A 72,089-nucleotide genomic window follows, 5' to 3' on the forward strand; every position below is an offset into this window, starting at 1 on the left:
CGTTGTGACGTTTGGTACACCCAAAGCACTCCTACGGTATCCGGGAGTTGCACAATCTCACGGTCTAAGGAAAAGATACTTGACATTAGAAAAGCTCTAGCAAACGAACTACACGATCTTTGTGCTATGCTTAGGATTGGGTCTTGTCCATCACATCATTCTCCTAATGATGTGATCCCGTTATCAACGACATCCAATGTCCATAGCCAGGAAACCATGACTATCTGTTGATCACAACGAGCTAGTCAACTAGGGGCTCACTAGGGACATATTGTGGTCTATGTATTCACACGTGTATTACGATTTCCGGATAATACAGTTATAGCATGAATAAAAGACAATTATCATGAACAAGGAAATATAATAATAACTAATTTATTATTGCCTCTAGGGCATATTTCCAACATGATCATGTTATGCTTGTGAGAGATGTTATAGTCAACGGGTCTGAACCTTTCAGATCCGTGTGTGCTTTACAAATCTCTATGTCATCTCCTAGATGCAGCTACCACGTTCTATTTGGAGCTATTCCAAATAACTGTTCTACCATACGAATCCAGTTTACTACTCAGAATAATCTGGATAAGTGTCAAAGTTTGCATCAGCGTAACCCTTTACGATGAACTCTTTTACCACCTCCATAATCGAGAAAATTCCTTAGTCCACTAGTTACTAAGGATAACTTTGACCGCTGTCCTGTGATCCATTCTTGGATCACTCTTGTACCCCTTGACTGACTCATGGCAAGGCACACTTCAGGTGCGGTACACAGCATAGCATACTTTAGAGCCTACGTCTAAAGCATAGGGGAAGACCTTCGTCCTTTCTCTCTATTCTGTCGCGGTCAGGTTTCGAGTCTTACTCAATGTTCACACCTTATAACACAGCCAAGAACTCCTTCTTTGCCGATCCATTTTGAAGTCCTTCAAAATCTTGTCACAGTATGCATTCATTTGAAAGTACTATTAAGCGTTTTGATCTATCCTTATAGATCTTAATGCTCAATACTCAAGTAGCCTAATCCAGGTTTTCCATTGAAAAACACTTTTCAAATAACTCTGCATGCTTTCCAGAAATTCTACATCATTTCCGATCAACAATATGTTAACAACATATACTCATCGGAAATTCTATAGTGCTCCCACTCACTTCTTTGGAAATACAAGTTTCTCATAAACTTTGTATAAACCCAAAATCTTTGATCATCATCAAAGCGTATATTCCAACTCCGAGATGCTTACTCCAGTCCTTAGAAGGATTGCTGGAGCTTTGCATGCTTGTTAGCATCTTTCAGGATTGTTAAAACCTTCTGGTTGTATCACATACAACCTTTCCTCAAGAAAATCGTGAGGAAACAATGTTTTGACATCCTATCTGCAAGATTTCATAAATAATGCAGTGACTGCTAATATAATTCCAACAGACTCTTAGCATCGCTACGAGTGAGAAAGTCTCATCATAGTCAACTCCTTGAACTTGTCGGGAAACATCTTAATGACAAGTCGAGCTTTCTTAATGGTGACATTCACCATCATTGTCCGTCTTCCTTTAAAATCCATATTTACCCAACAGCCTTACGGCCATCAAGTAGTTCTTCCAAAGTCTACATGGATCCTCTCTTGGATTTTATGGCCTCGAGCCATTCTTGGAATCCGGGCCCACCATCGCTTCTCCATAGCTCGTAGGTTCATTATTGTCTAGCAACATGACTTCCAAGACAAGATTACGTACCACTCTGAAGTAGTATGCATCCTTGTCGTCCTACGAGGTTTGGGAGTGACTTGATCCGAAGTCTCATGATCACTATCATAAGCTTCCACTTCAATTGGTGTAGGTGCCACAGGAACAACTCTTTGTGCCCTGCTATACACTAGTTGAAGTGACGGTTCAGTAACCTCATCAAGTCTCCACCATCCTCCCACTCAAATCTTTCGAGAGAAACTTTTCCTCGAGAAAGGACCCGATTCTAGAAACAATCCCTATTGCTTTCGGATCTGAGACAGGAGATATACCCAACTGTTTTTGGGTACTCTATGAAGATGCATTTATCCGCTTTGGGTTCGAGCTTATCAGCCTGAAACTTTTTTCACATAAGCGTTGCAGCCCCAAACTTTTAAGAAATGACAGCTTAGGTTTCTCTAAACCATAGTTCATACGGTGTCATCTCATTGGAATTACGTGGTGCCCTATTTAAAGTGAATGTGGTTGTCTCTAATGCCTAACCCATAAACGATAGTGGTAGTTCGGTAAGAGACATCATGGTATGCACTACGTCCAATGGGGTGCAGCAATGATGTTCGGACACACCATCATACTATGGTGCTCTAGGCGGTATTAGTCGTGAAACAATTTCCACAATGTCTCAATTGTATACCAAACTCGCAACTCAGATATTCATTTCTATGATCGTATCATAGATAATTTATCCTTTTGTCACGATGATCTGCAACTTCACTCTTAAATTATTTGAACCATTCAATAATTCAGATTTGTGTTTCATCAAGTAAATACACTCAGTATCTACTCAAATCATCTGTGAAGTAAGAGCATAACGATATCCACTGCGTGCCTCAGCACTCATTGGACTGCACACATCAAAATGTGTTATTTCCAACAGGTTGCTTTCTTGTTCCATTTTACTGAGAACGAGGCTTTCAGTCATCTTGTCCATGTGGTATGATTTGCATGTCTCAAGCGATTCAAAATCAAGTGAGTCCAAACGGTCCATCTGCATGGAGTTTCTTCATGCGTATATACCAATAGACATGGTTCACATGTCTCCATCTTTTCAAAAACGAGTGAGTCCAAAGATCCATCAACATGGAGCTTCTTCATGCGTTTTATACCAATATGACTTACATGGCAGTGCCACAAGTAGGTGGTATTACTATCTTATATCTTTTGGCATGAACATGTGTATCACTACGACCGAGATTCAATAAACCATTCATTTTAGGTGCAAGACCATTGAAGGTATTATTCAAATAAACAGAGTAACCATTATTCTCCTTAAATGAATAACCGTATTGCGATAGACATAATCCAATCATGTCTCTGCTCAACGCAAACACCAAATAACAATTATTAAGGTTTAACACCGATCCCGATGGTAGAGGGAGCGTGCGATGTTTGATCAAATCAACCTTGGAAATACTTCCAACACATATCGTCACCTCGCCTTTAGCTAGTCTCCGTTTATTCCGTAGCCTTTTATTTCGAGTTACTAACACTTAGCAACCGAACCGGTATCTATTACCATGGTGCTACTAGGAGTACTAGTAGAGTACACACTAATATAATGTATATCCAATATACTTCTGTCGACCTTGCCTGCCTTCTTATCTACCAAGTATCTAGGGTAATTCTGCTCTAGTGACCGTTCCCCTTATTACAGAAGCACTTAGTCTCGGGTTTGGGTTCAACCTTGGGTTTCTTCACTAGAGCAGCAGCTGATTTGCCATTTCATGAAGTATCCCTTATTGCCCTTGCCCTTCTTGAAACTAGTGGTTTCACTAACCATCAACAATTGATGCTCCTTCTTGATTTCTACTTTCGCGGTGTCAAACATCGCGAATTGCTCAAGGATCATCATGTCTATCCCTGATATGTTATAGTTCATCACGAAGCTCTAGTGGCTTGGTGGCAGTGACTTTGGAGAACCATCACTATCTCATCTGGAAGATAACTCCCACTCGATTCAAGTGATTGTCATACCCAGACAATCTGAGTACAAGCTCAACGATTGAGCTTTTCTCCCTTAGTCTGTAGGCTAAGAAACTCGTCGGAGGTCTCATACCTCTTGACGTGGGCACGAGCCTGAAATTCCAATTTCAGCCCTCGAAACATCTCATATGTTCCGCGACGTTTCAAAAACGTCTTCGGTGCCTCAACTCTAAACCGTTTAACATCACCACTATCACGTAGTCATCAAAACGTGTATGTCAGATGTTCGCAACATCCACAGACAACGTTTGAGGTTCAGCACACCGAGCGGTGCATTAAGTACATAAGCCTTCTGTGCAGCAATGAGGACAATCCTCAGTTTACGGACCCAGTCCGCATAACTGCTACTATCAACTTTCAACTAAATTTTCTCTAGGAACGTATCTAAAACAGTAGAACTAAAGCGTGATTTACGACATAATTTGCAAAGTCCTTTCGACTATGTTCATGATAATTGAGTTCATCTGATTATTTCATGAACTCCCACTCAGATAGACATCCCTCTAGTCATCTAAGTGATACATGATACGAATCAACTAGGCCGTGTCCGATCATCACGTGAGACGAACTAGTCATCATCGGTGAACATGTCATGTTGATCGCATCTTCTATACGACTCATGTTCGACCTTTCGGTCCTCCGTGTTTCGAGGCCATGTCTGTACATGCTAGGCTCGACAAGTTAACCTAAGTGTTTCGCATGTGTTCCGAGGCCATGTCTGTACATGCTAGGCTCGTCAACACCCGTTGTATTCGAACGTAAGAATCTATCACACCCGATCATCATGTGGTGCTTCGAAACGACGAACCTTCGCAACGGTGCACAGTTAGGGAGAACACTTTCTTGAAATTTTAATGAGGGGTCATCTTATTTACTACCGTCGTTCTAAGCAAATAAGATGCATAAACATGATAAACATCACATGCAATCAAAAAGTGACATGATATGGCCAATATCATTTTGCTCCTTTTGATCTCCATCTTCGGGGCTCCATGATCATCATTGTCACCGGTATGACACCATGATCTCCATCATCATGATCTCCATCATTGTGTCTTCATGAAGTTGTCTCGCCAACTATTACTTCTACTACTATGGCTAACGTCTTAGCAATAAAGTAAAGTAATTACATGGCGTTGTTCAATGACACGCACGTCATACAATAAATTAAGACAACTCCTATGGCTCCTGCCGGTCGTCATTCTCATCGACATGCAAGTCGTGATTCCTATTACAAGAACATGATCAATCTCATACATCACATATCATTCATCACATTCTTTTTGGCCATATCACATCACATAGCATACCCTACAAAAACAAGTTAGACGTCCTCTAATTGTTGTTTGCATGTTTTACGTGGCTGCTATGGGTTTCTAGCAAGAATGTTTCTTACCTACGCAAAACCACAACGTGATATGTCAATTGCTATTTACCCTTCATAAGGACCCTTTTCATCGAATCCGATCCGACTAAAGTGGGAGAGACTGGCACCCGCTAGCCACCTTATGCAACTAGTGCAAGTCAGTCGGTGGAACCTGTCTCACGTAAGTGTACGTGTAAGGTCGGTCCGGGCCGCTTCATCCCACAATATCGTCGAAACAATATTGGACTAGTAACGGTAAGCATATTGAACAAAATCAACGCCCACAACTACTTTGTGTTCTACTCGTGCATAGAATCTACGCAATAGACCTAGCTCATGATGCCACTGTTGGGGAACGTAGCAGAAATTCAAAATTTTCTACGCATCACCAAGATCAATCTACGGAGTAATCTAGCAACGAAGGGAAGGAGAGTGCATCTACATACCCTTGTAGATCGCTAAGCGGAAGCGTTGTAAGAACGCGGATGAAGGAGTCGTACTCATAGGGATTCAGATCGCGGTTGATTCCGATCTAAGCGCCGAACCACGGCGCATCCGTGTTCAACACACGTGCAGCCCGGTGACGTCTCCCACGCCTTGATCCAGCAAGGAGAGAGGGAGAGGTTGGGGAAGACTCCGTCTAGCAGCAGCACGACGGCGTGGTGGTGGTGGAGGAGCGCGGTACTCCAGCAGGGCTTCGCCAAGCATTACGAGAGACGAGGAGGGAGAGAGGTAGGGCTGCGCCTTGGGAGAGAGAGACTCGTGTATTAGGCAGCCCCAAAACCTCCACTATATATAGGGGCAAGGGGGAGGGGAGGCGCCCTAGGGTTTCCCCTAGGGGGGCGGCGGCCAGGGCAGATGGGATCTCCCCCTTGGGTGACTTGGCCCCCAAGCCAGGAGGTGGGAACCCTAGATGGGGCGCCCCAAACCCCTGGTCACGTGGGAATAGGTGAGGGGGGCGCACAGCCCCTTAGTGGGCTGGTTTGCCCCCTTACCTTGGCCCATGAAGCCCCCCAACACTTGCCGGGGCTCCCGAAACACCTTTCGGTCATGCTGGTCATCACCCGGTACCTCCGGAACACTCCCGAACTCCAAAACCCTTCGTCCAATATATCAATCTTTACCTCTGGACCATTTCGGAACTCCTCGTGACGTCCGAGATCTCATCCGGGACTCCGAACAACATTCGGTAACCACGTACATACTTTCCCTATAACCCTAGCATCATCGAACCTTAAGTGTGTAGACCCTACGGGTTCGGGAACCATGTAGACATGACCGAGACACCTCTCCGGCCAATAACCAACAGCGGGATCTGGATACCCATGTTGGCTCCCACATGTTCCACGATGATCTCATCGGATGAACCACGATGTCGAGGATTCGATCAATCGTATACAATTCCCTTTGTCCAGCGGTATTGTACTTGCCCGAGATTCGATCGTCGGTATCTCGATACCTTGTTCAATATCGTTACCGGCAAGTCTCTTTACTCGTTCCGTAACACATCATCCCGTGATCAACTCCTTGGTCACATTGTGCACATTTTGATGATGTCCTACCGAGTGGGCCCAGAGATACCTCTCCGTCACACGGAGTGACAAATCCCAGTCTCGATTCGTGCCAACCCAACTGACACTTTCGGAGATATCCGTAGTACACCTTTATAGCCACCTAGTTACGTTGTGACGTTTGGTACACCCAAAGTATTCCTACGGTATCTGGGAGTTGCACAATCTTATGGTCTAAGGAAATGATACTTGACATTAGAAAAGCTTTAGCATACGAACTACATGATCTTGTGCTAGGCTTAGGATTGGGTCTTGTCCATCACATCATTCTCCTAATGATATGATCCCGTCATCAACGACATCCAATGTCCATGGTCAGGAAACCGTAACCATCTATTGATCAACGAGCTAGTCAACTAGAGGCTTACTAGGGACATGGTGTTGTCTATGTATCCACACATGTATCTGAGTTTCCTATCAATACAATTCTAGTATGGATAATAAATGATTATCATGAACAAGGAAATATAATAATAACTAATTTATTATTGCCTCTAGGGCATATTTCCAACACACACCGCACCCGGCGCAACCTCATGCACACGAACGTGCGTGATCGTGCGCCGGCCCCAAATACTGGCAACACAACTTATCAATTGATGGATGAAGTACTAGTTACAGTGATGCATATATATAATTAAGCAAAGGGATCGCACATGTCTGTATTGACTGGAACGAGAATACAATAGAACAATAAGAATTAAGGCCATGATGATGCGATTGCAGTTATGGTTAAAAGAGGCAAGAAGAAAGATGCATCCATCAACATACGACCTCCTCCTCCTCAACTCAGTGCGTCGGGCCACTGACCGGCGGCTTTTGTGGCGAGGTCAAGGTGCTTATCAGCAAAGGCATCCAAGGTTTCCAGCCGGTTGAAGAAGGCCAACGTCGTAGCGTCCTCACTGGCCTTGTAGATACCTATGTACACGATTCGCTCGTACACGTGGATGTGTAGGTCGATGAATTCTTGCAGGGCGAGGCACCTCGCGGCGAGTGCGACCTCCAGGTGGACATTCTTCGTGGCGTCGGCGGGCATTCACAGGGCCACCAGTGCTTGAAAGTGGTTCCGACCATGGAGGCCGATTAGGGTGGCAGGCAATGAGGATCCCGGGCGCGCGGGCTGGAGGAGTACGGCGATGTTGTCTGCGAGCTTCTTGACAACGGTGAACTTGGTGGTGGAAACGATCATCTGGTCGTACTGAGAGTCGTAGCTGGCGTCGACGGCGGCCATCCACCAGCCGGTCGCCAACACCGTCTGGAAACGATACTCGGTGCCATGCCGCAGGACAGCGTCGTGGACCATCTGGCACAGCCGCTGGCCGCTCGCGCGCATCGCCGCCATGGGTCTGGAGTGAGCACTTTTGTGCTTATTACTGTAGGTGCTTAGGCAAATGCTTAGGTGCGTACGATGTGGTAGATGCACTGTAATGGATGGGCGCCTTTATATGAGTGCAAACTGCGTTGCATTCACATCGTGCTGCCTCTTTCCCCGGTCATCCTCCCATTACTTCCCTCATGCATTCACACAATGCTAATTGAAAGAGGATGCATCATTTGGCTTACTAACTTACAATGCATTTTATTTGTCCATGCCAGGGGATAGAGAAGTTTGACACTGATTTAAGCACGCTTCATCCTATCTTAACTGAATGTCGTGTTATAAGATCTGACATGGAGCTTGCATTCATTCAATATGCTAATGATGTCAGCTCCAAAAGCACACATTGAGGTATAAAGAGTTCAATGCTAATAGTGTGTTTCCAACTTCACTGTTGGTATTATTTTAGACATCCTATTCGCAGAAATATTCACTATGTCTATCTATCATTTAGGTGTTACTACTTCTAACTCACATACTTACACCTTTTTAGAGTCAAATTAAACACATCTGATTGTTAACTTGCACTTTACAAGGTTATGAGGCAGATAAAACCAGGCATGAAGGAATTTCAGTTAGAAAGCATCTTTATTCATCATGCATCTATGCACGAAGGCTGCCGACATTGCTCCTACACATGTATATGTGCTACTGGACACAAAAGACAAGTTTAAATATTATGTCTAATATGTGAAGCAAGTAATGAGTAGTTACAAATATGGTGAAATTGTTACTAATTGTTTTACTAATCATTTTCGTGTAACATATATGTAGAAGTTGTCACTTGAGCTAACAAACGGATATCGTAATACCAAATCACCATCCCAGTGCCAACAGTATACGTAGTTTTATGCATTGTTTCTAGATGAAGCTTAGAGAAAGAAATTCTTCAAATTCTTAAAACCATGAACTTCTGGTAATATGAGATAGAGAATGGAGATAAACATCTTAGTATAGAGTTTCTTAGTGTCGGAATGAACTATATATACTCACTTCATGTAATTTCAGTACGGCTCTTTTCAAGTTCACTTATTTATATGCACAAGACTGCCTATTTGTTCACTTCTGTGAATAGATGAATAGCTATGGAAAGTTATGTAGGGATGTTTTCTTAGTTAGTTAAAAAGTAATAGCCCCATGCCTATCGTATATGAGTTGTTTCGAGTTGGACTATCTTATGTGCTATATAACTCTACTGCTTATCTTGCAGTTCTACTCTTCATTATGGACATGCAGGTGCTCCAAATGACTAGGTACACTTTTTTATGATGCTTATGGCCTGCAGCTTACTTGTTGGTGTTATTTTTACTTGCTCGAGCTTGTAAATCGCACCAGTGACAAAATTCAGATTATGTTGTCAATAGTACAAGCTCAAATATTGTAGGAAAATGATTAGTTTTCAATGCATACTAGCTATTTGGAAAAGGGCATGCTTTATTTTAGTTTCAGGCAGTAGAGTTCATGTACCTTTTTCTTTGTTAACTACTTGTTCCTGAAGAAAATATTTGTCAACTGTAAAGTTGCTGAGTACCATGAGATCTTGAAATTTGTAAGTTTGAGCAACAGTTTTTGCTCTCGTTGTTGTATGTGTTCAGAATTAATGCATATTGGAAAAATGAAAACTGTGATGAGAGGATCATAGGTTAGTTAGTATATCATTGAATTAATCAAATAGCCTATGGCATTCATAAACTGAATGTCGTATGATGTCTGCTATCATTCATCAGCGTGTCCGCAGAAAATAATCTCTAATTGAAGCATGTGTGTGTCAGCATTGGGTGATATCGTTCATAGTGAGAGTTTGACAATTTTGAACGAAACTTGTACAGTTGGATGGGTGAAGGACCATAATTTAGCTAACTTTAATGTTATGCTGGACCAATTAATCAAGTAAGGGGAAATAATAATACCAAACATATGAAGCAGAGGATAGAAATCGAATGAAGGAATAGCTATGGAGGGTCTTGAAGTATTATTGTGTGTTCATGACTTCTTTAGGGGAGGAGTACGCAGTTTTGCATTTTCTCTCCATACATACTTATATCTAGTATATTTTCAGACGCTGAATGATGGAGACATGGCTCTAATGGACATGGGAGCTGAATATAATTTCTATGGTTCTGACATCACATGTTCATACCCTGTAAGTCGTTTGGAATATGCATACGTCTATTTTGATGCACTCTTTACTAAAATCAATATCAGATTTTGTTATTTATTGGTAGAAGTGGTATTTACACCCTCGGGTCCGAACAAAAACTTAAAATCAATATCAGATTTTGTTATTTATTGGTAGAAGTGGTATTTACACCAATCCATATATCTACATAGTTATTAAGACCTCATCAAAGAACAAAAACTTAAACGAATATGACCGCTGTAGTATTTTGCTATAATTGACGTCGAATGATGAAGCTCCAATATCACAATGAGAACAAATCAAATCAATATCATTTGAAGAAAAGAGTACCAATTTATTTTTTTTATTTTTCATGTCAACACAAAAGCCAATTCCTATTGTCTAAAAGTATGGGGTTGTCAAGAGCATGAGAACTTACATATAGATAAGCACCAAGGTCCAAGTTACCATGTAGTTAAAAACGACAAGCACATGCAAGCAATTAACCAATAATCATATCGACTTGACATACTTTCAGTTCACTGGCATTTTTCCATGCAAGATACCAACGGAAAAGAGCACTACAGAATATACTAAAATAAACACATTAATTTAGGCAAACTGATAAAAATATGATATAATTAATATTGTGGATTCCATTTATTATTTACCAGAAATTAGGTAGGTGATCACACATAAGCTAACTGTACACATACTTCCGAGAACCTTACCCTATATGATCTACATATAACCATAAATGAGGAAAAAAATCACTGTTATGCAAAACGATCATAGATCATTTTCGGACGAGACTTGCCTGCTCCTCCAGCATACTCCCATCCGTGCTCCCACATACGTGGCATGATTTGATTGGAACAAAATAAGGCCCGGCCCCACCCCTTAAAATCAGGAGGGGGGATGATTAGATTAGAAAGAAAAAAGAGAAAAAGACAGCCGTAGGATGGAGTGGGAGCACGGATGGGAGCATGGGGAGGAAGCAGGCAAGCCGGATCCATCATTTTCTGTCAGGGCCTAGACTACACGACAAGCACCTGCAAGCAATTAACCAATAATAAGATACAAAACCTATCCAATGGTTCGTATCTAGATGTTTCCCCTACTAAAAATTCACATCGACTTGTCATCAGGAGCTTCCTTGCTGCAAAATACGCACAATACAATAAAAATCAAATTGGTTCGGTTCTATCTGAATCAATTGATGCCCGCAGGTGGTGGAGAGCCCTGGGACTCGACACTGAAATCAGTAGATGGGTACCTTCATAATCGGCAGTGGAATCAGACTGGACATTGTGGGATGGTTTCCTGCAAACTAGGTCCTGCCGGAGGGCCGTAAAATGAGGTCTCGGCTGCCGTGCCGAATGCAAATGAGAGCCGGGCCACCGGTCCTGCCGAAGAGGCATCTGACGGGAGCCTGGCCGCCGGGCCGAACGAAGAGGGTAGCCAGGACAATGGTCCTGCCTAAGGAGGCTCCTGAGGCGGTGGTCGGCGCGCGGAAGGCAGAGGAGGCGTCGGTTGCCGCGAGTTGGAGTTGGAGGTCGAGCGGCGGTAGGCGCAGGTGGTGCTGCGCGCGGCGCAGGAGGCGGAAGAGCGCCTTGGGGGAGGAGGCATGCGTGGAGAGGAGCCCCGGTACCGGGAGAGGTGGAGCGGCAGGGAGGGGTCGAGAGGGGTGGAGGCGAGCGCGGTGGAGAAGAGAGGTACGTGGAAGAGATCGACGGATGGGCTTCTGTTGGGCTAACTTCATCGCACCGACTCGTCGTCTACAGACCACGGAGGCCTCTTCGGTTACCAGAGTCGAATCACACAATTTCTTTTAAAACAAATGCTGACGTGGTGAGCTGCACAAAGATTAAAAAACATCAATTGATGAGGTGGCAAGGATGCTAAGGTGGATAGGCTGCATGTCAAGAGAAATAGGATAGTGGGCATCAACTATTTAGGTATTATAGATTTATTACTCCCTCTGTCCCATAATCTAAGAGCGTTCTTGACACTAAACTAGTGTTAAAAACGTTCTTATATTATGGGACGGAGGGAGTAAAATTTAGTAGCACACAATGCTCTTTCAATTGTATGCGCACTTGTTTGAGAAGTTACTAGGATGCCATGTCACTCCGTAAATTCACGAGCTCTTGTGTTCGTATATTCTCTTTTGCACAAACTAATGAAATTTCTTGTTCCCCATTTGGGTATTTAAACATTTTAATTATTTTTCTCACTTATACCTAATCTTGTGGATATACTTTAATTGTACATCATCATGTATAGTTAAATTGCTTGTTCTCAGTTTGTGTGTTCTGCTGTCTATGGAATTCGCACTTCCGAAAGTTATTCCCTTTTGTGTTCTTGTCAATTATTCATAGGTGAACTACTTTTGTGAAAGCATTGGGCATAAAGGCCCTGAGATCCATTCGGCTTGCCATCTTTCTACTTGTTATATAATAAACTTAATGGACCCACACTTGCATGTGCACCAGACACTCTCTACTTTGATGGTCTTCAACTTAATAGAAGTTTCCTAACCTATTCTCGAATGTTGTAATGTACATATGCTCCTATTGTTTTGGTATATTTATGTCACTAAAAAGTGGAGCGAACAAAGTGAAGGAAAACATAGTTGTGTAATGAAACAATAGAAGAACATACTTTGTGCCTGTGTTCAGAAGGGTGGGTGGGAATCTAATCTATAGTTATAACAAAACAGTTGAGCTCCTGTGGTCTGTATTGCAGGTTATTACGGTCGAGCCAGGCTGTTATTTCATTGGCGCTTTGCTGAGGCATGCCAAGGATGACCCGATTTCCTCAAAGTTCTTCAACTGGGAAAAGATAGAAATGTACAAAAGCTTTGGCGGTGTTTGGATTGAAAGTAATCTGGTATGTCTTGGTTGCTCTTTTCTGATACATAACAATAGAACATAAGAAATGCATTACACAATAACGCTTTATATTTTAATGTTGGTGCACTCCTACTTGTAATGGCTAACTTTGTAGTGTGATGAAAATAACGCAAATACATTATATTATATCAGTTTCAAGTCGTTAGCCGCATCAGCTCTCTTTGTTTTTCCTTATTATTTTTAAGACTTTTGGCTGTGTGCATTCTCTATGTCTCGATTTTGGTCTTGATATTGTCCGTTGTAGACGCAGGGTGTAATTGGTCATCTTGATTGTTGGTTTCCAAGTAAATCAAACTGTACTGCAAACAACCCATATCTAATGCAGATATGTTAACTACTAGTTCTCTTTCTCGAGTAAAAGTTACAGGAGCCAAACTCAACTTTACATCTATTTTATGCTCGTAGTGAAACAGAAGGATTCTCTAGAAGTAAAGTTAGTATAGATTCCACATTGTCGATTTCCACATAAATGAATTGTACCGCAAACACCCAATTCTAATGCAGATGTTCTCTTTATCAAAAGTTCCATGAGCCAAGCTCAACATTAATTTCTGTAGCATCCACATTGCGTTTACCTTTACCTATTGTTCTTCATTTCCACACTAATAACACAGTGTATCATTGCAGTATGTGACGGCGCAAGGATGCAAGAACCTAACAAACTGCCCCCGAGAGACCTGGGAAATCGAGGCGGTAATGGCTGGTGCGCCATGGCCTTCACATGATGACTGTTCCAGTGCGACAACAACAAAGAATGGCCTTCCCAAGGCCTAAGCACTTCAATTTGCCATACCCTTGAGAGACAAAAAAACATAACAGTCATAATTTTATGAAATATAGGGTGCTTTGATGAACAGCGAGCCTCTCACATGCTGTTGGTTTGGTTTAAGTTTGATTATAAGTTTATTTTGGAAAAGGAGGCTAAAACCCCAGCCTCTTCATCAATCGATGCATACATCCATCTTTATTAATTATTACCAAAGATATAACAAGAATATACATCAAGCCACCACTCACACTACAAACTCGATAATGTGGAGTATCTTACTCCCCATATCTAAAACCGGTGTCGTCGCCGATCCATCCACATAACGTATCGGAACCTACAGCTGGTGCAGCGAGCCTAAAGCGTACACCACATTTAGTGTCTCCTCTATTGTTCACTTATAGATCTGGTGACGTCGGTCACTTTTAGTGTCTCCTCTGTGTGGACTAAAGGGTTCAAGGTCCTTGCAGATAGTTGAACCATCTCTGTACCAAGCCAACAACTAGATTGACATGAAAGTTAAGTGAACGATCAAGCAACAATTTGTTTTGTATCATCATAAATATAAGGTTCAAGGTCCTTGTGGTTAATTAGTGTTATGATAATTTTTATTAACCCCACAAAAAAATTATAGTTTTTATACGGGGTTTGTTGCACAAAGTTTAGAGCTTATAAATGTTGATGGAATTTTACGAGAACAATTCTCAACGTCATACATGTCCTAAAGTTTTAGTCACGTTTGCCATGTAAATGTCATATATATTAGACCTCTTCCAGACAATTTTGCACAAGTCCCCTGCCTTAACCTATGTGGTTGGCTCCTCTCCAATCGACTAGCATATATTTTTGTTTTACCGTGTAATTAGATTAGGAAAGTAGTCGAGTTGTGTTAGCTCAGAAGTTGTACAAGTTTGGACTCATAGGCGCCCACACGTTGTGTGTGTGTGTGTGTGTGTGTGTGTGTGTGTGTTTGTTCGTGTGTGTGTGCACGCGTGTGTGTGGAGAAAAGTAGTTTCAAAAATAGGCACGGCCCCAACCCTTCAACCCTAGTTGCCCAAAAGTGATCTAGCGAGAGGAGGGAGCAAGCGTCTCGGACTCCGGCACATATTTTTTTTGAAACAAAGCAAAAGACTTGCCATTTTCATTGAATAAGAAGAGGTTCTGAACAGACATCGCCAAGCGACGGAAAAACAAAACAATTACTCTTGTGGTATTACATTACGCAAATGCTTAGCGCCCGCTGTGGCCCAAATAGAAACTGCGGGCGGACTCCGGCACATAGAAGACGAAGCGGCATGCATCTGTCCATGGAGGAGGTGAGACTTCTAATAGACTCCTGGAAGAGAAATTGGAACACGAGAAGACAACAGGGAACAGTCCACAACCATTCGGTATTGTTTTTCACTGGCACAAAACCATTTCGAGGAGAAAAATAGAAACAGTCCAACACGAGGAGGCGTGGCATGGCAACGAAGTCAATCTTATATGTTGGTCTAACACACCCTCCACAACTGGGGTGAGACTAAACTTTCCACACTCTCTTGTCATGCATGAATGGAACATATGAACATATGGACCTTTGAAACAAAAAAGAGTAATTTCCTCTCTGGACGTTTTTGCAACGGCAACGAGGTTCTGACCTTCTTTTTTCTCCTCTTGGGTTTATTGCTGACGTGGCATATCGCTCTCTCCTGGTTCATAATAGACTCTGGACGTATTATGGGTAGCAGTATATAAAGTCACTTATGCTCGAGACGAGACCAACATACGTACCGAAAAATGTCAGTATTGCTGAAAAGTGTAAACAGCTACCGAGCTCCATGGCTTTTGGTATTTGAAATTTTTGGAAAACACACTTCCTATGCTAAAAAAAACTTAAAATAAATACATGAATACATACACATATTCCTAAGGCCCGGTAAAAATCCGAAAAAAAATACTCTGGATTTTTGGAAATACAAAAAAGAGAAATTTCTAACAGACATGACACCCTTTTTCTCCTACATACTGTCAAAATTTTGTTTCTTCCTATAGCCCAAACCAAAACGGGATTTCTACCGAACATTTCCACGGATATCTGGAATGTGTATATGTATCCCCTGGGGAAAAAATCACATTTTTAAGAAACTTCAAAAACTCAAATTTCAAAATGTTCAAATATAGAGATCACTAGAGATCGGGTGTTGCAATTCTGCATTCCAGTATTGCTGGCTTCTTTCGCTGACATCAAAAAGTCGCCAGAGAAGCTTGGCTTAAAAATAATAATTCAGGTCGCTACGAATACGCACGCCACATCGCCCAAAACAGAGCAAAGCCCATTGCCTATACCTTCTCTGTTTCAAAGTTGCTCCCTAGCAGGGACCTCTGTCCTGAATACCCTGTTTTCTTTTCAAGGAATACAAAGCCCCCACGAAATTTTCATATGCGTGCTGCAAGCTCTCCTCTAAGCCATAGCTCTATACATCGACTTGGCAGTGTAAATTTTGTTAGCAGTGAACTTCACAACCCAATCCTCCCGATCAGCGAGAAAGATATTTTCCAGCATTGCACCAAAAGATTTTCCGAACTGCTCCTCTACATACCATTCAGCAACTAAACAATCTTGGCTTTGGGCTGCTTGGGACAGGGCCTGGCAAGGCGAGCATAATTTCCAGGTTATCTTCTGAATGCAACTTCTGAAATGTCAAGGTGCAAGAAATGCTGCAGGCTATGGCCTTCACTAAATCCAGTCAGCAATGGTCTTCACTGCTAATTACATGCTCCATCAAATAGTGGACATCATAACCTAGAATGTTGTGATAAGTGTGCTAATTCACCCACTCCTGATTCCTGAACCTTTCTCTAACTGTATTTGTTAAAAAAAATTGCTGCCCATTAGCGCACGATGCCGCCATGGTAGTCACTGCCAAGCAAATACAACCAAAATAAGAAATCTTATCAAACATCCTTGTAAACATCACAATATCACAAAAAATGGCTGATTATAGTGCTATGCAGGGGAGGTGGCAGAAGAAGGCCATGGTGGGAGGGGAGTAGAAAGAAGAGTGAAAAACCAAGGAAATGACGACTTCCCAAATACACTACTCCCTCCGTCATAGTTTAGAAGGCACAGTTAAATTTGCGTGCGTTTCCACAATAGACAAGGTTTAGGGCGCATTGCATTTATTTCTAGTAGCTAATTAGTACTCCGATATACTATTTCTATATGCATGCATAGTGTGACTGCTATTTTTTAGCCCATCTCACAACCAATAGATAATCACCTAGGTCCCAGAAAATTTTCAAGCGCGCCTTCTAAACCGTGACGAAGGTAGTACCTCATAACAAGATGTGCCAGACAATAACATTAATTCGAGTCAAATACGAGAGTCAACAGCAGACACCACGCGGCACAAATGCAAGCAATGTCGATTTGACTTGTTCCACACAGATTACTGAAATAACAGCAGCAGCAGTTATCGGAAGCGGATACAAATTCATTCTGACTACATGGAGGGCCAATTTCTACACTGACCACAGCCCACAGCTACCGGAACATAACTCTAGGTACCTGCAGGAAAAATAAGTTAATCAGTCATACCAAACTGTATTATCCATTCAATGCACGCCATATCCAAGGAACGGTAAATGGAAATCATTGCCATTGTTCAACTTGAAAATTGAGTCTTTTCATACCAAAATGGATATGCTGAAGCTGTATCACCCGGATACTTTAAGGACTCCTCGTCCTCATCCTCCTGAGTCGCCCCCGTGCGGCGGCTGGGAGGTCCCCAGATCCCGTCGCCCCCGACTCCCCCTCTCGTCCTCCTCCTCCCTCGCCGCCGCCCGAGGGCGTGGCCAGGCAAAGCCTTGCCGTCGCCGGCAGCGGCGGGGACTAGGTGCCCTCCCGCTCGTGAGGAGCTGGCGCGAGCCGGCGCCCCCTGGCCGGATTGTGGCGTGCGGCCGGACGTAACGACGGGGGCTGGCGGCGCTCCGGCGATCCCATTCCCCATGGCAGGCGGATTCAAGATCTGGGGCGCCATGGTCGCCAGGGACGGCGGCGGCGTGACCAGATCGGCGGCGGTGCGGCCGGATCTGGGTCCAGGCGTGAGCTTGGTCTCCGGGTCACGGTCGGCGTGATGGCGAGTGCGACACGTCGGCAGTTGGACGGAGGATTCCATCTTTGTCTGGTCCTTGACAACCCGGGCAACTCCGGGGGAAACCCTAGATCTCCTTGGGATCGAGCGATGGCGGTGCTTTTGCACTGTAGTCCTTCTTCAAGGCATCGTTTTGGAGTTTGCTACGGTCGAAGGAACCAGCGAGGCTGGCGGCGTATGCCCGGTGGCGCAACTGCCGATGAAAATTGCGCCGACTACGGTCATGGCGGATGATGGCGGTGTCTTTGATGTCGTTTCCTTGTCGAGGCATCGTTGTTGCAGTTGGCGTCATCAGGCTCGGGATGCTCCGGGGGAAACCCTAGATCTGGGTCTCCCGGATCGGACGATGATGGCGTTCTTAGTAGCGCTTTCCCTCATGGGGGCATCGTTTTGGAGCAAGTGATGGCTGGAGGTGACAAGAGGAGGATCGGTGCTTCATCACACACATTGATGGTGTCGGATCTCGATGGCATGGCGCTCTGGAGATTAGGCGTCTGATGTGCGATGATGGACTCGCGCAGGAGGTCGACACTGTCTGGCGTCGAGGTGGCGTCGGCGGCAGCTAGACCGGGCAAGGTTCATGCAGCAGTACAACTCTGAAGATGGATTGATGGCAGGTGGCTGCGGCGGCCTCATACCCGGCAAGCGTCCTGGTTGAGGAGCACGCCGGACTGGTGGGTGCCCATACCCGGCATGTGTCCTGATTGGGACCTCAGATCTTAGATGTTAGGTTTGGCTGCGAGGTCTGTTTGGTACTAGGCCCAGACTATCAGCATCCCTTCATCAATTGGATAGGAGTGGCCACACTTTTGTTGCCTAGATGGTGGCTTCAGTCTTATTGTTGTATGACTTTGTAAGGTCTTGTGTGAATAATTAATAAAGTGACTACATGCGTCACCCAGATGTAGAGGCCGGGGATCCTCCTCCATTTCTAAAAGTTAGACAGAGGCAACATTTCAAACAGAGTAGAGATAGAACGACATGGGAATGGATTATTTTTATTGGAATATTTCTATTCTTGACGTGTTTTAGCAATTAACTACTACGGACACTTATTGCAGCTAGGGTTGGCTGGACACTTATTGCAGCTAATATGGATCTAGTGATTATCTTGGCTTCCCTCCTAAGCCAAGGACTCCAAATTATGATATCAATTCATAGAACGCCAAAAATTCTCAACAACCATATATATCTATGAACTCCGTAACATGATGCAAGTATATTTATCTATGAACTCCAAATTACAGCTATGCATTCAAAGAATTACTAAAGCAGTCAAAGAAATCAATACTGGAGCTATGCACATAATATTTATCAAATACAATATACACATATGAATATAAGCAAGAAACAAAGATTTAATGGATGATTGAAGAATAACACTAATAAGGATATAAAAGGCATTAATTCCAGCATCCCATTATCTCATTATCAAAAAGCAAATGTATTTAGGTATGCCTGCAAAGTAATATAAGTATGTAAAGGCATGAGTGCATGACATTACCTGCAACACAGAAACTCTCAAATGGACGAAAGATACAAAGATCCCTCCTTTCATAAATTTTCTTAAACCTCAGAGGATTGAGATAGACCACAAAGATACCAATCCTAGATGCCCCAACCACGAACGCATTGCTGTCCTCGGCGAATCCCAGCAAAGATAGTGGACCTCTGTTGTGCTCAGCATTCAGTGAAAGAAGCTTGCCCAGTTGAATAGTTATCCCCGGCACCCATATAGCGACACCATTGCAGCCAGCCCCCCTCTTCCATAATTTGGCATAGAACTAGAAGTCATTCACAAGGATCAAGCCAAGCCCACCATCCTGCGCTGGCATAATCATGAAGGAACTGGATTTACCATGGTCATACAGATCTAGTGGCATCTCTATCACAGCTAGGGTCCGGCTATCCATATCGAACTCGACGATGGTGTCGCCATTGCCACGAAGCAGCCAGTAGAGGGAGCTCCCAACCAAGGTACTGGGGACGTACATGTATAGCTCAGATGCAGTATACAGAGGTTCCATTGCGGCAGGTTGTAACTCTGCTGAAACCACATCGCTCCATGCGGCCGTCTACGATGAGTAGACGCAGATTGCTCCTAGTCTAGTCCAAAATTTTGCTACCTAACAAACAAAAAATTCAGAGCATGAACATGACATGGTTCTCACAACCCAATATAGCAAAAGAGCACCTCCTAATCCAGTACAAAATTTTGCATTAGAATAAACATGGGATCGACCAGCTCTACAGAGGAATGGAACTAGCTTCCCTGTTTGTTTTCCTTCTTGCTACCTCGCATCAAAAACACCAAGCAATGAATCAAATCCTAATAAAGTGAATCCCACTTGCAGTTTGTTCAATTCAGTCGAAGTGTCGAACTAACTACGAGATGCAGAAGTGTTTCAAAGTACTGAATTTACTTACTACTGAGTTGCTGCAAACACCATAGATAGCAATCACACCAACCACAAGACTGTGGGACAAGTGGATACGAGGCGGGATAGCAACTAAACATGCATGCAAGAAGTCACGTGCACCAAACAAAAATCTTGGTCACAAACAGTCATGGTACACAGGATCGGAGTACTTGCTCCGATTACATAGCATCTAAATCTGCTACAAGTTATAACAAAGATGTTTAGAATTGCCACCAATTAAGGAAATGCAGCTCCCTGTTCTTCCTGGTCGCCGGCCATCCAAAAGCTTGATGATATCCCCCTTCATATGGCATTTCTGTTCCAAAGAAAACAGAGGAAATATCAGGATGAAGGTAATTTAGTATCAGAATATTTTTCTGCCACTTTATGCATCAAAATTTATGTGAACTAAGATAATTGGCGAGTACAACTATACTAAAACCGCGTGCTCGGAAATCGAATAATGAATCTGCTACGACCATACAGTTTACTTTTTTACTTCCGAAAATGCTACAACAGTACAGGTTAAAAATGGCATCATATCCCGGACAAACATGATTCCAATTTATAATCTACATTCCAGTGATATATAATGAAGACGCCACACAAACACAAATTGCCCACTATTATCTTGGAGTAGAAACTTGCCAATTGTCATACAAAAGGAAATCTTTGACCGTTACATATCTGAATCACAAAGCATGCATAAACTCAAGCATACCCACATAAAAGTTATGATCCACTAGTGTTCCAGAAAACATGAACGACTCGTGAAGCAACATTCGGGAAGGAAAAATAAGTATTGACATCTCCTAGATAGCTTGGGTTTTACAGCTCAAAGGTAGGCAGTAGAAAACAATGCAATAGTCATGTTTATGAAATAGGAAGCTAAATTCCAGGCTTGATGGGATGATACTGTTTCAAGACAAGAAAAATATTGTTTGTCAACATGTTAACAAGGCTACACATCTTCCTTCTCTTACTTCATATACAGGATGTTTTAAACCATTGTGGGCTCAAATTTTTTATTTTGCGCTGATAGTTCAGAAAACAATGCTACAACAGAATGTGAGGTCCATGCTAAGAACACAAAAATAAATCATTTTTAAGTACCATCACAAACTGATATTATGAGACTTTATAAGGGGGGTGGCAGTTTCAAGAATCATTATGTTTGGTTCCATAACAAAGCTTTGGAAAAAAAAAACACAACCAAGGGTCCAATATTATGACCACATATAAACACTACCCCAGTAAGTGATTGCATATCATTGCACACAAGCATTATCTAGTCAATTAACTAGTACCGTTAAAATAGCCTACAGAATGAACCATACATACCCATAATCATTGAACAGCAGTACCTAACAATGCAATGGACGATGCACACAACAAAAGTCTCTAAACTTGACAAGGGTGCAAAAGGATAAACGTCACAGGATCATACCTGAGTGTAGGAAATGTGGGAGGCCAAATCATCATGAAAGGATGGATATCACCCAAAGGTCGATCTTTTTCTTCCAGGCCATACACTTTACGCAGTTTCTTGTACTTGATATCCAGGTGGAGTACACATCAACCCATCTCCAAGAAAACAAACTCGTCATAATCCCCCACATGGTTTATCCGGAGAGGAGCAGTAGCCTCATTCTCATCCTCGCAACCTGTCATCCTCAAACTAGCAACCATCCCACGCAAACAAATACTGTGCACCAGCAACCAGTTGCCCCCCTTGTGGAGCCAAATGCAAAGTTGAAGCTTCCTGGCATGGCTGAGATACACACCAGAAGCATTATTGGCCCATGCCAACATGGTGTCTCTATCACCATACTCCACCCCTTGTGGGAGGGTAATCGTGGAGATGCTTGAGCCCATCAAATCCAAGACAACAATGTCGCTCTGGGCACTCGCTATATAGATTTTATCGTCGGCGAGCACAGCTTTTGGATCAAATCGCGGACAAAGGAATCGGTCGGTGGCCAAGTCAAGATGTCTGCGCCATACAGTGTCACCATTTCGCAGCACATCTATGTGCACCATAGATTTGGTCCTCTCCATTGTAGACTCCACCAACACATAAATGTAGGACAAGCCATCGCCTTCCTGTTTGGAGAGGAGGAGATCATTCATACCACAGAAATAGCCGTCCTGAATTTGCAACTCTGGGAATGGCGGGAGGACCACCAAACTTCTCTCGGGGTGCAACGGGCTGTGCACTCCAACTGTAAAATCTCTGCCGTCGTACAAGCTGATGAGGACGTTGCCGTTCCGGCAGCCCATCATGTCGGACATTTCACTCCGGTGGGGGTCCAAGCTGAATCTCGCAGTGCGGATGACAGTTGCAAGCTCTGGAGGTTGAGGCAGCATCGGAAAGAAGTGTGCAGCCACGCTTGGATCATCGGTGTCCTCGAGGTAGAAGCCTAGGAGGTGGGACGGGTTGCACTCATGGAAACGGCTGAGGAACTTGCGGTCGGAGGCATGGTGGTACCAACGCTTGCAGACGAGAGAGGCACGGACGAGGGTGGTCGGGAAGCCGACACAAAGGATGATCTCTCTCAGGAGGTTGTCATCGTCAAGCACCTTGGAGACAACATCCATGTCCGTCGTCGATGTCGTCAGGGAATGGTGTTGTGAGTCGACATACACATCCGCGCATGGTTTCTTCTCGGGATCATCCCTGGAAAATTGACAAGAACGAACAAGTGAAAAAGCAGAGTCAATGCAAGGGACTAATTTCTTCAGTGGCCTGCAAAAAGCATCCATCCGCCCCTCTCCAGAGGGGCTTATTATACAGAAATAGACGGCAGGAACTGAAACAGGGGGAAGACAAAGAGTAATTTTAATCAAGATCAATTTGTTCAATTATGAGCGTGAATGCAACGGGACAATTCCTTCAGCTTTGTTGCAAAACAGTTAAGTTGAGACACATGTTGGAGTGTTGAGAACACTTATCCATCCAGCAGCCGCAGGACGAAATGAACTGGGGAACAGGCGTAGCTGGAGAGGTTGGAGGGCCTCACCGTGGGGGAATCGCCTCCAGAGCATCCATTGTCTCTTCTTTCCCACCTCAGCTGCGCTCCGCACTCAACAAGTACGTAGATGTTTAGATTGGGGACAAAACTGTACTGTAGCAAGCTAGGGTTCGATTCCGCGAGCAGAGAAGAGAAAAGAAACTGGGAGAGTACAGGAAGGAGAAGAACTCACATCGATTGAATCGGGAGGGGAGGAAAAGTCGTCAGTTGCCGCCGGCGGAGATCGTCGGGGAGATCGCTGGATGAAGTCGCCGGAGGCCAGGGTGCCGGGGAGTGAGAAACCAATGCGTCGCCTTCTTTCTCCTGGCACTGAAGGCCCATCCCAGTCCAGCCCAAATAAACATGTGACTAGGGATGAAAGGCCCACCATGACGACCTAGTTCTCAAAAAAATATGCAGGTAGGGCCTGACCATGAAGGAAAGCACCATCCCCAGTCACATGACAACGAGTACAAAACTTAAATGAACTTGTGATCGACTCGAGGCAAAATTATTCTCATGAGCCAAGTATATCAAAGCAGCACACCATGCATGATCCTATTTTTACATAGCATCCTAATCCACTACAAAACTCCCATGGACAAAAAGAAAACAGTTTTGAAATTCATCATCTCCAAAACAAAAACAAAAACACAAATAACTCCACTTGTGTTTTCCTTAATTACTCTTGTGGCCTTGAATTCCACTCGTAGTTTCAGTTTGTAGTTTGTATTCCTACACAAAGGAAATCTTACCGTCTAAGGTCAAATGAGATAATCATCATCATGTCTGATGCGTGCCGGGAAAGGAGGTGGTGGCGACGGGGGAGAGAAGGTTTCAGTTGCAATAAGGAGAGTATGAAGAGTTAGAGAAGTGGGTTAGTTCACATACATCTTTCGGGGTCGTAGCTTTCAGCTTGCCATTTGGCGGGACCCCACACTATCGGCTCCACCAGTGGCAGAGTGTAACGCCCCGAGACTGATGTGCCAGGTGTCGTCCAGTTATTCGATGTTGTTGCCTTGTCATTGCTTGCGTGTCATGCATTGCATATCATGTCATCATGTGCATTTCATTTGCATACATGTTCGTCTCATGCATCCGAGCATTCTTCCCGTTGTCCGTTTTGCGTTCCGGCGCTCCGTTCTCCTCCGGTGGTCATTTCTACCTTTCTTTCGTGTGTGGGGATTAAACATTTCCGGATTGGACTGAGACTTGAAGCGGCCTTAGGTTACTACCAGTAGACCGCCTGTCAAGTTTCGTACCATTTGGACTTCGTTGATACTCCAACGGTTAACCGAGGGACCGAGAAGGCCTCGTGTGTGTTGCAGCCCAACACCCCTCCATTTTGGCCCAAAACCCACCTAAACCTCCTCCATCATCTAGAGCGTTCGATCACGATCGCGTGGCCAAAAACCGCACCTAATTTAGACTCTCCTAGCTCCCTCTACCTATATATATGTGGCCATCCCCGAAATTTTCGCGGATGAACCCTAGCCCCGCTCCTCTCGCATCGCCGGACATGTCCATCCAGTCGCCGGACATGTCCGCGTCGCCGCCACGTCGTCCGGCCAATCCGGTGCCTCCACCTCAGCACCGCCGAGCCCCGCACCCAACCACCGCGCGCCACGTGTCGCCTTCGCTGCCGCCCTTCTCCCGCGCCGCCGCGGCCCGCCAAGCCCATCGCGGGCCCGCGCGAGCCCGGAGCCGCCGCGGTCGCCCGAGCGCCTCGCTCCTCCGCGCCTCTCGCCAGAGACGTAGCGCGTCGTCGCCGGCCACCGCGACCCGCCGCCTCGCTCGCCGCCCGCCGGAGTTCCTGCCTCGCCGCCCAGTTCCTGCCTCGTCGTCGTTCCGGCCCTCGTCTCCGCCCAGATCCGGCGAGAGCCGACCTCCCCGCCCCGGATCTACTGCCTCGGCGTCGTTCCCGCCGTTCCCTCGTCGCCGGCGCGCCCGCCCGGTCAGAGGACGCCGCGCCGCCGCCATGGCCATCCTCGGCTTCGAGCTCGAGGAGGAGCACGACGGGGCTCCCGCTCGCCTCCGCTCGTGGGCCCGTGGCCCAGCTCCGACCGGTCGGTCCATTTCCTCTAGCCCAGGCCTCCTTCCTCTTCGTTTTGGGCCGAAGCCCAGGGGTGAGCCACCACTATTCCCTGCCCCGTGCGCGACATATTATCTTACGCCCAGTTCCAGACTTGGCGATTTTCACTAAGTCCCCGAGATTTCCATGTTTCATATGCCCATGTTCATCATGTCGTAACTTTGCATCCGTAGCTTCGATTCATGCGTTTAGCATATCAAAATGTTCGTCTCAGAGAGTACATCATTTCATCTCATTGCGTCATTTTCATTTGAGTTCATCTTGATGCCCGAAATGCTATTGGAATAGTGCTATTTGAGATTATTGTCAGATCTACTGCACCAAATAGCTATTTGTCATTTTTGCCATGATTATTGTGTGCATGATATGCCCATGAGCTCTACATGTGTTTTGTTACATGCCATGCCATCTTTCCAGGGGTGCTATCCATGTATTTTTGTGATGTGTGTGGTGACTAGCACAAGCTTGCAAAGTGGAGCATTCGTTAATGCTGATTTCAGGGACTTAGCAAATCCACTAAGTCCTTGATCTGTTTATCTCGATATGCCATATGTTCATGTTGTTTCCTAGTGATCCGTGCCTATTTTGAGGATGATCAGTAAGGATGATTTGTTAATCTTGTAGTGCTCTATCCATCCATGTCTTTGTTTGCAATTATGGAGCACCCTAGCTTGAGCCAATCGAGCTCTACTTTTGCTATTTCGTGAATCTGGGCAGATTGTCTACTTGTTAGCGATTTTGCCGAGGATGTTGTAGTTGATCCGTGCATGCTATGTTGTTGTTCTTGCCATGTCTAGCTTGTATAATGTGTATTCTTGATGGGTGTATCCTTAGATTGGCATGCCATGCTCTGTAGTGAGTGCATCGAGCTCGTAAACATGCCTATTTGATATCTGATTTGCATGCTCCAGTTTTTCACTAAGTCTGAGAACTGATTATGTTTTTGTCATGTTCACATACTTGCAATTGTATTTTCTGATCCCTTTTGGCTCAAGGTCACTAAGGGACTTTTGTTAAGCTCTCTGAGTAGCTCCATTCCATGCTTTACTTTGCCATGTTCAGTTCCTGTAGCATATAGTTTTCATGCTCCAAAGTGTGCTACCTGATCTGAAATCCCAGGCTAGTGTTAATTTCACTAAGTCTGAAATCTGTTTACTAAATGCACTTTTGCCATGCTTGTTTGAACCTGTTAATGGATGAATTGGCCCTAGCTCAGTGTTCATATTTTGTTAAGCATCATGAATGGATCCCTGCCATGTATTTTGATGCCATGTTTGGGTGCTATAGCATGTTCATCTTGTTGCATTTAGATGGCTACTTGCTGTATATCGCATACCGGTGCCATATTTGAATTGCTTGCCATTTCCAAACCGTAACTCCGATTCCGGTGATCCTTATATCGTTTTCAAGCAATTTCACCTCACCTTTTCAGTGGCACACTTGAATTTCCAAGTTGAGGCTAGGTTCATTCATTCCTTTGCAAATCATGCATATGCACCGCATACTGCATACCGCATATCATACCATGTTCATGTGTCGGTTGTTTACTATGTTGTGTGCTTCTTTCCGGTGTTGCTTATTTGGGTTGGTTCCGATAACGTCGTGTTGTGAGGATTCGTTCGACTACGTCCATTTGCCTTCTTCATGGACTCGTTCTTCTTCCTTGCGGGATTTCAGGCAAGATGATCATACCCTCGAAATCACTTCTATCTTTGCTTGCTAGTTGCTCGCTCTTTTGCTATGCCTATGCTGCGATACCTACCACTTGCTTATCATGCCTCCCATATTGTTGAACCAAGCCTCTAACCCACCTTGTCCTAGCAAACCGTTGTTTGGCTACGTTACTGCTTTCCTCAGCCCCTCTTATAGCATTGTTAGTTGCAGGTGAAGATTGAAGCTTGTTCCTTGTTGGAACATGGAGATCGTTCCTTGTTGGAACATTGTTTACTTGTTGGGATATCACAATATATCTTATTTAATTAATACATCTATATACTTGGTAAAGGGTGGAAGGCTCGGCCTTATGCCTAGTGTTTTGTTCCACTCTTGCCGCCCTAGTTTCCGTCATATCGGTGTTATGTTCCCGAATTTTGCGTTCCTTACGCGGTTGGGTAATAATGGGAACCCCTTGACAGTTCGCCTTGAATTAAAACTTCTCCAGCAATGCCCAACATTGGTTTTACCATTCGCCACCTAGCCTTTTCTTTCCCTTGGGCCGGCCAGCCCAAGGGTCATCTTTATTTTAACCCCCCCCCCCCGGGCCAGTGCTCCTCTGAGTGTTGGTCCGAATTAGAGTCCTGTGCAGCGCCCCCTCGGGGAAACTCGAGGTTTTGTTTTAGTTGTATGGAGAGCTCATCTGAGTGTACCCTGAGAACGAGATATGTGCAGCTCCTATCGGGATTTGTCGGCACATTCGGGCGGTGTTGCTGAATTTGTTTTAACCTGTCGAAATGTCTTGATGAACCGGGATACCGAGTCTGATCGGAATGTCTCGGGAGGAGGTCTATTCCTTCGTTGACCGTGAGAGCTTGTCATGGGCTAAGTTGGGACACCCCTGCAGGGATTTGAACTTTCGAAAGCCGTGCCCGCGGTTATGGGCAGATGGGAATTTGTTAATGTCCGGTTGTAGAAAACCTGAAGTTGACCTTAATTAAAATGCATCAACCGCGTGTGTAACCGTGATGGTCTCTTTCCGGCGGAGTCCGGGAAGTGAACACGGTGTTGAAGTTATGCTTGACGTAGGTTGTTCTAGGATCACTTCTTGATCATACTTTTATCGACCGTGCTTTGCTTTCTCTTCTCGCTCTCATTTGCGTATGTTAGCCACCATATATGCTAGTCGCTTGTTGCAGCTTCATCTCATACCTTTACCTTACCCATAAGCTTAAATAGTCTTGATCGCGAGGGTGCGAGATTGCTGAGTCCCCGTGGGTCACAAATACTTCCAAAACCAGCTTGCAGGTGCCGAGGTTACCGTGCAGATGACGCAACCAAGCTCAAGGAGGTGCTCGATGAAGATCTCGCCCTTTGTGTTGTTTCGTTCTAGTTGATCAGTAGTGGAGCCCAGTTGGGGTCGATCGGGGATCTGTGTAGCTTTTGGGTAGTCTTCTTTTATTTTGGTTCCGTAGTCGGACCTTGATTGTATTTGGATGTTGTAATGTTTTATTTATGTAATTGTGTGAAGTGGCGATTGTAAGCCAACTATGTATCTCTTTCCCTTATGTATTACATGGGTTGTGTGAAGATTACCTCACTTGCGACATTGCTTTCAATGCGGCTATGCCTCTAAGTCGTGCTTCGACACGTGGGAGATATAGCCACATCGAGGGCGTTACACAGAGCTATTTCAATCTCAAGGGTAGAGGGGGCGCAAGGCATAGCTATACCTTGCTCCAGGCGAGTTCGATCGTAGCCTCTCCTAATGCCAACGCCATACTGGGGCGACCCATGCGCGCAAGGAGTCCACTGCATCATTTTTTATTTTTCTTCACATTTTCTTATTTCTAATTTATTTTTTTACTTTTCATTATACTTCCAAATATTCTAAACATATATCTAACAAAAATATACTTCAAATGCATTTTTCAAAAATGTTAATCATGCATTTGGAAAATGTTAAATGTGTATAGAGAAAAAATTTCTGATGTACAAAAAATATACAATGAATATGGAAAATGATTGACAAAAAATATGTTTTAATTTTTTTAAATATTTTATGTGGCAAATTTTAGACATGTATATAATTTTTTTCCTAATGTATACAAAAATATATATAATGTGTATGGAAAAGACTAGACATCCAAATATTTTTTTAATGTTAATCGTCTATTTAAGAAAGGTTACACTTGTATAAAAAAAATATTCCATATTCATACCAAAAATGTAGAACGTGAATGAAGAAGATTGAGCATAAAATATAATTTTGAAAAAATGGTTGACAGAAAAAATGCCGGTTCTTTCATAGTTCCAGCTCCAGAAATCTTGGATATTGCGAGTACATGGGGGTGTCGCCGTGAATGTTTTAGCATCGGTTCCTAGAAGAACTTCTCCAACGCGATGCCGGTTCTACTTTGCTGAGGTTTGATCAATTAGTTCTGATACTAGAAGTGGTGGATTAGAGCTTCGGCAAACATATGGCCTCATCATTTCCTCTCGTGGCAGCCACAGATCATTTCGAATATTTGTTGACTTGCCATTCTTTGTGCGCCATATCAGGCCTTGTTTGAGAGTATCCCTGCCTTCTATTACAACTCTCCAATTTTGGCTTCGATGTCCTCCCAAAGTTGCTTCCAAGATTGAAGTGTAGGGGTAGTACACGCTTTTGAGCAACCGAGCGCTCAAAGAAACCACTATGTCCATGGATGTGAATGTAAATGATATTAAGATATAGTAAATGTATGATATCAGGGGATAAGAGAATGGTTTTTTTAAGGAATAAGAGAATGACGTCATGACGATCTTACTAGCAGATTTAATAATAAGGAATATATATAATCTAGGAGTTCTACTGAATTAAGAAAATTACAAGTGGAACTCGCTGCCTAATAATAAATGATGCTTTGATGTTTTTATGCAAGGTTGAAGGGAAAATAAAGTTGGACTTCTCAAAACTTATTGCAGTAAAGCGAAGCACAAACAAGAGATTTTAAGTTGGAAGGGGCGTAGTATTGGTGTAATTACGCACATAAATTAAACAACGATAAGGAGAATATACAAGACACACTCCGAGTTCCAGGCAGCGAGGCTTATATTTTCGCCTGATCTCAAGAGTTGTGTTTATAGTAGGTATATATACTAGACCAATATATGAGGAAATATTGCGTGGAAGCATACCGCTTCATGATCATATCTGATGGTTAAATGTGTAGAGGCAATATTGCGTGGAAGCATACCGCTTCATGATCATATCTGACGGTTAAATGTATCCTAGTTATCGATGCTTAAGTGAAAACATAGATTTTGGATATGGATGCTTCAGACACATTAATGGATAGAGATACATTATTTTTCCCATAAGCCTGCTAGGTTCCACTAGTAGATCTATCACATTTTGAAACAAAGTGCACAAAGCTACAAGAGGAACGTGTGCATGAGATGACATCCGGCACGAGACGTAATACGGAGTGTATCACGAGATCTGCTTGCACTGCATCTGAGATTGAGAGACCGACGAGGGAGCAACATGTATCATTGGGAAGTTCATGATTAAGTAGTGTGTTCCTTTTCGAAAAAGTAGTGTGTTCAACCAAAGTGGTGATTCTTCCATTCTCCATGCCTCCCATGTCTAGACACTCTAGATGGTTCTTGATTGCAGAGAAACTAGGAGAAAGCAATGTGATCTTGACCTGTAGGTCAAGTTTGTCCAAATGGATGCGAAGCACTAACACAAGTGTAGTAGTTCTCCCGAAGAGCTCTTCAATGAGGCTCCTCACTCTCTTGCTCCACACAATTTATGTATGCAGAACTAATATGAACGTGTAAGGAGAATCTACTAGTTAGGAGGAGGTCATGATGAGAAGTGGATGGAGTTAAGTGCTCTAGCAATGAATTTCACATGGGGAGTGCATATGTGCTTAATTCTCGCACATGCAGCTAATAGGCCTTCATTCATGCCAATATATTCTGAATTGTCATCCTCAGCCAATATCCATCAAAACCGGCACATGCAACATTCGACCGCCACATCTGTGCTCTTTGGGTGTGTTAATTGTACATGCATGCCAACATGGATGGAAATGGTCCGCCACGGTCATTCATCGGTGAGATACCATTGCTTACATTGTGCATCTCGGATCGGAACGCAATCTCGGATAGCAAATGCTAATCAGTTTTTTTTTAATCAAAAAGCATGCATGCATGTCATTCTACTAAAAAAAATTCAACGAGTATGTTTTTGTAACAACGGGTACGTTTCTTTTTTCATTTTTCAAGAGGAGTTTTTTTCCCTATGTCAGAGAGGGGTACGTTTCTTTCTGAGACACTGTTGTTCTCAGTGGCGGCAGACAGATGTGCTGGGCTTTATGGGCCGGAATTGCATATGCCTTCTTGATCTGGGCCATGCGAGAGGCGAGGCATGCTTTCAAAAAAAAAAACCTCAGTACACTTCACGCAGCTCTCGACCCGCCTCCTTTGTTCATCGATGCAGATTTTTCTTTTTTCAGGGTGTTGGGTACCAACGAGACAACATATGTGGATGGCAAGAAGACAGAGCCGTGCTGTTCCACTTCCATGGCGGCAGAGGCATCTAGGGTGCTCGACGACGACAACCTCCTCAGGGGGATCATCCTTGTCCGAGTCGGCTTCCCCATCACCCTGGTGTGCGCCGCCCTCGATCGTTTGCAAGCGTTGGTACCACCACGCCTCCGAGCCCGCCTTCCTCCTCGTTACCGCAAGCTCAACCCGCCCCGCCTCCTTGGCTTCTATCTTGACTATGGGCCGTATTCGGTGCCGACCTCTCCATGCTTCGTCCCGATGCCGCTCCAGGCCCCAGAGCTCGCAGCCGTTGTCCGTCGTGTGTCAAGTTACAGCTTCAGCCACCACGACCTCGTGCGGATCGAGAATTGCCAGAACGGCATCATCTCCACCTCATTGTTCAGCTACAAAAGCGGCCGCTCTGAAGGAATGTGTCCATGGAGTTTGCCAGGGGGACAACGGACTACACAGTGCAAGTATATGTGCTACAGGATGGTGAGTGGTGCAAGCATACTTCGGCCACGACAAAGCTCACTCTTCGTCCACGGTGTGAACCGAAAGCCGTGCTGGTCAAAAATAAAATCTATGTGCTGGCTGACCTGACAGACATTATCATTATGGATTTGACAAACTCATGTTTGTCCACAATTCAGCTCCCAGAAGGACTAGAGAATGGCTTTTCAGACATTGCGCTGTCACGGGCCGATGATTCTTCGGATGTATATTTCATCCATGCCAAGGGGCTACAACTCGGCATCTGGCTCCACAAGGGGGACTGCTGGTTTGCAGTGGATACCATTTGTTTGAGGAAGTTAGATCATTCGCTTGAGGACGAGCATATTGATCATGTTCAGGTAAGCTGTGTAGGAGACAATGCTGAATTTCTGTTCTTGATAATGGGTCGATGCACATTCTATCTGGATATCAAGAGCAGGACACTGCGTAAAGTGCATGAGAGGACAGATGATTATAGGTTTCCAGCTACTTTACACCCTTTCATGATGATCTGGCCTCCCGCATTCCCTATATATGTTCAAGGATGATCTTACAAGGTTTGCTATTCGGACTCAAATGATCTGCATCTCTTTCCTCAAAAAAATTTATACGAGGCAACTAGCAATCGCTAGACAGTCCATCTTCCTCACATGGTCATATGTGACTTATTTCATGTCATTTTTTTAGGCTTCCATGTCATCACTTGGCACATAGTGCCAGGTCCTACAAATTTGAGTGTGTTAGGGCATCTCCAGCTGCCCCCCAAGACGCCCTCCCAGGCCACTTTTTAGACGCCGGCGGGCAAAAAACGCTCCACTCGGGCCCCCAGAAAGCTGTTTTTCGCCGGATTTGACAAAAATTAGCGCCGGCACACCCACCCCAATCCCAGGCCCCTGGGGGGCAGCTGGGACGCCGGTATATCTTTTTTGCATGCACAGGCCCACTTGCCAGCCCCTCTTTCTTCCCTCTCTCTCCTCTCTCCTCTCCTTTCTCTTTTTTCTTTCTCTTCTCTCCTCTTCTTTTCCATCCGCCACCTACCACGCACACAGCCGGAGCGGAGCACGCACGGCCATGGAGGGGCTCGTGCCCGGCGCGGAGCGGACAGCGCATGGCCAGGGCGGGGCTCGCGCTCGCCGGCCATCTTCGACGTCGCCGGCGAGCAGTCCCCTTGCATCACCACCAGCAGCTTCCCCACCGCTTCCGGCGCGGCCGCCAGCGCCTCCCTCATCTTCCGCTCCCCGCCTCCCGCGCAGCAGGACAGCCACAGCAACGCCACCACGGCCTCGCGCCCCATTTTCCCATCACGGCCGCCGGCGCGGCTGCAGTGGGCCGCCTCTACTACAGCATCAGCACGGGCACTGCGTCGGCTCGGACCATCGACGCTCGGGCGGGCCGCTCGCGTACCTGCACAGCCGCGGCCATGCACAGGATGGCTGCCGGTGATGCGGCCTCCTTGAGGATCCTCACCAGATCGGTTTCTTGGCATCTTCGCTGACTCCGCCCGCAGACAAGACGGCAGCCATGGCCTCCACGGCCATCTTGACCCATCCATGCTTCTCCGTGTCGTCCCGGGTCAAGTAGGGCACCATCTCAGGCACCATGGTGGCCAGGATCCTCACCGCGTCGACGTGCGCGTCGATGCCCCCGCCCGCGCACTCCACGGCACATGGCCGGGGCGGGGGCTCGCGCTCGCGCGGATGTGGCGGGGGGCTCGCGTGGCCGGAGCGGAGCATGCGTAGCCAGGGAGGGGCTCGCGCGCGCATGGCCGGGGCGGGGAGGGCCTCGTCTTCTTCGTCCTCGCAGTGGCCGTCCCGTAGCCGCGAGCGAGCAGGGGGGAGCCGGTGCGTGCGTGCACGCGCGGGCAGCAGCAGCGGAGGGCGGCCACGGCCAGGCGCGGGCGCGAGCTGCTGGAAGGTGACGCGTTCGACGGCCTCGCTTGGGGGTGAAAACGGCTGGAGATCTTTTCACCCCCAAGCCAAAAATTTCGCCGGCAGCCCCCCAAGCGGCGAAAAAAATGCCTCCTGGGGGGCCGAACGGTTGGAGATGCCCTTATGCTTTAGAGTGTCAAATATCACTTTAGCATTGTGTGATTGTGGTTCCCTGCATGTTGTTATCTGTTGCAACACTTGTTTGTTGTTATCTGATGCTGAGTCATGTATGAAATGTATCGATATTCTTCCTTAACTTGAATAGGTCTTGCTCTGATTAAGCAGGTTACTAGAGTCTTCTTTGCTTTCTATGTTGAAAATTCACATAATAAGTTTGCTTTATTTGAACTATGAACCCAGTTCTGTATGAACCTTATGTATGGCTGTAGGCATGCTGAACCATGCTCCTCACATGCTTATGTACTTCACACCAGCATGCTTGAGTTATTGCACTTGTTTCTAATTTACATAGGACGAGCAAATCTATTCTCACAGCATACATCTTAGTGGTATTTCTACTCATATCATCTGCCCTTTTGTTGGTCAGAGTAATCTGTTTTGCTGGACTACCAACTACGTAGGTTAGTTATGCTCATATATTGGCGGAGTTAACGAATTACTTTTACTACTGTTTCACACTTAAACCTACAACATGGGCTCTCCTTTCTCTTCATGTTACAATGATGATTATTCTTGACCATTGATTGTTTTGCTTGGCTGGAAGTTGTGTGATTGTGCCGGGTCCTACAAGTTGTGTGTGCCTTTTAGCTAGGGGCCTAGGTCTTCTTGTGCCTTCGTTTGAAATAGATGAGATGAAATTTTGAGCAATAGCTAGGGACCTAGGGCTTCCAATGATAGTAAGAGTTGTCCTGATTATTCTCTGTTGTTGTGGGTGTACACCAAAACTGGTCGTAATCTGACCAACTTGTTAGAATTTAGAAATTTGAAATATACTACTCCATGACAGTGCTATGATAGCCATTTGATTCATTGGAACATATAATATTGTGTGCAGTTACACACACACACACACACACACACACACACACACACACACACACACACACACAAGCCTATATGCGTGTAACTTAATTCCTAGTTTTCTTGTCTCTGCATCAGTGGCGGAGCCAGAACTTTTGTAGAGCCTGGCAAGTTTGAACCTAAGTGCCTAATTTGGAAATCAAGTATTTTGATACACAATATATAAAATAGCCCCAAATAAGAATGAAGTAACAATATAAACATGATAGTCATGCAAATGTAATTTTGAAGTGAACTACTATATGATATATCAACATCGAAATTGCTTCACACACGACACAGCTTGAACGATCTGCGGACGATCCCTTCTCCACGCATCAACTAAAAATAAAAAAACAATTGCCTCCTGCCTACACGGACGCCGTTGAGCTGCCACATGGGATCGTGCACGAGTCGGCTGCAGGTTTGTCGTCCATATAGCAGCGCTCTATCAACATTCAATTTTATAACAGTTCGCCAAGTGTGACACTCGGCATACCCCATTTTGATAAAGAGAGCTTCGTCGAGTTCCTTTGGTGAGGTACTTAACAAAGTTAACCAGACTGCCTTTGGAGGGCACAACGTGTCCTTGACGTTTGCCGAGTGCTGCCTTTGGCAAAACGTTCGAGCGTTTCTCTAGTCCCCTCTTGGTGACACTCGGGAAACAACTTTTGGTAGGGCTGCCCAGGTCATGCCATGTATCACCGTTTGTCGACTGTTCTCGAGAAGGCTCTCGCCAAACCATCTTAGAAGCTACCAGATATTGTCGCGTGACAACCTAAGTCATAAAACAAGACCACATATAGAACAAAATAGAGAGTTTATTCGAACCAAAATTAGACATGAACAAAATATGGTAGCAAATCAATTTGTCTATGTATAGTCTTGTAGAGGGTACCACTACACTATGGCTACACCAAGGTCTACCAAGTATAGAGAAACTTTTGCCTCGTGAAGGTAGCCCTATATTGATGGAATAAAACTTTATTACGTTGCAAAAAAAAACAAGGCCACAAATACAACTAAATTTGCCATGTTACCAGTAAAAGTATAGCTACATAAATTAGCATCCAAACATCCTAGAAGATACCACTCCCCCTAGTGATCTAAACGCTCTTATATTTCTTTTTATGGAGTACAAGATAAAATAATGATTTTTTAATTCACATAAATTAAGTGTTTTGATTTCTGAATTTACTCAAAATAGAGAGCTTGTAAGAAAAGAGGAAGACATGTAAAATATACTCCACCTCCTGACCTCATAAATTAATTTAAGTCCTAAATATATCAGTCTTTAAATTAGTTAGCAAAATCTTACTACATAATCAGGAGAAAGGGGACGAGACGACGAGTAGTTGAGGATGTAAGTCGTGCCGAACAGGGCTGTGAGTGGTTGTTTCCTCTCAAGTACTAATTGTTTTGGAAGAAGCAAATACCAGCCATCACTACTGAACATTACGCTTGGTCAGGGAGTGCGCTTGGTAGGCCTAATTAATTAGCATGTACACTCATGCGGTCTTGCCCGGGTAAACCACGATGCATAGTGGGATTTGCCTCATTGTTTATCACCTGCTTGCGCAGTCCCCTGGCCAGGGAGCCCGGGCAAGTGCCCGGGATGGCTGGGCGCTAGCTCCGCCACTGCTCTGCATGTTCCTTACAAAAAGGATCAAACTCAGGGTTCTGCAACTCAAACGGCAATAAGAAAACAGTAGACATAAATGGTTGGCCAAGAGGAAGTGTAGTGCTACAACAAGGTATTGTGTTACTACCGTATCAATCATGTCTAATATTTCAAATCAAAATCTGGTCTAGCATATAGTACCCCTATCCTATGTATCATGACAACTGTTTGTGACCTAGGTCTGTGTTTCGCGAAGAAGACTCCGTTCGTATGTTTATTAGTGATATTGTCTGATCCGTTTGGGTCGCAGTGTTGTGTTTGCTCTACTGGCGATGTATAGTATTTGTGGAATTGGTCTTGTTGTTCACCATTGCTGAAAATCTGTTTCAGTTAGCGATACTTCTTTAGAGTGCGGATTTATATCGGCCGAGCCTCAGGCAGGCCGGTATCCTGGTCATCTGTTTGGGCCTTGGAATCTGCATCTCGTCAGCGGGTGGCATGCCTAGCCAGCGAAATACAGCCCGCGATACGCCCCTTCTGTTGCCTGGACCAAATCGCGGACCATGACTTATGTTCGAAACAGCAAAGGCGACAGAATCTTGCCCTGACGGCGGTGCACAGGCAGGCGTGGAGGCGGCGGCGGGCAAGGTGTGCTCTGAAGCCACCAGTTGCTGGACACGCAAGTCAGTGTGCTAATGCTCTGCCACAATTCTTCCTTGGAGTGCTGTGCGAAGTTAGATCTGAATAATGTTTAGGTTGCTAGGGGACAGAAGAGTTGATTCAGATTTCTGCAACGATTCATAGTATGTTATGCACATATTTGTTCTATTTTCGGTAGTGTGCTAGCTTTATGGTGTAAGTTGGGTTGTCGGAGTAATTTTTTTTCTTGGGCCACTGGAACATTTGTAGCTTGGACTTTGGGGGTTTGTGATGTTGGGTTTAGAATTGCCGTATTTATTTGATGAGTTCGCTAGAGTGGAAGCCGCAGGATTTTTTCGATTGGTACGTGATAAATTTGGAGTAAAACTCTTGCACGTGGTTGAGTGGGATAATTGGAGTAAAACTTTTGAGGATTGTTTAGAGGCAAGTTGGTTGTGTTTAGGTTGTTTGTTACTTTTTAGAGGCAATGGAACAATTTAGTTTGCAGTTTTGGGCGTTAGTGATGTTGGATCCAGTATAAGCCATATTTGTTTGATGAGTTTCTTCATCCAGTGCAAGTCAAAGGATTGTTTTGATTGGGAGATGATTGGTTTGGAGTAAAACCTTGATGATGGTTGTTTGGGACAAAAATATTCATCGACGTACTTGGGGTAATTTCACGCAGGAGGTTCGGTTTGAGGATTTTATAGAGGCAAGCTGGTATTGTTTAGGTTGTCAGTCAAGCAGCTTGAAAGCATGCCCACTGTCTATGCAAATTCACCAGTGTAGCTACTGTATCTTGCAGGAAACTCTGTTATCACACAACAAACAACCTGATGTTCTATGAGCTAATGCGGATGCAAGGGAACCATTCAGCAGCGGCAAGTGACTCGCTCGAGGCGACCAAAGGGTCGTTCGTTGGTCTGTGAAACACTTTGCCCCGTGTGGTATAGGCAATTGGAAACGCCATGTAACTGTTTTCCATTCGGTTTTAAGAGCCTCTGCAAGATATTCAGTTTGGAACGTGTGCAGGGTTAATTCAATGCAAATGCACTTTAATTCATGCGGCTTCCACCAATATATTTTTATACTCACTAGTGCAATCACTAGGATATATAGATAGGGGTACATGTTTTTGGCACCAGCAGCATAATGCTGATGGAAATTCAGCGAGGAAATTCTCAGTCTACATGCACAAACACTTGTATACTAATGCTGCAATGAACACTGTCACTACAATGTTCTCCAGATAGCACCATCTTTGGCTGCCAGGGAGATAAGGTGCAGAACAGGTGGAGCTTATAGCTGGCTACCTTGCCGTTTTGGCACACTCTTCCTCGTAGAACACCTCGTCGACCGATAAAAAATAAACCTCAACGTCATCTGGCGCCTTGCTCGGTGTTTCTTATCCGCAGAAGAAGATAGAAACCTGGGGGTCAGTGTGGTGGGCCGAGCACGCGTTCTCACGGGCTGGCCCGTGGCCTATCTGGCCAAGTTTGACCGCAAACAACGGGGTGTGCAAGCACACATGAGTGAGTAATTGCACAAAAATAGCACAATTGAGGCATTAGAAGCAGGTTGATAATTTTTACGTGTTAGTATCAAGTTTGGAGCGAGACGTTGCAAAACAGGTTAAAAGTGTGTTTTACGTGTGGTACTTTTGTGCAATTTACCAATCTTGTACTGACACGTAAAGATTATCAATTTTGATACCGATTTGTTTCCAATGCCTCAGTTATGTACTTCTATGCAATTTACTCCACAGGAGCACTCCATTTCTATCTTAAAAAAAAGGAGCCATGGCGCCGCACCAGACCAGGCAGGGCCTCCCCTCTTCTCCCCCGATTTCCCAGCTAACCTCCGGCGCCATGGCTCTGGCCTCTGCCGCCGCCACCACCGCGGCCGCCAGTGCCTCACAGAGCCGCATCCCAACGTCGCGAGGACTGTGGGGGAAGCTGTCGGGCGCGCCTGTCCGGCATCCGGGGTGGACGGTCGCCGCTGCCCCGGCCGGACCTCAGCACCAGCTGCACCACGGCGACTGCCCGCCCTCGCCCTCGCCAGTGCCTGCCCTCAGCATCGTCTCTCGCGGCTGGTGGTCACCGCGCCACATCAGGAGGTCACTTCCGATTCTGAATCGAGTTGTTGTCTCCTCTGTTGAGTAACAAAGCGCATGCCTCCGATTTCGTGCAGAGACGGGCTCAAATCTCCGCCGGCGGCGAACTGGTACCGGACGGGACATGCTGCGCCGACGACGAGTTCTGCTGGCCGCTAGCGCCGGGGGATTCACGGCGCATGGTCGACTGAAGCTTCTGAACGAAGTCCACAACGGACTGACAAGTTGCTTAGCTGGTATGCCACTTCGTCCACCTCTCTATCACCACCTTATGTAACTAACAAGTTGCAGGATTGAGTTATGAAATTTTGCTATATATAGCAGATTCACATAGTGTCAGAGAACAATCCGCCCTTTATCCATCCAGGCTTCTGGTGACTGGTGGTGTGTAGCGCACGTTCACATCAGCAACTTTTCTTTGTGGTCAGATCCAAAATAGCGCATTTCTGCGCCTATTGGCATCCATGGTCCATGTTTAGTCATTAGTGTGATGTCTATGGCTACCCACCAAAGGAGACTTGAACAAAATGTTCCTCGGTGAGTCAACACAGTGCCCTTGGCCTTAGCTCAAGTTGCTGTCCAAGCATACCTTCTTTGACCATGGACTAAAACTCTGTTTACCAATCAAGTGTATTGTATTTCACATAGCAGTTGTATAAAGGAGCAGAAAAATAAGAGCTTGCTCTCAAGCCCACACCCTCAAAGATAAAGTAGAAGCTTTTTTCTTTCAAATGGGCTGCTTCTTGCCATGGGGATGCTTGCTCCTGGTCCTGTGCGTACTCCACTCCATGCTTCCAAGTTCTTCAGGCTGCTTCATGGAGGAAAGGGCGGCCCTCATGGAAATTAGCTCTTGGTTTACGAGCGCAAAATCCGTGGTTCCCAGTTCGTGGGGACACGGTGATGACTGTTGCTCCTGGGAAGGGATCACGTGCGACAATAGCACGCATCGAATATTGCGTCTCGACCTTTTCCGACTCTACCAGTCAATCCCTACCTATGGAAGTGATGGTTCCATGTCAATCGAATCTACGGAAGTTGCATGCTGGAACTTGAACTTGACAATATTTTCTTCGTTCCGGGAGCTTCAGCTGCTGGATTTCTCTGGAAATTACGCTTGTTTACGAAATTTCGACGGTATGTGGCTTCTGTTGCATGCATACAACTCTATAGTAGTATCCTTCCAATAAGTTTGATTGCAAAATATTATTCTGAATCAAGCAATTCCTCAGGTCTACAAGGATTGCGAAAGCTCAAGTATCTCAACCTCAGTGACAACAGTTTCATAGGGAATATCCCAGAATCTGTCAGCAACCTGGTTTCTCTGGAGGTCATAAATCTCAAGAGAAATAACATGAGTGGGTCTCTTCAGAATATAGGTACTGAGACGAATAGATTAAATATCCCTTTTCAGTTTGGTGCAATTAAATCTTTCTTGCCATAAATCATGTATACATGGCAGGTTTAAAAAATCTCCAGAATCTACGAGAATTGCATTTGGGATCCAATCGATTGAATGGTAGCCTCCCAGCATCCTTATTTGCCCTTCCATGCCTTGAGTACTTGGATCTTTCAGAAAACCTCTTTGAAGGACATATACCTATAAGCTCAACTTGGAATTGTTCCTCGTTGCTTCAAACTATCCGGTTATCTGGAAACAAGCTAAGTGGTAAAATTGATTTCTTCTGGCTAAGATATTGTACTGAGCTCAAAGAGATAGATCTGTCCAGGAACACTGATTTGGTTGTTCTAGTGAAAATGCATGGTTGGGTACCTAAATTTGAATTGAGAACACTAATGCTTTCTTCATGTAACCTTGATAAGAGCATGATTACAGAGCCACATTTCCTACACACACAACATCATCTGCAGTTTCTTGATTTGTCAAACAATAATTTGCGGGGAAGCATGCCCAATTTTCTGTTCACGAAGGAAGCGACACTAGTTTACCTGGATCTTTCGAGTAACTCATTAGTTGGATCATTATACCCGATATGGAAAAACCAAACTAATCTTCGACTGCTGAACATAGCTCTAAACCGTATTGAAGGACAGCTGCTTGCCAATATAAGTTCAATGTTTCCCGAGCTGATGATTCTCAATGTTTCTCATAATAATATATCTGGAGTTGTGCCATCTTCACTGTGCAACATTGGCAGCATTGAAATTATGGATCTGTCAAATAATAAATTTGCAGGAGAGGTACCATCTTGCTTGTTCACTGATTGTTCTGCTTTGGAAGTATTGAAGCTTTCAAACAATAACCTCGGGGGTGTGATACTTGATGGGGCTAGTAACTTGTCTGCGGCAGAAATATACCTAGACAACAACAAATTTGAAGGGACTCTACCTAGAAATCTGTCTGGTAATGTCCAAATCATGGATTTACATGATAACAATATGTCAGGAGCACTGGACATTTCATTATGGAATCTTCCTTCACTGGCAGCTTTGAGCCTAGCTAGAAATAGTTTAACCGGTGACATTCATCCAGAAATTTGTAAATTAACAAGCCTTCAGATGTTAGATCTATCGGATAACTATTTTCTAGGGCTTATACCACACTGCAGCAGTACATTACCACTCCAGTTTCTGAGTATATCTGGGAATTCACTGTCAGGCTCTCCAAATGCATTTTTCAACAGCTCCTTCATTACAGCTTTGGATCTCAGCCGGAATCAGTTCACAGGCAACCTTGAGTGGACACGATATCTTTCTGAAATCAGGCTACTGTTGTTAGGCAGAAATAAGTTTGAGGGACAGATCTCATCAAATCTCTGTTGTCTCCAGTACTTGAGTATAATTGACATCTCTCATAACAAACTCTCGGGTTCTGTACCACGGTGTATTGGTGGCATCCCATTTGAAGACCCTGAACCTGAAGCTTATACATTTTACTGGCCCAGAACCTCCAGTAACTCTTTTGGAGGGGGGTTTGGTGTGTTCGATGATACGGGCTTCTCATATAACAGTGATTATGAACTCCAAGGATTCACCTTCACCACTAAAGGGAACCCACCATACACATACGGACACAACTTCTTCATGTCGATGTCTGGCATTGACTTGTCTGCAAACATGCTGTCGGGCGAGATTCCGATGGAGATGGGGAATTTGAGCCACATCAAGTCTCTCAACTTGTCGAACAATTTCTTTACTGGCTCTATCCCTGCAACCTTTGCAAACTTGACCGAGATTGAGAGCTTAGACCTATCAGAAAACAGGCTGAGCGGATCAGTGCCATGGCAGTTAACTCGGCTATCATCCCTAGAGGTGTTTTCTGTGGCATACAACAATTTATCGGGGTGTCTACCAGCCAGCGGTCAGTTCAGCACATTCGGTATGGACAGTTACAAAGGGAACAACAACCTTAGATCATGCACTTCAAGTTCAGGTCCCATGGCAGCAAATGGTGTTGCAGGAAGTGTGGCTGATGATTCTGACCCGATCCTTTACGTGGTCAGTGCCGTTTCATTCATCTTGGCATTTTGGGCCACTGTCGCATTCGTATTTTGCCATGCACTTGGACGGCGTGTTGTACTCAAACTGTAATAGGTAAAGAGACGGAGGGCTAGGTGAATGGCGACGATTTATACACAACATAAATATTTGTAAGCTGTGCCTTAATAATCTGCTCTCCTGTTCTGTTATAAACTATGCTATCATTTGTTGCTTTATAGAAGCTTTGTCTCAGCAGAAGTGTATTTCCAATTTGTTCTTGTGCATGAAGGTGAGTGAACCTGTTGAAAATATGAACTTGAAAATAGACTGGGGTGCTGAGGAGGTAAGAAGATGCTGCCCTATGGGGTAGAATGGTGCTTAAGGGTGTGTTTGGTAGCATTCTCAACCTAGCATGGTTGTTCTCCCCTTATACATGTTGAACATGCATTTGTTGTTGTCTGGTAGTGATGTTGAGACATGTTGAGCTGACACTTTGTTTGGTATCCTGTATCTGTTTAAACATGCTGAACAATTTCAAATTCCCAAAAAAATGAATGGTGAACAAAATTTTAAAAATTTGAACAAATTTTGAAAAAGTGAACAAAAACTTTGAATATTTTATAATTTTAATTATTTTGAAATTCTGAACATTTTCTGAAACTTTAATTAAATTAAGAGAAATTCTGATTTTTTTAATATATATATTTCTAAAATCTGATTTTTTCTAAAGTGTACATAAATTTTGAATATTTTGTGGAAATTTATTGAAAACTTGAAATGCCAAACATTTTTTGATTTTTTTTCAAAATTTTGAAAATCTGATTTTTTTTTTGTTTTTTTAAATGTAAACAAGTTTTAAAAATTTGAACTTTTTTGAATTTCTGAACATTTTTTATAATTGTAAAAAAAATTCAATTTCTGAACATAATTTGAAACACGCCGTTGCACGCATCACTCGTGCATGCTGACCAGCGAACGGCTACCGGTGTGCTCTCTCTTCGTGCATGCTACGAGGGTATTTGGGCTAAGCTCAAGGTGGTCCCGTGCAGGCTACCAATCAACCAAAAGTGGGTTGAGTAGTAAATTTACCCTCATGCACCCTCCCAAACACATCTTAACTGTCACCGGTGTGGATGTGAGATGGTTGGATTTCTTGAGAGCCATCTAATGAGATGGAAGGTAGTTTGTATTCATGAATAGCAGAGCGGCCTATATATGGTTTAAAGCTCTTTTAACACTGAACTTTTTTGGCAAACTTGGCACTGTAAAAGTACAATCTTAGTTTGAGGACGAGCCCCAAGGTTGGTGAATCATGACTTGCTTTTGGCTGGGAATCGCCAGAGCTGGCGATGTTTATTCTTTCTGCATTTGGCGAGCTGTAGGTGTGGAATGGTGCACAGTTCATATTATGGAGAATGATCGACATATATCCTCGGTGCTTTACATTTTTCTCACTTGTGAAACTTTTGAGAGTGTACATTTCATCTCTCAGATTTTAACATGGTAAACAAGAGAACGCAATCATGTTTGGTTACTTGGTTAGAGTCCCAATCATTCTGAAACTTATTTTCCTACTGCTAGTTAGTCCGTTGAACGTACAATGCCATTAATCTTTCTGCCGGCGTCGAGGAAGAAGGCCGCCACGGCAGCCCACTCCTCCAGCAGCTTCTCCTCGCCTCCGTCCTTGCACAGCGGCGGGAAGAAGAGCCAGAACGACGTGCCCGCGACGAACACCACCACCAGCACCGTCGCCACGGCCCGCGGCGGCGACGGCCACCCCCTCGCCGCCCACCGCCGCGCGCACCAGCCCTCGGCGACGCAGCAAGCGCCGTGGAGCAGGAAGAAGGCGGTCATCCCGCCGTCCGGGCGCCGGAGGCTGAGGTAGTACACCATGCCCTCGTGCATCAGCCCGGACACCAGGAAGGTGGCCAGCACGCCGGCGGGGCTCCCGGCGCGCGCGCGCACGGGGTCGTACACCGACGGCCGGAGGATGGCCGACACCATGAGGTTCCACCGCCGGCCCCAGAAGTCCCGCAGCGAGGAGGCCAGGTAGGGCCGGTCGAACTGCGGCTCCGTCTCCATGCCGAGCGCGCCGGCGGCCGCCGCGATGCAGGGGAAGAAGAGGTCCAGGAAGCAGTATATGTGGACGCCGTACACGGCCCGGCGCGCGTAGGGGTGCAGCCGAGAGTTGTACGGGTAGATGCTGAGGATGGCGGCTATGACGGCGACCTTGGCCGCGCAAGAAACGAGCGACACCGGCTTGCTGGCCTTGGTCAGCGCCGCTGCTCCGGCAGCACCGCGGAGCTTGACGGGGAGCAGCGCGGTGATGAGGAACGGGAGCACGGGGAGCGCGGGGTCGAGCGGGCCGCGGCCGGCGGCGAGGAGGGCGAGCTTGAACACGCAGAGCCAGGCCAGGAAGAAGGCGGCGGTGGCCCGGACGATGACGGAGGAAGTCAAGGCCAGGGGAGCGGCGGCGAGGAACGGGAAGAGCGGGAGCAGTGCGACGAGGCGCGGGAGACCGGGGCGGAGGTGAGACGGACGAGGCCATGCGCGCGTACAGTGCGGCGGCCGCAGCGGCCAGCGACACCATGGGGATGCTGTCCCGCAGGAGCTCCATGGCCGTCGCGACTTGGCGCCGCCGGCACTACACGGCCGCTGTCTGTCTGTCGCTCGATCTAGCACTGCACTGGAGGAGGATGGATCTGGCAATAGTGTTGAGTGGCACGCCCGCAGTGGCCGTCTGGAGTTGTCAGTGTATTTTAACGACAATGTCGTGCCCACATGTGGTTGTGATAAGGTAATAAACTGTGGATAGACTACTTGACAACATGGGCACACACACTTATCCAAAAATGCTCCACAGAATCATTTTTTGAAGTTTAAAAATAATCATATCATAGATAGGAAACGTAGAGAATGGGCACAAACATAGGGAAATGCACTTTGGTTCTTGGTTGTAGATACACCCTATATGGGGAATTTTTTAAAATCATTAAATAAAAGTCAAAATAGTTCAGAAGTATTTTTAGAAGAAACTTGACTTACTTTTGCACTAGTATATAAATTTTTACGAACAAAAAACCAACGTTGACTTCAGAGCAAAAAAAGACAAAATTTATTTGTTATTACAGGTCACCATTCACACTACTTTGGCCAAAAAAATTTCTTTTTTGAAAAGAAGTCAAAGGCTGGTTTTCTTTTTGTGGAATTTTTCTGACAAGTACAATGAAAGGTCAAGTTTATTTTGAAAATATTTTCATATTTTTTTGACTTTTTGTTGAATTACTAAATTGTTTTTTCATATAGGATGTAGATACACCCATAGACTAAAAGTTTCCCTCCCACAAACACACCCTTACAAATCTTTATTGAAACATAGTACTCCCTCCGTCCCATCATTAGTGTCAAAAACACTCTTATACTTATGAAACGGAGGGAGTATATCAACTCAACATTTTTTACGGTGCAACGAGCCCACTGGGGTTTATTACCTCCGTCCGGGTTTATTGATCCCTTTGTATTTTGTGCGCAACTTTGACCGCAGATTTGACTAACCAATTAGAAGTTGTATGTCACAAAACTTAAACTGTTAGATTCATATTTGAAACAAGTTTCCAATGATGCTATTTTTATAGTATATAATTTTTTGGTTAAATCAAAGGTCTAAGTTTGACCCAAAACACATGGGGACTATTAAATCAGTACCGAGGTCATAAATCTTAGACTTGGTACTGGTGCTCGCATTTTCCTAAAATTATTTCAGACTTTCCGACGATGTCCCGTCGATTATAATGTCGTCTGTGATGACTTCAACAATCTCAAAATGATGTACAACTCAATCTCTCGAAGGTGTTCATAGGGATAGAGTATATACGCGTGCGTTCATATCAATGAGTGTATGCTCATTGATATGAGCATTTGCGTCTGTATTGAGTTGGAAAATAAGTATATCACCTGCGAGCTACGAAAAGGTAAGAGTACCCGCCACCCAAACACTGCTAGACAAATAACCATCTCTAACTGTACATGCAAAAGCAACTCATTTATTCAGGGTGTTCACCACCCCTGCAAACCCAACCCAAAGGGAGGCAGATTTAGAGCCACCCTGCATCCGCTTTGTTAGACCCAGCAGGTCGAGCCCGTCCTAGATCCCCCAATTCTCTAAATAGATTGCCTCCCTCTCTAGTCTCCACATAAGTCCTCCCTTTTCTGCATACGCGTTGTTCCGTGCCCTCCTCCTTTGCCCTAGACGTCGACGCACACTGCGTCATCCGCCCGCCCCAATAGACCTTTGTTCACACAGTTCGTGGGAGTCTCGACCACTGCGGCAGTGAACATGGAGAGTGTTGCCTGCAAGGACCAGCGTGCCCCGCAGTGCACCCACGAGAAGGTCGGGAAGGCAACTATGAAGTATGTCATCAACTTGGAGTTCATTGTGTCTGCTCCAGCAACACCTGCCACACCCGCACATTATAGCCTTCCGGCTTCGCGATGGCGGGGCATCCAGGATGACTTCACGCAAAACCTAGACGCCTCCCAGACTCGGTCTACTACTCAAGCGAAGAAGATGTCTTGTTGTGTCAAACTTGGTTGACGGCGAGTACGGGTCTAATATGTGGAATCAAGCAAAAGGGATCAAAATATTATGAAGAAACCCCATGCATGGTTCCATGAACACGAGCACTATGTGGAACCATTTTCAATCCATAGCGATTGCAATGAGAGCTCTCTTCAACATAGATGGGTTGCTATCCAAAGAGTGTGCGAACAAGTTTACGGTGCCTATGCTCAGGTGTTTAAACTTTTGAAGAAGAACTAAAGTGGCATTGGAGTCAATGGTCGTGTAAGTATTTTTTGCTATAGAGTGGTCGTCATCCTTTTTCTTGTTACATTTCTTGCATTATGTTGACGTGTGATTTTTGCTAGATGGGATTTGCCGCCATTTTGTACCATCAATTTGAGAGCAATGATGATGGTTCATAGTTGGATGGGACACCCAAATGGGAAATCCTCTATGAAAATCTCAAGAACCACACCAACAAGAATAAAAACAACAATGATGGAGCAAGCTCCTATCAATCTATTGGATTGGATGACGAGGATGAAAAAGTTGGAGGGGTGGTCGACCTTGGGACCGAGCCAAAGAGGAGTAGGCACTTGAGGTGTGAACAAGCGGGAGAAAGATAGGCTGGGCATGACGACGCGGCGAGCAAGATGGCCACGTGGACAGACATCTTCTTTGAGAAAGGGGGAGAATTGAGGAAAGTGGGGAGAAGGAGGAGAGGTACAAAGCTCTTCTTGGATGTGCAATAGGAGAGGATGGAGTTCAACCGGGTGTGGGAGATGATGAAGAATTGAGTGTGGGAGGATGGATACCGAGAAGGCTAACAAATGGGAGAAAATGAAGTTTGAGAAGGCCAAAGCATATGAGGCCACTACACTAAGCTTAAGAGAGAGAAGCTGAGGCTCGCGAGGATTACGAAGGAGTCGAGGATCATGTTGGCTGACACTAGCCTCATGGATGACCATGCTAAGGAATGGATCATCTACCAAAATAAGGAGAACAACAAACGCAAGAAAGTCGTTTGATTCATTCGTGTATACCTATGTAAGAATTGTTCAATTTTATTTTTTCATGGATCATTTTGGCTTGTTTTGAGTTGTTTAATCGGTTTGTGTGGTATATTGATCAAATGATCTAAGTGCATGGTTTTGTATAGATTTGGGGTTTAGGATAAGGGGGAGTCGTTGCCTGAATGAACAAATTAATGGGGCTTAGCAGGCTCTTATCCGCGGACAAATGAATTTACCCCAATTTGATTGAAGATGCTCGAAGGGACGAAGCCAATTGCTGGAACACAAGTTGCATAAATTTTTGCCGTGGAATTCATCTTGTGATTTTTGCGCAAGATTCCAGTAATAACCGTAATACAAAATCCGCAAGGCCAAGTTTTTACACATTTCCCAGTTACATGAATCTTTAATATAGCAAATTTAGAAAGAAGAAAGTTTGATTTTTTTCATGAATCAGGATCTGTTTTTTATCCCTGTGTTGTGCTCCAATGAATCCATCTTCTCGTTCCATTGGCTCTCCTACTCAACCACCTAGCCCCATGTTTGTTATCTAGTGCCCTCGGCTTATCCTTATCTCATATTGGTTATCTAGTGCCCTCGGCTTACCTCGTGACATTATCCTCGATATATTACCACCGACGATCGTACGACACCCGGAGGCTATCCCTACAATTGAGTGGCACTAGTTAATTCATGTGGCAATAGTATTTTTTAACACAATATGTAGATACTCACTTACACGGACATACACTCAACCCTATGAACACGCGCACACACACATCCTACCCCTATACGCCTCTAAGATACTGAGCTGGCACAACATTTTAAGATTGACGAGCTGACCCCTGCATTTTCATCCCCACTCCCCTCTTATATACTCATTCATAAGGTGCGCGCGTGTTTCAATATTTAACCTGGACCATCAATTAGACCAGTAATTTTTGAATCATATAACTTCAAAATTATTGAAAACTACTTTCAGTTGGTACTTTCAAATATATGAATAGTGGTATAATTTTTGTTCACATAAGGCACATTTCCTTAAATAAATTTATGGTCAAAGCTAAATCTTGAAAAAGGTGCGCATCTTATGAATTGAGAGAGAGAGAGAGAGAGAGAGAGAGAGAGAGAGAGAGAGAGAGAGAGAGAGAGAGAGAGAGAGAGAGTCGCAAGGTCGAAAGCTCATGTCTCGAAACTGATAAAAAGAAAGACCAGCAAAAATAAGCGAAGAACTGTGTCAATCACGATGATCTTCTTGTTCTGGTCGCTCTCATCATGTATAGTGCACAGGTAACTAAGAAGAGGCGTTTTCATTGTGCAGCTACGTAGCATGCGTGAAAGGAAACATCATGAATCTCGGATGATCAATACTCAAAGCTCTATCTTCGGCTCCGTAAGACAACTTTTTTTTTGGACTCAAACCTGCCATAAGAATAAGATGCCTTAGGATTGGGCCAGGTCCAGTATGCATTCTCCAGTTCGCCTCCAAGTTGGGCCAGTGGCGGAAGAAGCAGGCTGCACGCAGATGTGGCCCATTTGCACCATCCTGCGTATGGTTGCTGCTGCTCGCGGGACACATCAGCGCCCCCCAAGTTTAGTACCACATCGCGCAGCGAAGGAGCTCGTGACCGGTTTATAAGGGTCGCTCTCCCATCCATATCGTCCCTTCGGGGACATCCGATAAAATTGGAACGATACAGTAAGGATGACACGCACAAATCGAGAAATGGTCCAAATTTTTTTGACATTTTGCGCGCCGGTCCCTGCGCATTTTGCAGACACACCCCCGAGCCATCTACTTGTGGGCATCGTTCCCTGTTTTGCAGTTACGCCCCAGGTCTTCTGCCTGTGCGGTTGTAGCGTTGTGCCCTTCTCTTTGCGGCCAGGTCCTTCCACTTCTTGTTTCTTCTATCCAAGCCCTTGCTATCAGTGCTGCACTTGTCATGTTTAAAAATTTCATTTCCGTGGAATCTTTTTGCGTGATGCATGTTTCACATCTATCTCTGCGTCTATGTTCCTTTTTCTTCTATCGATCGAGAGAGTTCAGCTATCTAGTGTGCAAACTTCTTTTTTAACTTTTATTATGTACTTGTATTGACTCTGTATTCATTCTTTTTTTTTGTTAAGCATAATTTTCATCTTGCAGCAACTTACTACTTCTATTTTTGTAACGAAATATGTATATGGCAACCGTGTGGCAGATTGCGAAACTGCCACACGCATCCAACGCCATCAATTCTCTCTCGATTTCCTTTCTTTTTCGCACGACCTTCCGATTTCTTTCCTTTCTCTCACGTCCTTGTCCGATTTCTTTCCTTTCCCGCACGTCCTCCCCGATTTTATCGGGCACACCCTTCCGTGCCTTCCTAATTTTCGTAATCGTCATTTATGGCCCCACATGCCTTCTTGATTTTCATCAAAAATAATGCTTAGACTAGGATTTGATCTTTGGTCTACAGGTAATTAACAAAGGGAGCTAACTACCTCATCTATGACACTCATTGTTGAACATTCTAAAGGAAATACTGTTTTTAACGTGTTTTTGCCTTTAATATGTTAGCAATGAAAAACTTTTTGTTTCAAGTATCGTGATAACTTTGATCATTGGGAACAAATTTGTTGAACCCGCCCCTCGGTAATTTCTGTAAATAGCACGATAACATTTACGCCATAGACCTGATAATTTAGATACAAACATCGTGGTAACTTTAACCATTGGGGAAAATAAATGTGAAAAGATACCTGATAATTTATGTGTAAATAGATGGTAATATACGCAGCGCACATCTGATAATTGAGGTAGAAGCACCATGGTAACTTTGACCGTAGGGAATTTGTTTTTGGAAAGATACTCTGGTATCTTCTGTGTAAATAGCACGGTAGTATATCTCCCTCCCCTGACGTTTTTATGTGTAAATAGTATGAAAACATATGCACTGCCATAAGTAAACACCATGATAAGTTTTTGACCCGTGGAGAGGGGGGGGGGGATTTGTTGCTGAAACATATCCCTGATAAATTTTGTGTAAATAGCATGATATTTTAAGCACTACGGGCTTGATAGGTTACCCTAGAATCACCATGATAACTTTTTGCCCTGGGAAAAAGTTGTTCAAAACATCCCCAATAATTTTTGTGTAAATAACATGATAATATAAGCACCGCATAACCGATAACTTGCAATATAAACATGATGGTAATTTTTTTACCAAAGGAAAATATATAAGTTGTTAAAAACATACACTCGCCTCGCGCGTGGGCCTCTTGGATGAACACAACACATGTCGTGCCACAGGAAAGTCACATAATGTTTAGTGTCATGAGGGGCACACGTGCTATAGGCGTGATAAGTTACGCAAAAACATCATGGTAATTTTCGACCTATGGAAAAAGCTACCGAAACACACCCAGGTTTTAGGTGCAAGTACCATGATAATATACGAATCATAGACCCGGTAACTCATGTACAATCCATCATGGTAACTTTGACCGGGGGGGAGGTTGATGTACATATACCCTGATAACTTATGTGTAAGTACCGCGGTATTTTACATATCGAAGACCTTATAACTTGTGTACAAAACACAGTGGTAACTTTGAAAGGGTGTAGTTATTGAAGCATAGTATCTGATATGTTCTATGTAAATAGCACGGTAAATTATGCAACACGTGTCTGATAACTTGCATACGAATATCATGATAACTTTGTCCTGAGAAGAAATCATGTGGTAGACGTGAAGAAGTGACAGTTTTCTCGGAGGTGAGCGCCCGAGAGATGCGGGAGAATCAGGTTTCTCAGACGAGCCTGCGGGGTCATTTGGGAAGAGGCGAGGTCAAAGAACAAGGGATCGTATGATACTTTAAAATGAAAGAAATAAAGGTGTGGCAGTTTTATTTATATGGCACACGTGTGCCAAATATCACAGTCCTTTTTGTAATGTAATGTCATTTAAAAAGCACATTCCATAATATATTATTTATGTTTCCACTAGTACTTCTCCTACTCTCCTAGCATTTCCGCAAAACGTGTGGTGTGTAAAAACACATGAGTCCACATTCTATCTGACTTGAGTGTTAGTGTATCAGTCATATCACTACTCTTCAACCGTGCATGTAAAATGTAGGCATTTGCTTGGGTATAGCTAGGCACAGTTTAATCTTCTTTTTTCTAATCCATGAAACCTAAGTATATTTCTCTTCTTTGTGATTTGGACTGATGTAAAGAATTAATACACCAAGATAGACAAAGTTGACTGAAGTGCCCAGACACAACCCGTAGTTGCCGGAGAAGACGAAAAGTTCAGGGAGATACGATGTCATGCATTCCAGGTCACGTCGCAGGCATGAGCTTAATGAGCCGTCCAGCCCTATAGATGTGGGTATGTGTCGAGCGAATTCTTGCATAACTAAAACTAGGCGACGCCGCAACACTAGGGCGTTCATCACTAACTCATTTATCGGTGTCAATCGATTGCCCCATTGTCGGCCAGCATCCTCTATTGTGTGCACTCCGCACTAGGCGGTGACACGACACACACATTAGGCATCCAGCAAGCAAGTCGCCAACAAATATCAGCAGAGAATAACGGATTGTCTTCATATTCTTAATTTTGTTGATTGATCAATTGTGGCATTTAGTTAAATTTAAGCACAAGTTGTGGTGATTCGCAATAAAACTTGTTCTTACAATGTAATTACATTATATTATGATTCTCTCCTTGTTCTTGCAATGATACTAAATCATTGGAGATATTTTCACTACAAAGAATAACTCATAATTTTATTGTCATTACTATGAACTTTTTATATCTTATGTCATTGAGATGTAGAAAATGCTTTTGACCCTACATACCCATGTAAAAAATCATGGCTCCGCCAATGTGGCCGCCGAAGGCCACCATAGCCAGGGACGAAGCTAGAAAAAATGGGCACTGGTGTCAACCGCTTCCCACGCTAAGCCGCTAGCAGAAATTATAGTGGTGCAACACCATAGATAATGGCCGAGAGCGATATAAAAAGCAACAATATGCAGGTGATATTATTATTACATCTAAAAAAATCATACCGAGTAGCGAGTATTGGCTGAGCAAAGTCATAAAATAACACTTCTTTACATATTCCGGAAATAATACGCAAAAGGATGACTTTGGAATGTTTCATTTGTAACTTTTTGTAAAGGATGAACAAAAGAACATATTATATTCATAACAATACTAAGAAAGAAATAGTGCAAAAAATAAGTATCGTTAAGGAAAAAATAAAGTGATACGAGACTCACATTTCATAACTTCCCTTCTCGATCTTTCATCTTCTTAAATAGATCAATTACATCGTCATTCGTTATTGTAGAAAATATGTTTTTCTCCATATAGCAAATCAAGTGCTGGTCTAACTGGCCTTGAAGACCCTGCCACATTACTATCTAGTGCTGGTCGTTTCCCTTTCAACAAAAAATTATCCATATCTACCTGGTCCTTGGCAAATCAAAGAAAATAAACTAAAAAAATTACTTAGCCAATAGCCATCATGAAATAATTGCACATGTAGAATCGTAGTCTGTAGACAATTTAGAGATCGAGAGGCGAGAGAGAAGGTGCAAATTACTTGGGATTGGAAGAGCCAACACTTGCAAATTAAAGATTATGCACTGGCGGACGGTCAGCCGATGTCAACATTCACCTGAAGAAACGGTCTCGAGTTCGCCGTCGTTCATCGCGATTCGCTGCGGCGGCTGCGGAATTAGCGTTCGAGATGAGGAGGCAAAGAGACGAGGGCGTCTGTCTGTTTGCGTACGCGTACAGCAACCGGGTAGTGTACATCGATTAATTGATACATAGTGCGTACGCATTGGGCCTGGCGTTGTATCGTTGTTTGCTGTCGTAGGCTGTTGATTTCTTTTAGAACTTAATGGATTTTATGGGCTAAGGCTTTAGGGATTAGCTGGTCTGCTGCTGGGCTGGGGTCAATGGAATTTTTGGGCTGGGGTCATACGCAGTTTTTGTTAATACTATTAGCTGAAAAGCCAGAAGGCACTGGTGTCAATTGACACCAGTGAATACATCGGAGCTCCGTCCCTGACCATAGCGGAGACCAGGGCCACCACCTTCATTGATAAAAATCCACCATGAGTAAACCATACATGTTGAGCCATATGATCATAACAAACAACATGCATAAAATTGTATGCTCGATGTGTCACGGCCCAGAGATTTTGAATTGACAAGCGCAACAAGCTGGTCAACATGAAAACAAAATTTAGTAGATGAAGTACATTTAGATCATGAACGTTAGCATAAAGTTTGTTTAGCTAATCTCCCGCAAAAAAAGTTTGTTTAGCTAAGGTGGTAGACAAATAACCGGCGTCCGGCCGCTACCTTTGCAGTCGCCATCACATCACTGCTGGTCGCCGTATGATCTATGTTAGTGTGCACGGCAACGCAACCTAAGTACCTAACCAACACACTTTTTATTTCGTGTGCCAAGGCACATATATATGCATGCACCATTGCAGGAGACCAACAGAAAATGTAGTTCGTTACCATTCCTCCTCCACTACGTGGTGCACCAGCAGCATGCATGCATGCGTTCGTCGCCGGCCGACACCACCGAAAGACATGTTCCCGCGCTCCACCACGAGCACCATATAAACAAACGAATCTACAGAGATCGACCCATCGATCGACATGGCTTTCTCCCCTGGCACATGGCCGGCGATCACTACTGCGATCTTGCTGGCATGGGCGGCGGCGGCGAGCGGCCGTGGCGTGGACGTGGGCGACATGCTGATGATGGACAGGTTCCTCCGGTGGCAGGCCACGCACAACCGGTTGTACCCGAGCGCGGGGGAGAGGCTGCGGCGCTTCCAGGTATACCGCGACAACGTGGAGTACATCGATGCCACCAACCGCCGCGGCGACCTCACCTACCAGCTCGGCGAGAACCAGTTCGCCGACCTCACCCGGGAGGAGTTCCTCGCCAGGTTCATGTCTCACAACGACGATGATCGCACCAAGGATGATAATACGGTCATCACGACGGCCCAGGGCGCCGACGCCGACATGTGGTCGTCTGGCGGCGTCGATGTCTCCTTGGATCCGGCCAGCGTGGATTGGAGGGCCAATGGAGCCGTGGTGCCGCCCAAGGCGCAAACCTCATCGTGTTGTACGTAAATGTCATCCATTTTCAACCTTATCACGTACTCTCTCCATCCCATATTATGTCAAAAACGTTCTTATAATATGAGACGGAGGACATAATATGAGACGGAGGGAGTAGTACTGAGGTTTGACTAACTTTATTTGACACATGCCTGGATGGATGCAGTCAGCAGCTGGGCGTTCGCGGCGGTGGCGATGATCGAGAGCCTCCACTCGATCTAGACGGGGAAGCTGGTGCCCCTCTAGGAGCAGCAGCTGGTAGACTGCGACCAGTACAACGGCGGCTGCAACCGCGGCTCCTTCCGCAGGGCCTTCCACTGGGTGCACCAGAACGGCGGCCTCACCACGGAGGCGGAGTACCCGTACACGGCGGCGCAGGGGACCTGCGACACCGCCAAATCCGACCACCACGTCGCCGCCATCACCGGCCACGCCTCAGTCCCAGGCTCGAATGAGCTCGCCATGAAGCACGCCGTTGCCAAGCAGCTCGTCGCCGCGGCCATCGAGCTCGGCAGCGACATACAGTTCTACAAGAGCGGCGTCTACTCGGGCCCCTGTGGGACGCGGCTCCAGCATGCCGTCACCGTCGTCGGCTACGACGCCGATGAGTCCACGGGTGAGAAGTTCTGGATCGTTAAAAACTCGTGGGGGCAGACGTGGGGCGAGCACGGCTACATCCGTATGCAGCGCAAAATCCTCGGCCCGGGGCTCTGTGGCATCATGCTCGATGTCGCCTACCCGACCATGTCAATGTGAATGTAGCTATACTGCATCAAGCAAGCGTCATTGATCTACTTCACCGTGTATATCTATTAATTGTAACGCGTCCCGCACGTACGTATGTACATCGTCGATTGCACCATATAAGATTACATACATACTATACGAGGCATGTGTACATGAAAACCATATCACTACGTTGATGTGCTTTATTACCCCGCAAAAAAAAGTGTTTTTATTATCGGAAATGTTAACGCCCACACGTGTGGGCGTTTGCATCTCGCCCACACGCGTGGATCCGCGTCCGTTCGTGAGCGCACGAATCTTGGCATGTTTCTAGTGCCACGTAGGACTGGCCTGGTGTGTGGGTGTTCAGCCGGTCGCCCACACGGCCGTTTCACCACACAGAAGGGGCTGGTGTGTGGGCGTTCAGCAGTTCGCCCACACGCCACTTTGCACGCACACACAAGGATTAGTGTGTGGGCATTTGCCATCTCGCCCACACGCCCGTCTCCTCTCCCACACCCAAGCTGCTAGTTGCCATGTGTTTTGCAGTGCACATGGCAACTGCCCCTAGTGTGCTTTATAAGCAGGTGACAACTCTCCTTTTTTACCCGAGTTTGCCATGTGTTTTGCAAGGTACACAGCAACTGCCTAGTGTGCACGTAGGCAGATGGCAACTCTCTTTTACCGAGTTGCCATATGTTTTTGCATGGTACATGGCAACTGCCCTAACGTGCATGTACATGGCAACTGCCCTAACGTGCACGTAAGCAGATGACAACTCTTCCTTTTTACATGGCAACTACCCCTAGCATGCTTGTGAGCACATGGCAACTCTCTCAACTGCCTAGTGTTAGTATGTGGCAACTCCTAAAGTTATGAAATCATGGCAACTACATTAGATCAGACCATACATGGCAACTGCAGTTGAGCAACCATGGCAACTGTAGTTGTCCGACATGGCAACCGTAGTTCAGTGACATGGCAACTGCAGTTAAACGAACATGGACGAGGGTCTGGACCATGGCAACTGCGGGCGCGCGGTGACCGTCACGCGTGGCGTGCGGGACCAGGAGGTACGAGGCCTGACATAACGGCGTGTGGGCGTTATCAACTTCGCCCACACGCACGCGTGTGAGAGGGATCGGGAGGGGAAAAAAGAGGCGTGTGGGCGCTAATTATTTTGCCCACACGTAAGTGTGTGGGCTGTTCCTCTTATATACCACACAAAATGTGTGGGCGGACTCCCTAACGCCCACACGTGTGACATTTATCGGCGTCCAAATTATTAAATGCTAGTACTACCCCAAATAAAGTTGCCAAGCACAGCGGCGCCAAGTTGTCCAACTTCATCCTTTCTCACTCAGATTAGTTGCATGTCAGTCTCCTGGAAAAACGCATTTTAGGTTAGTCCAATTTCGGAAGAAAGAAGTTGTCGACGACTCACTGGAGGGGTGGCAGACAACCCTACTATATATTCTAAGAATAATGCTACACTTACAAAATGTTTGTACGCAAACCTACGTAATATTCTCTCTGCTAACTAACCACCCACCCCCTGATTTTTAGGGTGGGTCCGTGCCCCCAATTAAGCCCAATAAAAACAGTCATCTCATTAAGTAGACATTCCTTCTTAGACCATTAACTAGGTGTAGCAAAGTTCGTACCTTAAGATGGCAAGCAACCTCACTATCTATTTTAAACTGGTAGGCTATTCTATCTTAGGGGGTGTGGAGGTGATGCAAGTTCACCGAAAAACACGGTGGTCGCTGGGCTAGAGGGATGGTTTGGGGGGGGGGGGGGGGGGGGGGGGGGTAGTTTATAAAAAAATATGTATTTAGTCGCTCAAGTTTACAAAAGGTAGAGATTTGACCCCTCATTTTTTTTACGTCAACATTTCGTCACTCATTTTGACAAGAAATCATAAAGTTGGCTGCCATCTCTCTGTGTGGGATGCAGTAGAAGCAACATTTTGTCGAGCACCTCTTGTGCGTCTGGGTTTCATACTGATGGTGACGCACCGAGCTCGAGGCTCGCCATCGACCAGCAGTAGCAGCAGCTGCTGCCCAACCATGACCGCCGCTGTCGAGCTGAACTATCTCGAGGCCATAGTGGTCGAGCCGTTGGTGCACAAGGTGCCCTCCATGGCGACCTCCGCCTCCAAGAAGACGAGGAAGTCCGGTGCGAAGGATGGGAGCGGCAAGGTAGGCATCCTGTTGTGATGTTCGAGGTGGCCGAGCGTCATTTCCACGCCACCAACCTCCACCACACGCTCAGCAGTCAACACCAAGGCAGTGCCCCTGCTGAGACACGACCCGACATGCCTCGTGAGAAACCACGGGATGAGGTGGTGCAGTCGACGAGGATGGGGGGGGGAGATGAAGATAGGGACCTTGCCGCAGGGTGGCTCCGCCCATGGCGAGGACTGGAACCGGCATCAGCCGTAGAACGGTGCTCGTGCGGACGAACCGAGTTGGAACTCCCTGTTGGACTTCTTGTAACTGAACCTAGCATCCGTTTCTGAACCTTTCGTATGGTGTAGTACACCAACGATCGGTCTCCTCTGTAACGCCATGATGGGGGCTCTTCCCATCTATATTAACACGCAACCGGGACCTGAGAAGGCATCCCGTTTCCTGCAATTCCACATGGAATCAGAGACACCTCTTCCGAGGTCTAGCGATCTGATCTAGCCAAACACACACGCCAAAAACCTGATCGCTGGTCAAGATCATCGATCGATTCCCTCCCCCCTTCCCCATGGCGACCTCCTCTTCAACATTGGCGGCGCTTCTGGGATCTCCTCACTCGGAGAAACTCTCTCGGGAAAATCACATCTATTGGAAGATGCAGATTCTTCCTGCCTTTCTCGGTGCTCGGGTCATGGGGCTACTTGATGGTTCCGATTCAGCACCTGCAAAAACATTGGAGGTTGAGGCTGAAAGCACGAGGACCACTATGTCGAATCCGGCCTACGAAGCCTGGATTGAGAGGGATCAACAAGTCGTGAGCTATCTCACAAAATCAATAAGTAAGGATGTTCTTGCTCAATTTTTTGCGTTAGAACATGCTGCTGAAATCTGGGCTACAATTGAAGCCTCGTTTGCCTCACAATCCAAGGCACGCATCAATATGTTGCGTGGAAAACTTGTGAATACAAAGAAGCGTGATATGCCTGCAGATAAATATATTGCTTTGATGAAAAGTTTTTCTTCAAAACTTGCTGCAGCTGGTCGGCTAATTAATGATGATGAACTGAAGGAGTATATCCTTGGTGGTCTTGATGGAGAATATAACTCTGTGGTTGCCTCTATTAACGCTGTTCCTACCAACACTCTTGCTGATGTTTATGCACAGCTTACGGCATATGATTACAGGCAGCAAATGCTTGCCGAGTCAGATCAAATCGTTGGGGGTTTTCAGTCTTCCGCTAATGCTGCTACACGAGGACGTTCCTTCAATAATAATTATCGGCAAAACTCTCGTGGTGGATATGGGCAATACCGTGGTCGTCCGCAGCAGACACATCCAACACATGGTCGTAATCCACAAAGAGGTGGTCATGGTCGTGGTCGTGGCCGTGGTCGCATACCTTCTCCTCGCCAGGATATTACATGTCAGATATGCAAAAAAATATGGGCACCCAGAACGTGATTGTTGGTGGAGGTATTATGACAATGGTGATGATGATGACTCTCACTCGGAAGACAAGGGTGCGCATCTTGCATCTTATGGAGTCGATACAAACTGGTATGTTGATACAGGAGCAACAAATCACATCACCGGAGAATTACACAAATTGACCACTCGGGAAAATTACAATGGACGTGATCAAGTCCATATGGCAAATGGAAATGGTATGGCAATAACACACGCTGGTCATTCTACTTTGCACACCCCTCATAATTCTCTTTCTCTTAACAATATTTTGCATGTTCCTAGTGCATCCAAAAATCTTTTATCTGCTCATCAACTTGCCTTAGACAACAATATATTTCTTGAAATTCATCTTTTCTTCTTTTTGATCAAGGATCAGGTCACGAGGGACGCAGTGTTTAAAGGTCCTTGCCATGGTGGTCTCTACCCGATTATGCCCTTGTTCACGAGGTCTCCCAAGTGTGCCTTCGTCACCATCAAACCCACTTCATCCATGTGGCATAATCGTCTAGGGCATCCATCCTCTTTCATTGTTCAACAAGTACTTCGGAAGAATAAACTCCCTTATGATCCACAAATAAATCCTTATGTATGTGATCATGTCAGCAAGCTAAAAGCCATCAGTTTCCCTACCCCATCTCTACTAGTGTGTCTACTGTTCCATTGGAACAAATATTCTCTGATGTTTGGGGTCCTGCTCCAGCTTCTGTTGGGAAACACTTATATTATGTGAGCTTTATTGATGATTTTAGCAAATTTACTTGGATATATTTGCTTAAGAAGCGTTCTGATGTTTATCAGGTCTTCCTTAATTTCCAACAACTTGTTGAACGGAAATTTGGTTGAAAAATAATTACCATGCAAACTGATTGGGGTGGTGAATACGAAAAACTCAATGCCTTCTTCCAAAAAGTTGGCATTACACATTATGTGTCTTGTCCTCACGCCCATCAACAAAATGGTTCAACTGAACATAAACATCGACACATTGTTGAGGTTGGCCTTGCCTTACTTTCTCATGCATGCATGCCTCTTAAATTTTGGGATGAAGCTTTTCTCACCGCCACATATCTCATTAATTTGCTCCCTACCAAGATACTCAATCACATGAGTCCTACGGAAGTTCTACTCCATGTCAAACCCAACTATGAACCTCTTCGTGTGTTTTGGTGTGCATGTTGGCCAAACCTTCGCCCTTATAACAAACGAAAACTCTCGTTTCGCTCCAGGCGATGTGTTTTCTTAGGCTACAGTCCTCGATATAAAGGGGTCAAATGTCTTGATATATCCAGTGGTCGTGTCTACATGTCACGTGATGTTGTGTTTGATGAGAATGTTTTTTCCTTTGCTCTTCTTCATCCTAATGCTAGTTCACGTCTTCGTGAGGAAATCCTTTTATTACCTCATAATAGTCCATCCGATAATGAGGGGGTGCACACTAATAATGATCACAAGTTTGTTGTTCCTACTGTTGCTAACCATCCACAGGTCACAATGTCTGAGGCATCCGCTGATACAAATACAGAAGAACCCAGTGATGAAAATACAGGAAATGATCAAACAAACTCAGAAATTGACCAAGAGTTGGGTGCATCTAGCATTTTTCAGCCTCCTGACGATCCTCATGACGATTCTGCTCTGGATTCTGCCTCAGATCAGGAGCAAACATTCTCCCTGCAGCAGACTGATATGTCCAGCGATGCCACATTGCATCACCCGGCATCCAATGGGCCGACCGCGTCCCGCTCGCCCATGCGTTCCTCTGCGCGCGAATCAAGTGTCTCCATGTCATCAGACATGACACCTCGGGGTTCTCCCTCCTCCGGGTCTTCGACATCACGTGGTGGCCACACTGCTACACCCGGATCCCTTGCTCCAAGCGGATCTGATTCGGTGTCTGACAACAGCAGCCCAACAGGATCTTTCGTGCCACCGAGCCCTGCAACGCCTCCTGTTGCTACACAAGATCTTCCTATTGCTGCTCGCAACCGTCTAAAAAAAGGAATACGCCAACCAAGAATATTTACCGATGGTACTGTTCGTTATGGAAAGCTTACTATTACAGGAGAACCACAAAATCTTTCTGAGGCAATTCGTGATAAAAATCGGCATCATGCTATGAAAGAAGAATATCAGGCACTTATGCATAACAAAACTTGGCACCTTGTACCCTCTAGTTCTAACAAGAACTTGATTGATTGCAAATGGGTCTACCGCATCAAGAAAAAGTCAGATGGTACAGTTGACAGGTATAAAGCCCGCCTTGTTGCAAAAGGTTTCAAACAACGTTATGGTATTGACTATGAGGAAACTTTTAGTCCTGTTGTCAAAGCAGCTACTATACGTCTTGTGTTGGCTATTTCAATCTCTCGTGGTTGGAGCTTACGACAGTTAGACGTGAAGAAAGCGTTTTTACATGGTGTTCTGGAAGAGGAAGTCTATATGAAACAACCTCCTGGTTTTGAAGATCCTCGAGCTCCACATCATGTTTGCAGACTTGACAAAGCTCTCTATGGTTTAAAACAAGCTCCTCGTGCATGGTACTCTCGGCTTAGCTCTAAACTTCACAGTCTTGGCTTTATATCATCCAAAGCAGATACATCCTTGTTTCTCTACAACAAGTCAGGCATCACTATTTTTATGTTGATATATGTGGATGATATTATTGTGACCAGTTCCTCAGACCAGGCGATCTCTGCTCTATTAAAAGATTTAAGCCAAGATTTTGCTCTCAAAGATTTAGGTGATCTTCACTTCTTTTTGGGCATGGAAGTCAAGAAAGTTCATGGTACATTGGTCTTAACACAAGAAAAATATGTCGCTGACTTTCTTAAAAGAGTGGGCATGAATAATTGTACACCATGTCCTACACCATTATCTTCTTTAGAAAAATTGTCACTTACAGATGGCACACCTCTTGGTCCTGATGATAGTACACACTATAGAAGTATTATTGGTGCTTTGCAATATTTAACCCTCACACGGCCTGATCTATCTTTTTCAGTCAATAAAGTTTGTCAATTTCTTCATGCACCTACAACAACTCATTGAACAGCAGCCAAAAGAATTTTGAGATATGTTAAGGGTACCTTGTCAGTTGGCCTCACATTTGAAAAGGCCCCTTCTACCCTTCTTAGTGCCTTCTCCGATGCGGATTGGGCAGGATGTCTTGATGACCGACGCTCTACAGGTGGTTTTGCTATATTTTTTGGTCCTAACCTTATTTCTTGGAGTGCTCGCAAGCAAGCAACAGTATCTCGATCTAGTACTGAAACAGAATATAAAGCTCTGGCTAATGCCACCACTGAGCTAATTTGGGTGGAGGCCTTGCTCAAAGAACTTGGTGTTCCTCTCAAAGAAAGACCTTGTCTGTGGTGCGACAACCTTGGTGCTACATACTTGTCTGCAAATCCAATACTTCATGCCCACAGCAAACACATTGAGATTGATTTTCATTTTGTCCGTGAGAGGGTTGCCAACAAATTGTTAGATATTCGTTTTATCTTTAGCAAAGATCAAATTGCAGATGGTTTTACCAAGGCGTTACCTATTCCGCAACTTTATGAGTTTAGGTGTAATCTAAACCTTTCCAAAGTTTAGATTAGGGGGGGGGGGGGGGGGGGGGGGGGTTGGACTTCTTGTAACTGAACCTAGCATCCGTTTCTGAACCTTTCGTATGGTGTAGTACACCAACGATCGGTCTCCTCTGTAACGCCAGGATGGGGGCTCTTCCCATCTATATTAACACGCAACCGGGACCTGAGAAGGCATCCCGTTTCCTGCGATTCCACACTCCCCCGTGTAGACTGAGGGGCCCGCCAAGCTGCTCCCGGCTTGTGGTCGGAAGCGAAATCCGGCTGAGCGACGCCTACCCGCGACCAAGGCGCAAACCTCAGCGAACCGTCACGTCCCATGGACGCGTCCGTTCCCCTTATATATAAGTGTACATCCATGATGAATAAAGGATACTTAAATAATTTGTTGTCTGTCTCGATCTCTATTCTAAGCACGTTATCAGCACGCTCTCTGGCGGAGCGATTTCACACCTCGACGGCTACTCCGCGGCAACGCGGTGTTCCCGGCGGAAGGCGGCACCCACGCGCGACCGCGGGCTCCCGGCAGCGCGTCCACAGGAGCGACCAACGGCCAGCGCTTGGAGCGGCGGCTCTGTCCTGCGCGGCAGTCAGGGCAGAATGAGAAAGAACAGAGGCTGTGGATCTCCATCGATTCAAGAATTGAAGGCCTCAACAATGAACGCCAATGGATTCCCATCGATTCATTGATGCAAAAAAAGAAAAGAAAAAGGTACCGTGCGTTCCTCAATTCTTCCTGCACTGCACTGGATCAAGCGACAACTGCCGTTGCTTTTCATCAGCATCACCAGCGGCGCCCGCGTCCATGCACCTTGCACACACACGGCTGTCCAGCGATGCGTCGAGGTGTCCGCCGGCCTCTAACGCGGGGCACGACTGCGTGGCCTTGACCTCTCAACGCGGAGGCGCTGCGCGAACCTCAACGAAACGGCACCGCCCTCCGGCGCACCAGCCATGATGTGGCGGCGCGGCCTTGGCGCGAGGCCGCCTAAAGCGTGACCGCGGCGACGCCCAGCGCACCCGCGCATGGCGAGACGCTCTCCCACTACGCACGCCGCAGACGACAGCCTCGGCGCCCGCGAAGGCAGCACCCAACCGCGACGCGGCGCGGAAGACTGAGGCGACGCCGCAGCCCTCGGCTTGCATCCGTGCAGGCGGCGCCCGAGGCAACGGCCCTCGGCTGGCCCTCCGGCCCCGGAGGCAGCGGCGCCCTTCGGCGCTTCGGCGTGGCTCCCACAGCGGAGACGACGGCGCTCCCACGGTCGTGGCCCTGGCCGGTGTGCCAAAACAGCGGCGGGCGGTTACAGGATTTCTCCTGGTACAAAGCGCTCGGGAGTAAAGAGATAGGGATCTTATCTCTTCGCAAGTTTTGCATTTCAGCCTTGTGGCTTTTACCTATTTCCGAAATAGGTCAAAACTTGCCTCTGTCATTGTTTTACGGCTAATTCCTGGATGTTTCGGGATATTGCAGCTTGGTCTAACTAGTTGCTGTTGATTACTCCCTCCGTCCGGGTGTATAAGTCATTCGCGTAGTTCTAGGTCATCAATTTAAGGAATTAAATATGTGTTATATGTCATGAAAACTATACCACTAGATTTCCACACGGATGTAGTTTTTAAATATATATTTTTTGTCACATATAATACATATTTAGATAGTTAAATTATCGACCTAGAACTACGCGAATGACTTATACACCGGGACGGAGGTAGTACTAACGTTAGGCCACATGCAGATCATCATTTTAGCCCATTTTCTGCTGAGTTTAAAAATTCCAGAAAGGTGTTTATGTTGATACTTGACATGTTCAATGTGTTTACCACATATCAAATTCTCGAGAACATGTTTTTCGCGATTGAGATTAAGTTTTCTTGCACAACAATACATATTTGCGATTGAGAATTATTATTCTCTCGCAAAACAACCTCATTGTGATTGAGATCAATTTTCTATCGCAAAATATTAATTCACTCTGCTGAATTATCTTGCAACTTGATACAAGATCATCTCATTTAATTTGAGGTCTATACAATTCAAGTTTTTTCACATGAGCATCAAGTTTGCAACATCATTACTATTCATCACAATAGTAGTGTATATCTGTTGAGTACCGAGATGTATTCCAGATCTTAAGTTGATGTAATATATTTCCACGTTTATCATGTGTCGAGATTAATTACATCCATTTGCAATTGAGATATTTTAATCTCTTGTAAAGATACATTTAGTACCTTTGCAGTACTATTTCTCCGTTGAGTACAGGGTATTCCGGAATATTTCCATGATGTATCTATTTTCATGTTAACCACATGTCGAGATTAATACATCTATTTTGCAATTGAGATTTTCAATTTCTTGCAAATATGGATGCAAAATTCAAGGTGATTTATTCAAATTGATGCTTGAGATAACAAGGTAGTCATACAGATCTATTGCCTACGCAGATTATCAATGACTATGATTAAAGCCTACATTTTGTCATTTCGACATTATGATTGCTTTACAAAGTGCTCTCCCACATATTTTACTGTATCGTGACATAAGGCATTAAGAGTGAGTATCTACGGATTTCATCAGATTATACTCCCTAATGTTGTGAGATCTATACCATTTTGGAGATTATCTTCAAAGTGTCATACTCAGCTATTTGAGATTCACACTAATGGTTTCAAGCTAAGTTCTTGAAATATCCATTGATTTTGCTAAGTTCATTACAACATCAACCACGATGATCTTTAATTTACTGGTTGTAAATTAATATCTCTGGTTTACCCATAGAGGTAACATATGGCTATAGAGTTTGAGGCATTCGCCGTCAATGGCCACCACTGCCCTATATGGGCCATGCACATCATGATCGCTCTTGTGTCTCGTGGGATAATGTGTGCAATCCTGGATTCACCTCTGGTCAGGATCACATCGCTAACAGAAAATGATGTCTTATATATCATAAGGCATTAGATTCAGATCTCAGCATCTGGTTATTCTGTATCAGCAATTTTTGGGATACAATGAACCTCAAGGGCAAATGTTTGAATCTTACTTCAACCTTCAATCTAACATCACCAGCTGTGATGGGACCCTATGGGCACGGAGAATGTGATGGTTGAATATGCCTCAACCGACATGTTTGGGGACTATGAATGGTCTTTCAATCTCCTGAGTGGTCAATATATTTAATGTCCATTTATGACATTGTAACAACATCATAAGTATTGTTGTCATCATATATTGTATCAGCACTTTGATACAAATACATTGGTATGTATTCTATATATCTGACAGTGATTTTCATATTGAGAATTTTCATGTCTATATATATATTTCTATGGGAGTCAATCTCATGAAAGATGATATGTGCCTTGTGGACATATGCACCACAAACTCTCTATACTCAGGGATGTGAAATGTTTCCACTCTCGCTGAGAGAAAATGAGATATTTTCAATCGCTAGACGCGATGAGGTATTTGTTGGCTCAACTTGAGTCATATTTACTATCTTTGTGGGTACTCGAGTAACATCGGGACGCTTTATTGCTTCTCAAGTTTAACTCGTACCCTACAAAGCTATAGAGATATTTGCCAAATTGGTTTCCATAGCGAAACTTATGTTGACAAGAAAGAGAAATACATTATTTTTACCATATGCAACGGATATGGCAAGCACATTCTCTGTGTATCATCTGAATTGTACTACACATATGCCACAACCCGTAGCACATGTTGCGTGCGAGATAGTTTTCCAGAGTGTCTTGTACATGACAAACTTGGCATACTCGCCTTGGTCATCGAGACATTGGGTTGAACCTGAAACTATCATCAATTCCAATAATTTATGATTATTATGATGCTAAATTCTAACAACATTTAGATTTTATGTGCAGTACAAGTGACACAGGGAAGCTAATTTTAAGGCTTGCACACCTTAAAGTTTACGCTGAACCACTCAGATTCCTTGAATGCATCAAGTTGAGGTAAGTGGCTCTTCCCATCCATTGACTAGACTATTCAGGTATTCCATGATTCTAAAAGAGATACTCCCTTCATTTTTATATACAAGGCCACTACGGAATATACATTTTGCATCTATACAAGGCCACCAACAGTAATTGAGGCAAAGTTAATGATATTTTCTCGTACTAACAACCTGTTTAATACTTGCATGCATGCAATCACAATGACAGTCAGCTACTTCCTCCACTCAGTTTTTTTGCATGCATGCGAAGTATTAATGATCCCAGTAAACAAGAAGAAAAGATGACTTGTAAAGCAGACATTAAATTTTACATTGGTACCTGTAATCCAAGTTTGTGGCCTTGTATACAAAAATGGAGGGAGTATCTACATGATGGTCTTAAGTGTGTGCTTTATTCACACGAAACCATTGGCTCATTATACTGACATCGATTTCAAGCAAATCGAATGGATAACATTGCAGAATTCTCCTTGAGTACCTTCTCTATGGCCCTTGGATTGAAATTTAGCAATTTGTCCTAATGTATAGACTCAAAATGATTTGGTAGAATCCTATCCAAAGAGTTAAGCTCATTGTATTATCTTTACTTTGGAATTGCAACTTGCCAACTTTACGTTGGAGTCATGCAGTTTTACGCACTCATGACAGAACTGCATAATATTATTCCCCTCTATCTTTGATATGTGGATATCTACCAAGTATTTCCTATCTGCGGTAATGTTGGGGAACGTTGCAGAAAACAAAATTTTTTCTACGGTTTCACCAAGATCCATCTAGGAGTTCATCTAGCAGCGAGTGATTGGATTGCATCTACATACCTTTGTAGATCACGCGCGGAAGCGTTCAAAGAACGGGGATGAGGAAGGCGTACTCGACGTGATCCAAATCACTGGAGATCCTAGCGCCGAACGGACGGCACCTCCGCGTTCAACACACGTACGGTCAGCGTAACGTCTCCTCCTTCTTGATCCAGCAAGGGGAAGGAGAGGTTGAGGAAGATGGCTCCAACAGCAGCACGACGGCGTGGTGGTGGTGGAGCTGCAGTACTCCGGCAGGGCTTCGCCAAGCACTATGGAGGAGGAGGATGTATTGGAGAGGGAGAGGGAGGCACCAAAGATGTGGTATGAGAGGCCCTCATTTCCCCACTATATATAGGGAGTCCAAGGGGGGGGGCGCCGGCCCTAGGAGATCCAATCTCCTAGGGGGTGCGGCCAAGGGAGGAATCCCTCCTCCCCAAGGCACCTAGGAGGTGCCTTCCCCCTTTGGGACTCTTCCCTTCTTGAACCCTAGGCGCATGGGCCTCTTGGGGCTGGTGCCCTTGGACCATATAGGCCAAGGCGCACCCCCTACAGCCCATGTGCCCCCCCGGGGCAGGTGGCCCCACCCGGTGGACCCCCGGGACCCTTCCGGTGGTCCCGGTACAATACCGGTGACCCCGAAACTTCTCCCGATGCCCGAAATAGCACTTCCTATATATAATTCTTTACCTCCGGACCATTCCGGAACTCCTCGTGACGTCCGGAATCTCATCCGGAACTCCGAACAACATTCGGGTTACTGCATATACATATCCCTACAACCCTAGCGTCACCGAACCTTAAGTGTGTAGACCCTACGGGTTCGGGAGTCATGTAGACATGACCGAGACGACTCTCCGGTCAATAACCAACAACGGTATCTGGATACCCATGTTGGCTCCCACATGCTCCTCGATGATCTCATCGGATGAACCACGATGTCGAGGATTCAAGCAACCCCGTATACAATTCCCTTTGTCAATCGGTATGTTACTTGCCCGAGATTCGATCGTCGGTATCCCAATACCTCGTTCAATCTCGTTACCGGCAAGTCACTTTACTCGTACCGTAATGCATGATCCCGTGACCAGACACTTGGTCACTTTGAGCTCATTATGATGATGCATTACCGAGTGGGCCCAGTGATACCTCTCCGTCATACAGAGTGACAAATCCCAGTCGTGATCCGTGTCAACCCAACAGACACTTTCGGAGATACCCGTAGTATACCTTTATAGTCACCTAGTTACGTTGTGATGTTTGGTACACCCAAAGCACTCCTACGGTATCCGGGAGTTACACGATCTCATGGTCTAAGGAAAGGATACTTGACATTGGAAAACTCTAGCAAACGAACTATACGATCTTATGCTATATTTAGGATTGGGTCTTGTCCATCACATCATTCTCCTAATGATGTGATCTCGTTATCAATGACATCCAATGTCCATAGTCAGGAAACCACGACTATCTGTTGATCAACGAGCTAGTCAACTAGAGGCTTACTAGGGACATGTTGGTGTCTATTATTCACACATGTATTACGATTTCCGGATAATACAATTATAGCATGAATAAAGACAATTATCATGAACAAGGAAATATAATAATAATGCTCTTATTATTGCCTGTAGGGCATATTTCTAACAGTCTCCCACTTGCACTAGAGTCAATAATCTAGTTACATTGTGATGAATCGAACACCCATGGAATTCTGGTGTTGATCATGTTTTGCTCTAGGGAGAGGTTTAGTCAACGGATCTGCTACATTCAGGTCCGTATGTACTTTACAAATATCTATGTCTCCATCTTGAACATTTTCACGAATGGAGTTGAAGCGACGCTTGATGTGCCTTGTCTTCTTGTGAAACCTGGGCTCCTTGGCAAGAGCAATAGCTCCAGTGTTGTCACAGAAGAGCTTGATTGGCCCCGACGCATTGGGTATGACTCGTAGGTCGGTGATGAACTCCTTCACCCAAATTGCTTCATGTGCTGCCTCCGAGGCTGCCATGTACTCCGCTTCATATGTAGATCCCGCCACGACGCTCTGCTTGCAACTGCACCAGCTTACTGCTCCACCATTCAAAATATACACGTATCCGATTTGTGACTTAGAGTCATCCAGATCTGTGTCGAAGCTAGCTCGACGTAACCTTTTACGACGAGCTCTTTGTCACCTCCATAAACGAGAAACATTTCCTTAGTCCTTTTCAGGTACTTCAGGATATTCTTGACCGCTGTCCAGTGTTCCTTGCCGGGATTACTTTGGTACCTTCCTACCAAACTTACGGCAAGGTTTACATCAGGTCTGGTACACAGCATGGCATACATAATAGAACCTATGGCTGAGGCATAGGGGATGACACTCATCTCTTCTATATCTTCTGCCATGGTCGGACATTGAGCTGAGCTCAATTTCACACCTTGCAACACAGGCAAGAACCCCTTCTTAGACTGATCCATATTGAACTTCTTCAATATTTTATCAAGGTATGTGCTTTGTGAAAGACATATGAGGCGTCTTGATCTATCTCTGTAGATCTTGATGCCTAATATATAAGCAGCTTCTCCAAGGTCCTTCATTGAAAAACTCTTATTCAAGTAGGCCTTTATGCGGTCCAAGAGTTCTATATCATTTCCCATCAAAAGTATGTCATCTACATATAATATGAGAAATGCTACAGAGCTCCCACTCACTTTCTTGTAAACACAGGCTTCTCCATAAGTCTACGTAAACCCAAACGCTTTGATCATCTCATCAAAGCGAATGTTCCAACTCCGAGATGCTTGCACCAGCCCATAAATCGAGCGTTGGAGCTTGCACACCTTGTCAGCATTCTTAGGATCGACAAAACCTTCCGGCTGCATCATATACAATCCTTCCTTAAGGAAACCATTAAGGAATGCCGTTTTGACGTCCATTTGCCATATTTCATAATCATAGAATGCGGCAATCGCTAACATGATTCGGACGGACTTCAGCTTCGCTACCGGTGAGAAAGTCTCATCGTAGTCAACCCCTTGAACTTGTCGATAACCCTTAGCAACAAGCCGAGCTTTATAGATGGTCACATTACCATCCGTGTCTGTCTTCTTCTTAAAGATCCATTTATTTTCTATGGCTCGCCGCTCAACGGGCAAGTCAGTCAAAGTCCATACTTCATTTTCATACATGGATCCTATCTCGGATTTCATGGCTTCTAGCCATTTATCGGAATTCGGGCCCACCATCGCTTCTTCATAGTTCGAAGGTTCACCGTTGTCTAACAACATGATTTCCAAGATAGGGTTGCAGTACCATTTTGGTGTGGAACGTGTCCTTGTGGACCTTCGAATTTCAGTAGGAGCTTGATCAGAAGTATCTTGACCATCATCATTAACTTCCTCTCTAGTCGGTGCAGACACCTCAGGAACATTTTCTTGAGTTGCGCCATTTTCCGGTTCAAGAGGTAATACTTCATCAAGTTCTACTTTCCACCCACTTACTTCTTTCGAGAGAAACTCTTTTTCTAGAAAGGATCCATTCTAGGCAACAAAGATCTTGCCTTCGGATCTGAGGTAGAAGGTATACCCAATAGTTTCTTTAGGGTATCCTATGAAGACGCATTTTTCCGATTTGGGTTCGAGCTTTTCAGGTTGAAGTTTCTTGACATAAGCATCGCATCCCC

General features: G+C 45.0%; 3 protein-coding genes and 5 pseudogenes across 3 annotated transcripts; 5 read left to right on the forward strand and 3 right to left on the reverse strand.

Annotated features, from left to right (window-relative positions):
* Window positions 1–21,921: 21,921 nt before the first annotated feature.
* On the reverse strand, window positions 21,922–23,728 carry LOC123184454 (uncharacterized). The gene is made up of 3 exons (XM_044596564.1): window positions 23,599–23,728; window positions 23,415–23,465; window positions 21,922–23,071 (listed from the first exon to the last, which is right to left on the reverse strand). Exons 2-3 carry the CDS (start codon window positions 23,441–23,443, stop codon window positions 21,970–21,972), a joined length of 1,131 nt encoding a protein of 376 aa, XP_044452499.1. The 5' UTR covers window positions 23,444–23,465; window positions 23,599–23,728; the 3' UTR covers window positions 21,922–21,969.
* A 9,315-nt stretch (window positions 23,729–33,043) lies between these two features.
* On the reverse strand, window positions 33,044–33,947 carry LOC123191421 (uncharacterized; annotated as a pseudogene).
* A 5,244-nt stretch (window positions 33,948–39,191) lies between these two features.
* LOC123187170 (translation initiation factor IF-2) lies at window positions 39,192–39,721 on the forward strand. Its single transcript, XM_044598953.1, has 2 exons — window positions 39,192–39,508; window positions 39,583–39,721. Exons 1-2 carry the CDS (start codon window positions 39,192–39,194, stop codon window positions 39,662–39,664), a joined length of 399 nt encoding a protein of 132 aa, XP_044454888.1. The 3' UTR covers window positions 39,665–39,721.
* A 512-nt stretch (window positions 39,722–40,233) lies between these two features.
* LOC123191422 (receptor-like protein 15) lies at window positions 40,234–43,313 on the forward strand. The gene is made up of 4 exons (XM_044604167.1): window positions 40,234–40,639; window positions 40,735–40,881; window positions 40,965–42,961; window positions 43,233–43,313. Exons 1-4 carry the CDS (start codon window positions 40,237–40,239, stop codon window positions 43,311–43,313), a joined length of 2,628 nt encoding a protein of 875 aa, XP_044460102.1. The 5' UTR covers window positions 40,234–40,236.
* Window positions 43,314–44,341: 1,028 nt separating this feature from the next.
* Window positions 44,342–45,701, reverse strand: LOC123184456 (acyl-CoA--sterol O-acyltransferase 1-like; annotated as a pseudogene).
* A 4,477-nt stretch (window positions 45,702–50,178) lies between these two features.
* Window positions 50,179–50,258, forward strand: LOC123038385 (uncharacterized; annotated as a pseudogene).
* Window positions 50,259–55,200: 4,942 nt separating this feature from the next.
* Window positions 55,201–56,468, forward strand: LOC123184457 (ervatamin-C-like; annotated as a pseudogene).
* Window positions 56,469–59,634: 3,166 nt separating this feature from the next.
* LOC123038461 (uncharacterized) lies at window positions 59,635–59,770 on the forward strand (annotated as a pseudogene).
* Window positions 59,771–72,089: the final 12,319 nt, after the last annotated feature.

The sequence above is a fragment of the Triticum aestivum genome, chromosome 2A, assembly GCF_018294505.1.
Source record: "Triticum aestivum cultivar Chinese Spring chromosome 2A, IWGSC CS RefSeq v2.1, whole genome shotgun sequence".
NCBI lineage: Eukaryota > Viridiplantae > Streptophyta > Magnoliopsida > Poales > Poaceae > Triticum > Triticum aestivum.

Coding starts and splice junctions, on each gene's coding strand:
- LOC123191422 (XM_044604167.1), top strand. CDS start 40,237: ATGGGCTGCTTCTTGCCATGGGGATGCTTGCTCCTGGTCCTGTGCGTA. Junction 40,882..40,964: donor TGGGTCTCTTCAGAATATAG/GTACTGAGACGA, acceptor TATACATGGCAG/GTTTAAAAAATCTCCAGAAT. Junction 42,962..43,232: donor CTGACCCGATCCTTTACGTG/GTCAGTGCCGTT, acceptor TTGTGCATGAAG/GTGAGTGAACCTGTTGAAAA.
- LOC123184454 (XM_044596564.1), bottom strand. CDS start 23,443: ATGGATGCTCTGGAGGCGATTCCCCCACG. Junction 23,072..23,414: donor CTGGAGGCGATTCCCCCACG/GTGAGGCCCTCC, acceptor TCAATTTTCCAG/GGATGATCCCGAGAAGAAAC.
- LOC123187170 (XM_044598953.1), top strand. CDS start 39,192: ATGGCGCCGCACCAGACCAGGCAGGGCCTCCCCTCTTCTCCCCCGATT. Junction 39,509..39,582: donor TCACCGCGCCACATCAGGAG/GTCACTTCCGAT, acceptor GATTTCGTGCAG/AGACGGGCTCAAATCTCCGC.